Here is a 70,183-nt window from a genome sequence, read left to right on the forward strand (position 1 = left end):
GGGACATGAAGAACTCCAAGGGCAAGCCCAAGTGCCCTTAACCTTTTTGAGTTTTTGTGTCTATGCTTCTCCTTTGGTGGGTTGAGACATTGGGGACATGAACCCAAAATAAATTTATTTCATTTGTGATTGAAAGAATAGTAATTGGTTCATCTCACTATGGAAACTAAGGTTCCTCATTTGTGTTCATAAAGTGGTATGTTAGCCCTAAGGGTTAGACCGGTTGGTTGATGAGTTTGCTCTCCATACAATTTATCAGGATTCGATTATTGAGGTCAAACTGCAAGAAAATAATTAATTTCTTGTAAATCTCCTAGTCCTAGGGCGGATGGCCTGCCTATGAGGATTAGTCGAGGTGCGCATAAGTTGACCCGGACACCCTTAACAATCCAACCAAAAAGTGGTATGTGCATGGCCGGCCGGCCTAAGTACCTGGCCCTTGATGTGGCCCAAAAGCCGAAAGCTGTGAAATATTGGAAAGATGAGAGAAATCCCTTTGCAATTGCAGCACCTAGATGAAAGGCCTTCTATCATTGATTCAATTATTATCTTAGCTTTTCTCGTCTACAATTGTTTTATGCTCAGGGAAGGCCTACTCCTTTTAGCTAATAAAGGGGCAATTTTTTCACAAAAGGTGAATATATATATATATATATATATATATATATATATATATATATATATATATATATATATATATATATATATATATATATTATCCTCATGAGAAGCCTTTTCCTTTGGGCAGTGATAATGCCAAAACTATTTTTTGTTGGTACCAAAACTCCAATGCATAAAAGTCTTGTACACTGCACATTTTACAAGCTTTTTATACACTAGAGTTTTGATACCAACAAGAACAGTTTTGGCATTATCATTACCCTTTCCTTTTGGTTATGTAGTAGCCCTTTTCAAAGTGTCTTTTTTCTTTTTCCCCTTCTTTTGTGTGTAAAGAAAGGGCTCTGGATCCTCTGTTCGAAAAGTATCATCTCCCTATCTTTTAGGCCTCTCCAAGCCGCATAATGTTGTTTAACTTTTGGGTTTTTTTTTTATCGGCGGAAAGAATTTTATTAGAAACTTGATAAAGGTACGTCAAGAAAAGAAAAGAAAATCTAAACCACGATATTGATGCATGGGATAGGAAAAATAGAACTCCCAATAAGGCATTGGAAGAGAGAAGCATGGAAAAGAAAGAGGCCCAAAACAACAGGCCAGAAACAGAAACAAAGAGGGAAACCACACTAAGCAAATTAAATCCGAAGTAGTGCACCAGATAGCAGCTTCAGACCTCATATCCTCAAAATAACAGAAGCATCAAAATAATTCTCAGCCTGATAAGATTAGCAGCCTCAGGAGAAGAAGTGGTAACCAATCACCAAAGTGATGGCACAAAAACATAGCAGACGTCACAACAGCAGCAGCTTAGAATGAAGGAACAAATCAGAGTATGCTCCAAGTTTTCACCACAGATGCACATCACTGAAGACAGATTCCAACACCTCTTAGCCCTAAGAATTTGGAGTTGACAAGAGGGATTTATAGCAACAGATAGAGATCAAAAAACTGCATTTACCACAGGTTAAAAGGATAATGAACTCCCAGAATGTGTTCGAACATACTCCGTAGTAGCTTGTTGAAAATTTAATGAGCCAGACCACATTGAATTCAAACAGCTTAGTTTCTTTTACTGCCATACAAACTTGTTGGTGGAATTAATAATATCAACAGAAAATTTCTAATAGTTTCAGGATCAAGAAATGGCGACACATAAAGAAAACAGAGCGTTAACTTGCCTCTGGGTAGCCCAGAAATAGGTATGTCTATGAAACTTGTGATTCCTCAGCAGCCTCACACAATTCAAAACAGACAATAAACTGATAGCAATCATTAATGAAACCAGGAATTTCAATTCCTACATGCCTTTCTTCTGTCAATGAACAAAATCTAAAAATCAAGATCATTGTTTGGTTTGGGATATGGAATTTTGGACTCTCTCTCTCTCTGCGCACAGTCTCTAATAAATTTTCTCTCAATCACTACTCTCATTTCTCTCTCTCCACTCAAAATCCAAAATCCAAATACCAAAATGAACAAGCTAAAATTATTCAAACCTCAGTTGTCTCCTAAAAACAATCTACGACATTATAAGCTCAAGATCACAGAATTAAGCACGAAAACATGGCCTAACAAAATATTAGGGGACGACAAAGAAGGCATAAAAACAATTTTTCCTGCTTAATCAGTAAAAACACACAAAATTGAAGAAAAAATAATGCACCTTACAGATTGCCAATCAACAACACACTGGATCATCAAAAAGTTGGAAGACATGCATCTCAAAACGCCTAAAAGTACCCGTGAGAATCTCACATCGCATAACTAGGGGTACAAAATAAAAAGAAATCCAAAATTTGACAGGTGAAACAAAGGAAAGAAAAAGAAGATGACCAGCTAACAAAACTTGCAAGTTTCTCGGTTGCAAAATCCGCTTTAACTCATATCTTCTAACTCAGAACTTCATTATCTTTCCTAAAATAAGCTAATGCATATTTCCACTTCTTGCCTATCCACGAATTTATCTGTGTAAGTTACTCATGCTCGCAGTCCTCCTTGTTAAACACCTGCAAATTCAGAAAATTATCGATTCATCATTAGTAATAAAAACACGCCCATCTGCATATTATTAGTTTTGACTCTAATCTAAACCAAAAGAACGTATGCTAATGGGGAGTACCCTCGTAATAAAAACACGCCCAACCACAGCTGGACAGCCCCAAAACAATTCTCTAGTTGTAGTAGTAATCTAGTTCTCTTCCATTGAAATCCCGATTGACACAGAGAGAACATAGTAGTCAAATACATTCCCACTTCTACTGGCTCTATGAGATTAGATAAGAGATGATCGATTGATTCGATTTGACCCAAGGAGTCTAGTAGTTTGCCAACGACTATACCGAGAATTAACCGTATGTGCAATATATTGATTGATTGCGAAGCATGATAATTTATTCAATGTTTCAGGGCATTATTGTTAGAATATAGTATTGGTATTAGTCCCACATTGGTTAATGTAGTCTTATGTCATGATTTCCCATTATATAAATAAGAGTTGATTGTGTTAAGGTTAATAAACACAACACCCTATACACTTTTCCTTCTTTCACTCACAACATGGTATCAGAGCGGGTTCTTAACCCTAATCCTAAAATCCCACTGAAACCCTAACCCCATGATAGACACCACCACTAGCCGCCATAGTTAGTCACCACCATAGCCAGCCGTCGTCGCCTTATTGACCAGCAGCCCTCAAAACCCTAACCCTAACCTAAATATCCATCACCATAGTCTTAGTGAACAGTGTTCGTCGACGTGAACAGTAGTCGTGAACAGTGCCAGAAATCCCTCCACTCTCGTCTGATCTCCAAAACCCTGACCCACTTACCAATAGGCCTCCAAACCCTTCATCAGTTCTTTTCCAGCCACTTCGTTTGGGTCTGATGCTTATTTGTTCTCTGATCTGGTTTTGTTTGGTCTGTTGTGTTGTTTGCTCTCGCAATGGCCTGCTCCCTTGCATGCTACAACTCACTGGTAACACTACATGTTAGTATTCTGGTTCACTTTGCTGTTTCTAGTCTTGTTCATTGATGGTTGGAGTGGCTGCTGGTTGGTGCATTGTTGAGATTGACTTGGAATGGCTTCTACTTCAATTCCTGATTCGGGTAATCCTTTCTCTCGTAGCTTCGGTCATGGTTTTTGGAAGTCCAGAAGAGATGATCGTAGTAGGTCTGGTTATGGCGGCCCTAAAATTAGCCGTGATTCTGGTCGAGGTGGTCATATACTGGGTGAAGTCAGTCGCAGTCGCAGTCGTAGTCGTGGTAGTGTTCCTCGCCATTGCACTTATTGTAATGGCAACAATCATACAGTTGAATATTGTTGGGTATCGTGGTCGGGTTTTTTGGCCATGCTTTTGGTGAGCGTGGTAACATATCTTGATTTGTCGTCTATTTCGTTGAAGTTGGTGGTTGTTGGTTGGTAGTTGAAGTTGGTTTCGTTGGTTGCTGAAATCGTTCGTTGGTTGTTGGTCGTTGAATTCATTCGTTGATTCGTTGGTCGTTAAAATCGTTCGTTGGTCATTGAATTCGTTCGTTGTTCATTAAATTCGTTCGTTGATTCGTTGGTTGTTGAAATTATTTCGTTGGTTGAAATCGTTCGTTGGTCGTTGCTATTGAAAGTTGTTCCATTGTTTTTAACAAATCGGTTGTTTTTCGTTATTGCTGTTAGTAGTTGATTAGTTGAGGTAATTGTTTCATTGGTTGAAATATAACAAGCTGGAGAGTCTCCAACTTGAGGAGTGTTAGAATATAGTATTGGTATTGGTCCTACATTGGTTAATGTAGTCTTATGTTATGATTTCCCATTATATAAATAAGAATTGATTGTGTTAGGGTTAATAAACACAACACCCTATACACTTTTCCTTCTTTCTCTCACAACAATTATCACATGGTCCTTTTCTTTTCTTTTTTAAAAGTATCACACGATCCTTTTAACTCTTCTAAGTACTATCCATTACAATTTCCAAGGTGTCCATCACAAAATGTGTAAAAGTCACACAAGTGTGCTGGAGACAGTGAAGACCGAGTGACAATGCTCTGACGAACTAAATAATATTTTGTAAAAACACAGAGCACCTAAAGGAAGATATGGGTAAATAAAAAAAATATACTCCCTTCGTGCCATCCTCAGCTACTAATAGTATTTCAGTTCCATTACTTTTGCTGAAAAGTGATTACAACATCTGTCTTGAGTCTCCTAATTGGGGGCTGCAGATTGGTAGCCAGCTAGTGAAATCATACATTTAATTGACCTGAATTTGTTAAACTTATCTATGTGGTTAGCTAGCTTTACACAGTTGCGGGTCCTGAAATGGAACTAAGCTATTGCTAGATTTCCTTTATGTCTGACCTTTGTATGTATGCTATAATCTAGCATTACCAAGGACTCACATGGGTGTATCAGTATTTACAATGTTAATTTATGTACCTGTGAGTCTATTTAGACTTTTCTAAAAATTATATTTCTAATGCAAAAATCCATGACATGAAGTGCTGACGAGAAGAGCAGATGATCTTAGATTGTTTCAAAACAATGCAGATGGCTTCATTTGTTCTACATTACCTGGAATTTCTCATGCTCAAGTTCAATACTCTATTACTCTCCAGGTATACTTTCTTGGAAATTACTGTATAGCAGAATCAATTAAGTTCACCATACCATATATTGAACATAATTTATGGATTTACTCATAAGCCAATCAGTAAAGAAAACTAATAATCTAAGAAACTAATATCATATGTGGATCCTAAATTTGTAAGAAAGTGAAGTTTAATATAAAAATTCATTATTCGATTATACCGAGTCATGTATTAGAAACTTTCTGTCAATTTTATTTACATGTATTTGTCGGTTTCTTTTCTTTTGCTGCACTTCATCCATTGGATAAACTCGTGACCAAGAAAAGAAAAAAAAATGCCCATTGGTTAAAGGGGATAAACTAATATTCCAGCAAGCCAGCAAAACAGAGATGTGGAACCTAAAAAAGAGTAACTATTGGGGTTAGTACCCTCGGATACTCCTAAAATGTAATGGATGCCAGGACTTTGGACATTCAAATGCTTCTTGTCCTAAGGCAGAAAAGGGCAAGGAGGTTGTCACTCAAGAAGATAAGGTTAGTGCATCTATTTTTCAGCTTTGTAACCAAGTAATAAACGACTCTCCAGCAACTGGGATTATTTGCCCGAGCTGAAGATGAGGAGGATGTGGGACTTGTTAAGAGCCCCGCAAAAGGCAATTGTGCTCCTAGGAGTGCAATTAAAACAGGGATCCGGAGGACCATTGAGCAACAATTAATATTCTATACTCCCAGAGGATGACCTTGAGGGGGAGCCTGAGGAAGAACTTGAACCACCTGAACTGGGGGGTGAGGGGATATTGGAACCAGACTTTTTGGTTCATGCGATTGGTGTTAATCGTTCCCCCAAGAAGAGAGGTAGGGATAGAAGTAGTGATGTATATACTCCTTCCATAAAGCATGTCATCTAGATGCCACAATTTGAAACTTATTCATCAAAAAAAATAAGCAAAAAAGTTAATCAAAGGACTCAGATAAGGCTTGTCAACAGTTTTGCATGTTGTAGTTAACTTATGGAATTGCAATGGTTATTTACTGAGAACTCGTAGTAGTCTTACATTTCATATCCTAATTCGATAAACATTCCTTACCACGATATCAATTTAATAACGAGATAAACCATTTTAAATACATTTTTTTGAATGTAAGTCAGTTCTGGGTAGATAGATCACAACAGATGAGAAGAGTTGCTATGGCTAAATAATTTGCATCTTCTTCCTCTCCTCCTAGTTTTCTATATACCTTCTTGAGAAAATAGACATCTTCTACACAGTTCCAATAATTCCCCTGGGCGGACTAGTACTTTATGATTTACTCTAATAACCTCGCATGTTGCAGAGGAAAGAACTAACTGTCCATTGGAGCAAAAGAGAAGTGTAACAGTTGGCAATGTAACCAATAACCCAAACACAACAGCTTTTACTCCCTCAGTCCCCAAGTTTGGTCCCTTTTGGGGGGTTAAAACATTTTAAGGAAACAAATGTCACTTCAAGTCAAATAAAAAAGTACTTGCACCAAAATTGCCCCTTTATCCCAACTTTTCGAAGTGTTCATGCACAATACTGAAAGATATATTTCAATAGCTACAGAGGTTAGGCTTTGACATTTCAAAGTGGACATGAATTTTGAGACATCATAATATAGAAAGATGGACCAAAACGTGGCAGACAGTACATAACAGTGGCAGCGGTTGCCAATTTCAGTCACATTGCTATAGCAGTCGTGACGGGTGAGGATAACACAAAAAATCATTTTGCATGAAGTGGTACAAATTGCTTCTTTCTTTCCTTGCACAGCACAAAGGGCAGCTGACTTCTGGCACAACACAAATTTCTTCTTTCTTTCCTTACATACTCCCTACTAGAGTAACCAGCAAACAAATTTCAGCCGGCTGTCTGTTCCTTCCTTCTCTCGTCTTCAAGGTGGAACCAGGATTTGGACTCGAGGGGGGCAAATTAGAGGAGAATTTTTTTTATAAGTTGATATTTAAAGTATACCTTAGGGTTTTCCAGTTCATATAGGACGCTTTTTAAAAAAGGGTTAATTTTAGAAATAGTCCCTCTAGTTTGCATGCAATCTCAATTTCGTCCCTCTAGTATTAATTGTGTCGTTTTTAACCCTGTAGTTTATATTTTGTCTCAATTTGGTCCCTCTCACTGACGGTGTTATTAGAACTAACAGAACTCTAGGGCAAAATTGACATTTCACTCGTAGAGGGACGAAATTGAGACAAAATGCAAACTAGAGGGACCGTTTTAAAATTTTACATTTTATTTTTTATTTTGCAAAGACAAACTCATACCTAATATCTTTCTCACCTTAATTATTTTTCTCTGATTGAATAATCAAAATATATTTGGGGAAATAAAAAATATTATTTTAGAATATAATACAGATAATATTATGAAATTTGAACAGAATACCTTAGTTAAACAACTTTGCATTGGGTTTTTTCTTTCAATGGATTTATCTTGATTTTTACAATCCCATTATGTTCTTTTTTATGCTATTAGAAAATAGAAAAATGTTTCGCAAAAAAATGTTTCATCACAACTTTTTCCTTATTCACCGAAAAAAAAAAATCTTTATTTTCGCTATTAGAAAGAAAGAAAAATGTTTCATATAGAGATTAACAAAGTATTTCATAACAACTTTTTTTTTCTGTAATCGCATAGAAAAGAACATATATAACAGGATTGTAAAAATTAAGATAAATCCATTGGAAAAAAATCGATGCAAAGATATTTAACTAAGGGATGCTTATCGAATTTCATAATATTATCTGTAATATATTTGAAAATAATTTTTTTAATTTCCTCAATACACTTTGATTATTCAATCAGAGAAATATTTTAGGTGTGAGTTTGTCGTTGCAAAATAAAAAAAAATGTATTTTCTAAAATAGTCCCTCTTGTTTGTATTTTGTCTCAATTTCATCCCTCTAAGAGCGAAATGTCAAATTTACCCACGAGTTCCGTTAGTTTTAATAACGCCGTCAGTTAGAGGAACCAAATTGAGACAAAATATAAACTATAAGATTAAAAATGACACAATTAATACTATAGGGATGAAATTGAGATTGCACGGAAACTAGAGGGACTATTTCTAAAATTAACCCTTTAAATAATTGAACAACAAAATCTCAAAATATTATTGATACCACGTTTTCATTGGTATCATAATGCAATGTAAACTGCCATATACGCGTACCAAATCCAAAATACTTGTGCCTTGTTCGTTTCCCTTTTTGAAAAAAAAATTCCAACTCAAAAAATACTCATTACCCCTATCTCCAATCATTATTATCATTTCTCTCTCCATCCCTCTCCAATCATTACCCCTACTTCCAATCATTACTCTCATAAAAAATTTCTCAAAAACTCATCCAAACACAGCATTGGTGTATTAAGAGTAAAATTTGATCGATATATTCAAATAATACTATGGGAAAATATTGATTTGGGTAGGGCCGGGGCCTCCACAACCCCCTATTACCTCTGTTGGCGCTCATACTGGAAAGCTATAATAGATTTTCCTTATGATCACCTCACAAATGGATAAAAGCTAAGAGAAATGAAGTATGACCATCATGGGGGGGAACAACAGAAGGGAGAGCAGGGGAAGAGAAGTGCAAGAACAGTGAAGAGGATCGGTATCCAAGAGGGTATCATTATGTCAATGCTTCTATCAGTCAGAATTCATCAGTCCTGCGGCTGATGGCAGAAGGGAAACCTGCCGTAAGGGGTTTGAGGAATAATTGTCCACAAGGGTTTTAGAAACACTACAGACCTTACTAAATACATCAGATTTACTCATCAACATAGCAAGAAAGAGGCATTTGCAGAGTTGACCAAAAAAAAAAGGAGCTAAAAACAAGTCTAAAGGGGATTGTTTTGACACTAGAAGGGGTGGTGGGAGTTGCAACTTTCCTTCTTGTCTTTTTCTTTCCTCTCATTTTTTCCTCATTTGCTTTTCCCTTTTTCTTGAAAATGCACGCTCTCTAATACAACTTTTTAATAACCAAAAAAAAGTGACTAAACTCATTTCTATCAAAAAAACTGGTAGCTTGAGGGTACTTCCTACTGCAGGCTTATTAGAACTGAATGTTGACAGGGTCTAGATGTGCCAAACTACAAAGAAATTGCGTTCTGCATTCAAAGAGTCAAATATGCATGGAAATAGGAATTAAGGATTTTTATCAATAGTCTGATTAAAAAAACGAGGACATTAAATGTTCGAAACTAATAACGACAAGCCTTTGTCATAATTACTAGGATTGCCTTCTTAGCTGCGTCGATCTATTTCCTGAAGTTCGTTTTGTTAAAAGCTATGTCTTTTGTAGTATGAGGTAATCATGCCATTTCTTACTGTCATTTGCTTCTTGTGTTACCTTTATTTCTCTTAACACGATGAGTCAACGAACATGGAACAGTTTGCCCCTAGTGCGTTGTTCTTCTCCTCTATATGAATCCTCACAATGTACCCTCATTTTTCGAGCATGTTGTTTTCTTAATACTCAACTGCAGAAAACATGTTTCTACCATCATTTGGGAGTACATTTGAAAGGGAAAGCACACATTCTTAAAACAGTTGGCCATTTCTTTCTCCCTCAATTTCCAGCTCGATATTCGTTACATATGATTGCTTATTATACCACACCACACGACGACCAAGAATCAACACAAAGAGTGGAACAAGAGAAAATAGAAAAACGGATAACAATATCACAATAACTGAACACTCTATGACTGCTTTTGGATTTTCAGCATTTGACTAAACTAACTACTATTTTTTTTATGTATAGCAAATTCTATGAGAATCAATCCATCGAGAGGAAAAACGTATATTGACAACACGAAATCAAGTTTTGTAAGAAATTACCTCCCACAGGAAATCTGCCTGAGACATGAGCTTTGTTCAGTGCTTCTTTTTGCTCTTAGATGTGGAAGGGTTCTTCCCATATGCCCAAATTCTATGAGGTGGGAGTTTAAGTTCAGCTTGACGAAGCTTTCTCCTGCTTTTTCTGGATAAATTGCTCATATCACCATTTGATTTCTCCACGTGTGCTTCCTCATTTTCTTTTGGTTTCTTATGTTCAAGTCTCAACTTCTTATCCGTTTTCTGCCCATTCGATATGCCATGAAGATGCGGCCTCTTATTTCTAAGCACCTTCCATTCCTTCTCCCTATAAGGAGCAATCTTCTTCAAGGAAACGTATTGATTCAACTCCTTGTCATCCAACCTTAAAATCTCCTCAGTACTTAGTCCAAACTTCTTCGCACCAACCTCTCTGTACTTAAATCTTGTCTTCAAATCCTCTATTGTATCCTCATAGTCCAATTTATAGTACTCCTCCAACTCCTTCTTAATGACCTCCTTCTCCATCTCTGACATTTTCCTCTTTCTCTTCCCCTTACCCTCTTCATTCACTGCTTCTTCTTCCATCTGTTCATTGGGAACACCATTTTCCGCTCTCCGCTTTAGTTTTCGCTCCCTAAAAGCTAAGAACCCATCACCAGAACCGGAAGCGGAAGCATCATCCCAACCTTTTGGAAGTCCAAGCAAGTCATCTTCTTTATCAAAATCTGGTTTTTCCAACTCATCTTCGTCTCCATCACTCACAAACTCAGGGTCCACATCCTCCGCGTCATAATACTCATCATTGAATGCTTCTTTCATCTTTCTATCATACTCCTCAGGATCAAACTCTTCCTCTAAATCATCCACGTCCAACGGGCAAACCCTGTCTTCCCCAATCCCCGCGGTATCCATTATCTTCCTCAGCTTCTCCTTCATCTCTTTCTTCTTCAAATTCTTCAAATGCTTCAACTCCTCTTTCCTCTCAAACTCCGCCTGCGCCATCCTCTCCTCCTTGCTCTTCCTTTGAGCCTTCCTTGCATTCGTCTTCTTCCTCACTGACCCCTCCACAACTCGCGAATGACCCAACACCCTATCCCCCACGTTCTCCTCGTGCCTGAAATTATACCCCCTCTCGTAATCCTCTTGCTTCTCAACCTCTTCCTCGTCCTCCGACAAACCCAAATCCTCATTTCGATTCAAACCCTTCACTCCCTCACTGTTAACCTCATCACCGACCCACATCCTATTCCTAAAATACTTCTTCAAAAACTTCTCATTCTCATCCAAATTACCATCTTCCCCAAAAAACTCATTCAATTTCTTCTCAACCTCGCCCGTATCATCGTCGTCGTCATTGTCCCCCATGCCATTCCTTGCTCTCTCTTTCAACAATTCGCCACCATCATCCTCTTCCAAAGCCGCCTCAGCCGCATCCAGGAACTCCCTCCTCAACTCCTCTTGCTCCTCTTTATAACTCTTCACCCTCTTCTCCTCCTCCTCCTCCTCATCATCATCATCATCAAACTCCGCCCCCTCCTCGATCAAATGCATCGCCGCCACATCCTTCAAATATATTGGCTTCTTCTCCTTCTTATCTCTTTTTTCTACCTCCTCTTCTCCGCTCTCGTCTTCAGAATCGAATAGCTTAGCCTCTTTGTTCCTCAGCTCGGGGTCGTGGTTCTTGACCTTAATCAACGCGTTCAAGAACTCCAAATCCCTCTTCGAATTAGTTAACTCGTCCTTTTCCGATCCGTCGGAGTCCGATCCGTCGGAGTCGGACGAGTCCGAGATGACGCCGTTCCTCTTGAGCTCGTCGAGTTTTTGCAAATCCTCTCGCATCTTGTTGTGCTCGTAACGGCGGGCGAACTCTTTGTTGATTTCGATCCTCGATATGTCTTCTTCGTCAGACACATCGCTGCCCTCGAATAGCTTCATGCCCACGGACTGCGATAGACGTTCAAGCTCAGCAAAAACTGAAAAATCGAACAGTATGGGGATAATCAATCAGAGCAAGCGAGAAAATGGATGTGTAAACTGTAAACAAGTTATCGATTAGGGTTTAGTGGATTCCAATTGACGTGAATTCGACAAAATTAGGTTTTAGGAAATAGAAGAGCAGCTGTATTTTTTATTTTAGGCTCCGTTTGGAACCAAAGAAAAGGAAAGGAAAGGAAAGGAAAGGAAAAAAAAAGAAAATTAAAAAAATTTCCCATCTATTGTTTGATTTGAAGAGAAAGTGAGAAAAAAATAAACAAATTTAAGTTTTGTGAATAGTAAATTTTCCTTCCTATTTTCCTCCCACTTTATTTTCCTTTTCTTTCTTTAGGTTCCAAACAGAGCCTTAGTCCTTTTTGGAGTAATTTCACAAAATTAACTACTCCTATAGATTTTTCTTATCATCTCTTTATCTATCTATCTATAAATAGAAATCTCTAATTCGGTCCCGTTTCGGGCTATTATTTAGACCGAACCCGATTATTCGGTTTGGATTATTGTCAATCGGAGCTGGTTGAAACACGACTGGTCTAGTTTCAATTGGTTTTGTGGTTGGTAGGGTATGGTGGTCACTAGTAGATTCAAGAACCCAAACAAAACAAAATATAAAAAATGTATATGTTATTTTTTCTCTTTCTTACACCTTCTATCACTACCAATCAAACGAACCCCAGATTTCTCAATGGCAAGAATAATCAATTTTGGAATCTGAAACATAGATGAACTTAGATTTTTTGTACTTGTATGGTTTTCCAGATTTGACACTATCAAATAAGAGATTGTGATTTTATTTTTGCACTACTATGTATGAACAGAGAGAGAGCGCATACGGGACAATAAAACTCGAGCCTTAAGATCGTCTGAGAGGAGTCGAAGAAAGAGAATGCGAAAACTATTTCGTAGAGACGTAGTAGAAAGGTAGATAGATGTCAATTTGGTTAAACATAACCGGATTGTAACTTTTTTGAAACAATCAAACCAAACTGGCCTTTTATTTTTGCACTACATTACATGAACAGGGTAGACTGTTTATGCAAAAAATAGTAATATAGAACATAATCCTCTCCCGCTAGTCCACTACTACTGTATTAACATGGTCCTATTAGGCCATTGCAGACCTTTATGATATCACCTACGAACATGTACATTGGATAGCATAGCGATTGATATATTTTCGAAAGGCATTTAATCATAAGGAAAAAAATTCATAAAAAGATATACTCTAGTCCCTGATTCATTTTGATTGTGTCTTAATTCAATGCCATTGTATTACAATATATTTTTTTTAATTGATTCGCCTTATTTAGATTAAGCATTCGTTTTGATGAGAAAAAAAAACACAAACACTTAAATACTAAGTTATGGCCAAAAGTTTACAAAGTTCACACGAGAATAATTAGAAACGCATAATTATTTTTAGTTTTTATTTTGTGACATTTTTTAACCTTTTGAACTCTGTCCTTTTTGTTTTGCTTATTTACAGAAAAGCTATGAGTACCGACCATGGGGGAGGGAAATCATACCGATGGCCGCCGGTGGGCCATCTCCGGCCACCGGACGGCCGATCCGAGCCGTCCAAAAATAAAAATAAAAAAAACCGATGGGGCCTACGCGGGAATCAACGGCATCCGAGGTGTGTAGGGTGCTTGATCCGAGCACCCTTTACACCTCGAAGGGCCCCATCGGTTTATTTTTTTTAGAATTTTTGGACGGCTCGGATCAGCCGTCCGGTGGTCGGAGATGGCCTGCCTGCGGCCGTCGGTACGATTTCCCTCTCTCATGGTCGGTACATATAGCACAACTATTTTTAATTATCCTTGTCAAAACGAATACCTATAATTTTTGGAGATTCACATTTAGAATGTCATTTTAGTGTATATTATTTAGTTTTGAAAATACACACAAGCTCATAATTTTTGGAGATTCCAGACAATTAAACTATATTGTTGAAAATCGTCCAAAAGTGTTTTAGAATGTCAAGATTCTACCATTTGAGGATTTCTTGTTGTGACCTTTTTATTTTGTGATCTTTTTACTTTATTTTTAGTTTAAAAAATCAACTCTATCCTTTATGTTTTACTTTTTTAATTATCCTTGTCAAAACCAATACCTATAATTTTTGGAGATTCACATTTAGAATGTCATTTTAGTGTATATTATTTAGTTTTGAAAATGCACACAAGCTCATAATTTTTGGAGATTCCAGACAATTAAACTCTATTGTTGGAAATCGTCCAAAGGTGTTTTAAACTGTTCAGATTCTGCCGTTTGAGGATTTCTTTTTGTGACTTTTTTTATTTTGTGACCTTTTTACTTTATTTTTAGTTTAAAAAGTCAACTCTATCTTTTATGTTTTACTTTTTTAATTATCCTCGTCAAAACGAATACCTATAATTTTTGGAGATTCACATTTAGAATATTATTTTCGTGTATATTATTTAGTTTTTAAAATACACACAAGCTCATAATTTTTGGAAATTCCAGACAATTAAACTCTATTGTTGGACTGAAGATAAATTTTGAACTTTTCTCCTAGCATCTCCAATCCCTACTCCTTTCTCTACCTAAACTCAAATTTTTTGAAAAAACAGCCCATTTCCCACTCATTTTAAGTTTTACGTTATTCCTTGCTCAAATTTGGGAAGACCCAAATTTATACCTATTGCTCTTCACACCTCTTTTCACTTCTTAATATATCCACAAAATGTGCCATTTTGACTCAATGTTTGAGACCCAAATTTATACCTAATGCTCTTAATAATCGTTTGGAAAATTTTTATTGAAGACCATGCTCAGTAGTTTTGAATCTCCAAGACGAATAAGGCCGTTTGGGTAAAAACAAATGGGTGTAGCATTGGAGAAGAGGTACTCAAATAGAGTTTGGACACAAATTTACCCGAATTTGAATTTAAAATGGGTTAGGGCCGGACATGCTCTCATGGATTGTAATTTGTAAAAGAATTCATAAGTTACTACTACTACTATGTTCTAGTTTCCAAACAAATCAATTACTACTAGAGTATAAAACAGAGTATAAAAACCGAGAAAAACTTTATTACGGTTCACTCGTGAAAAAGGTTTTTACAGCAGCAATTAATTGCAATCGTCCAAAAGTATTTTAGATCGTCTAGATTTTAATAAAACTTTTATAGAAAAAAGTTTAACTCTTTCTAAAAAAAGTATCATCAATACTTTTTGACGATTGTAATTGGCTCCATAAACGAGTAGCTTTTTTTTTCTCATAAAAACCTTGACAATAGATTTCGGAATCAAAAAAACTATGAGCAGAGACAATTCGCAGAGAACTACGCAGACACAAACGCGTTTGGTCCCATTTCGGGTCCCAAAAAAATCTAGAAAAATATCCATAAATTTTTGAATATTATTTTATGGGGCCCTGTGAAAAATCAGCTCCAGTGGATATCGATAAGTATTACTTTTTGATTCGTAAGGGCGAACTGAGCAGTTTCGCCCCTACGAATCAAAAAATAATACTTACCGATATCCACTGGAGCTGATTTTTTACAGGGCCCCATAAAATAATATTCACATTTGTCTCTGTGTGGTTCTCTACGGATTGTCTCTGCTGTTAGCAGAGCTCTTTTGGAATCCGGATGGAGATTGTATAACCGGCACAAAGAAAAGAGGGGAGAGAGAAAGAGAGAGCAAAAAAGTAGTAAAAAAGGAGGGAAGACAAAGGAATCATGAGTCGGCGCCCATGTCTTCACCGACCAATAATAATAATATTACGTCCCTTTTCAATCCCCCTACCTCTTCCCTCACCCACCCTATTTCCCTCTCTCTCTCTAAAATCTCTCTCTACATTTTTTTTTATATATAGAGACACCCCCTTTCTCTTTTCGTCCGATTCTTTTGTTCTTCATCCTCTCTCTTCACAGGTCTCTTCCGTAAATATTTTTTACCCATCGGAAGATGTCCGTCCATTAGCTTAGCTTAGGGTTTTGTTCTTTGATCTAGTTTTTATTTTTTTTGTTTCTTTTGTAAACTCGAGTTTCTTTCACGTTTCTTGAATTTGTCATCGGCTGAAATTATGAGAGGGGCGGTTGTTGAGCAAACTCATGTGGTGGAGAGGAGTGAGGATGCGGATAGTAATAAGAAGAAGAAGCGCCGATCCAATCGACGATCCAAGCAGAATTCTTCCGTTTCTGGTACCCTTTTTCGCGTGCATAGATGTGTATTGCTATATGTCCAACTTATTTGGTATGTTGTTTGACTAGCCATTGCTGTGATTTAACTGAGTTGGATGAACTGATCAGAGTTGACTTAGGAGTGTGTGGAATTGAGTCTTGAGATGGTGGGTGGATTGGAAATTACATTTAGACTTCAAGTTCATGTGTTGTGAAATGGGTGTTATTGTTTTTTGTGTCCTTATTTGTTTGCTTATTAGTTAGATGCTGTAAACAAGTGTGAAAGATTTCGTGGCTGGCATTGTTTTTGACGACAGTGGTGACTGCAGATATTGTTGTAGATGGGTCATTCATGTATTCAAATTGCAGTTGTTCTATTGAGAAATAGCTATGCATTAATCAAAGAACAATAATCTACTTCTGAGTTACAACAACAATTGAATTTGAGTTTAGTACATGTAGCAGAATCAAAAGCTAAATACCCAAGCTTTTAATGAAAGTGAATACTAAATAATCACTTGCAGCTCTCAAAGTTCATGTATTCCTTTTTTTTTACCCAATATGCATTTACTTTTCCGATCACACTTTACCAAATTCAAAACCTTAAACCTGATGGAGACTTAAGACTTTGTTTGGTTTGGGTTTATTTGGTTTAAAACCTTAAACCGTTGATTTTAGTCAAAATGAAATGATTCTAAATCTGTAAGAGCTTTTCAGACGGTGCTTGGCTGGTTGCCATGGTATATTTGAGAGATAGAAAGAGAGACTAGAGGGTGAGAGAGGGGAGTGCGGCAAAAAGACGGAAGGGAGACAAACTGCTGGGGTCTGGAGGGTAAAATTATTCAGTGCTACTGTCTCTTGTCTGAAGGTCATGCATATCTTGTGTGTTAATGGTGTAAACTATTGGAGAAACAACAAATATACTAGTAAACTAGCAGTAGTAGATTTCCCCCGCAGTGGTGATCCCATGCTTCCTATACTAGCCTCGCCTCTGTATGGAGACACCAGACATGAACCTTTTATTTACTACAGACTGTTGAATTTGTATGGAGCTTCAAGGCTTTATTTGGTGGCTGAGAACTGAAGGAAAGAAAAGTCCCATTTTGAATTATGAGTAATGGTTGAACTGGTTGTACTGCAGATGGTGATCTTAGGTGATATGTGGTCCACTTTCTTGTCACTTGCTGTGTTTTCCGCCTTTTGAAAAGAAATGAACGCATTAAAGAGACTTAGAGAGAAATGTTGAGTTACCACTGTGTTAGTTTGGTTGTCCTATTTCTCTGTGACCATGAAAGAATTCTCCTTTTCTTGTGCATGGGTGCCATGGTTGTAAATTGTGGCACTGATGTATGATACAGTATTTGGTTATTTGCTATAACCGTCATGTATCGGTATAGCAGTATTGAACTGGTACGTCTAGAGAACCAGTGACATGGTCATTCTTAGGTGTGGAAGTTATTCACATCACCTCTAGAAATCAATGATACCCAGTTTTGACTCTCAAACCTTAATTACGCACATTTTTAGTTAACTTATAGATTTCAAGAGTCCTTTACTAAATGGCTTACAGAGAATCCAATGCAGGCTAATGAATCCTACACTGCCCAGTTGTTCACTTTTTGTGACTTGAGGCATCCCCCACACTATCATAACTATTATCATGCATAGTTTTGAGAACAAGGGTTCGAATTCCGCATTGATGAGGGTGAGCTATGGCTTGTGGTTCATTTCACAAGCATAAAGAAAGCCTCAGTTTAGTTCAACAACTTAAAGTTGCTGCCTTGCTGGTGTCTGCAAGGATAGATGTGCAGCATATGTTGTGCCAGGTGGACACTTGTTTTCCATTCAGCATTTAGATTAATACGTCACACAGCTCAATCCCCATTGTTCGTTGGAGGTTAATATCTTTATCCAGCTTGTCTACATGCGAATTTTATATGCTCCGGTGTACAAGTGTGTAGCTGAATTGGGAAGCCTAGAATCGTACACGTGCAGGCTGTTTGGTGATTAACTGGCTGACACATGGAACCTTGATTGTCGATGAGTAGGAGATTTTGGCCAGTAATGATGAGACAATCGATTGTAGTTTTAGCAAAATTATTGATTTTGATCTGGATTCTGAGGTACAGAAGAACATCCATGTAATGAAAGTGGTTAGTTTACACAGCTTGTTCGGATTTTATTTTATTGTTTTTGTTTGTTTGCAGAAGCAAAAAACTTTTTCTTTTTCAACTCAGGGATGACTAGAATGACTGGAAACACCGTGCTCTTAAAAATTTCAGCGTCTTCAGAAAACATGTTCTCTGACCTGATACTTTAGAACATGCCAAATAAGTCACTATTTCTTTCCAATTAATTAAAAAGAGAGTGGTGCTTAGTATCATTGATCATATATTAACTTGCTTTGGTGAAATTCCATGGAGACCCCCTAATGTTTAAAACCGCCCAAACAACCCCCCCAAATCTATAACCGTTACCCAAGTGTTGAAACACCGTTAACTATCATTGACAAATGTTACGAATTGGATGAAAACACCCTTGTTGTTCAATACATATATAACCAAATTTCAACCGTTTTGCGCGATTCTTGTCTCTAAAACGAAGTTCTCGAAACGCTCTACAACTTTCAAGAAGAATTGTAGACCTGAAAACCACTCAAAGTAGGATGAAAATGGCGGTTAATACAAGTCCTGTGTGCTGTTTGCCTGTCTGGAATGGTAATCCGAGTTTTTTTTACAGAACTTTAGACCACGATAACTCTTATCAAATCTTGACCATTTCGGGTGATTCTTGTGTCGAAACCGAAGCTCTTGACGCCCACTACAACTTCCATGAATAAACCGAAGCCTAAAAACGACTTTAGCTAGGAAGAAATTGGCCATGAAAAGGGGTTCGTGATATGAATGTAAACAAAGAAATGGTGGGGGTGATCTTCCTCTTCTTTCTTCTTCCTCTTCTTATTTTTTCCAGGACTCCTCTCTCTCTCTCTCTCTCTCTCTCTCTCTCTCTGCGAAACAAAAAATGAAGAAGAAAGAAATGAGGGAGTTTGTTTCTCTCTTGGTCGACAAAAAAGAAAAAGAAAAAAGAAAAAAAGACAGATAAATAATGACGTGGGTGTGTGAATGAGAGTTAATTGGAGAGGTGATGGTTCAAAGTGTCAAGAGGAGGAGAGGAAAGAGGGTTGGAAAGAGGGAACAAAACATCCCTAATGGAATGGATTGGGATGATAGACGGATAGGTGGATGGGATGGTTAAAAGGTGATAATTTTAGGGGGGTTAGTCTAGATAGATTTTTAGAGTTTTGGTTAGTGGGGGAGGAGAAAGGGATGAGTATATGTATATATGTTGAATAAAAATTTATGTTAGTGATTTGTATGAAATTAAATGAATAATGAGACTAATGATAGAATAAATGTTAAGTAAACAGATTATTTTGTTTAATTAATATAAAATTTAGAATAACAATATAAGTTTTTAATTGAAAATTTTAGGGACAAAATTAGGGTCGTTACAAGTGTGGGCGATTTTCATAGATGAGGTGGTCAGTGTGGGTGATTTGTCATTTCTTTCATTCCATCAACCTAGTTAACCATCTTTTTCATTTCCTATAGATGGGGGGTCTGTTTGGACGGTTTTAAACGTTAGGGGGTCTCCGTGGAATTTCACCACTTGCTTTTCAACCTTAACTTGCTCTACATATATGCAACCTCTTCTTGTCCTGTCATCACGCTTCCTTATATTGGTAATAGATGTGTTCATGAGGTGCTAATATTGCTGTTGTTGGCTCTGATGAATTATTTATTTATTTATTTATTTATTTTTGCGGAGCAGCCTGTAGTTCAGTAGATGAACTTCCTGCAGATTCATCAGAAGTTGTGGGGGGAAGTGGCACATCAAACGAGCAACAACTGCCCAGAGCGTCTAATATTGCTTTTAATTCTTTGCCAACTATGCGTGTGAATGAACAAGCGGCAACACAGGAGGGTATAAGTATGCAAAACCAGCATTTTTTTCCATCCGATTTTGGTGATCGAATGTATTCAAAATCATGTCCTGTGACGGTTACTTGTGAGGAGTCAATAGGGTCAATTGGGAATAAGGAATCTCTTCTGCCTCATCAGAGAAATTTTTTTGCTCCGCACTGGTCCAGTGAATCTGTTAATGAGGCATTAGAGGTCAGTCTGCTGACATGTTCAAATCCGTTATATTATGTTTTAATTTGCTTCTTACTGCGCTGTATTATTTACCTTCTAAGGCCCTTGTGAACACATGGAGGTCTTAGAAGATCATGGAGAAGGATGTTAGTATTTTGGTGTTTACTTCTGCAGAAAGGTCATGTCTTTAAAGCGTTATTTCGGGTGAATGCTCACAATAGACTTGAGGTGTGTCACCATTCTTCCTTTCCCATTTTTTTGGTCTGTTTGTGTTCGATAATGTACATATAATGCATGTTCTTTCTTGTGCTGTTAGGCCTATTGCAAAATCGATGGAGTTCAAACGGATATTCTCGTTAATGGAATTGCAGCACAGAATAGAGCTGTAAGTTTGGGCTTATTTTTTCCCAAGTCTTTTCTGAATGAAGTGCCGTTGACTTCCATTGCCTTCAGATTCTCGTACTTTTTCCATTTAGTATAAGCATACGTAAACTGATCAGAGGTCCAATTCACTATTAATCTATTATCTGATGGTTACACTCTTTTCATTATCTATTATAATTTAGTTCTTCATCGGGAATTTTACCCGATGGGTCGCGGAGTCCGCATGTTCAATATGTAAATCTATGCAAAAACCTACATGCAATTGGTGAACCTCGTAATCAAGTCAAGCAAGGCGTATAAATGTCTAACTACTAGTACTTTTTCAGCCCATTGTGGACTGTCATACTCCCATATTGGGTGGTGGTAACAATTCTTAGATCAGTGTACTTGTGTTAGCAGTCGAAGTTTTGATAATTTTTGGTTGTATTACTCGTTTCACCATTTTAGATGAAAAGAACATGTGTTGCACTTCCTTGTATTTCCCTCTTTGCAAAGATTAGAGATTTATTCATTTTGCATTTTGTGTTATTTAGGAGTATATTTACTTGAAAATATTTAGTCATTTATGTTCTGGGGAGGTGTTGGAGGTTGGTGGGTAGTGTACTTGCAAAACCTTTCTAGACCTTGTACTAAATGAGGCGGAGAAGAGTAATGGTGTGGAAAAGTTCATGTGACTGGGTTGTGTGACTGATTCTAGGATTACTTCTGGCAGTAAGTTGGATTGCATTGTGACAGGATGGACAATGGATGGTTATTATTGTTGTTATGGTCTGTAATCAAACTAGTGTCATGTTGTTGATCTTTCAATTATTTCTGTTACATATGGAGATTGTACTTTCTATGCTTACATCTCTGTAGGGCGATGAATTTTTTCTCTTTTTGATGGAATATGTTCTGTCACATAGGTGGAAGGAGACATTGTTGCAATTAAAGTTGATCATTTCTCATCATGGATAAAGATGAAAGGGTCTGCTGGAACTGTTGACAATTCTGGCCCGTCGGATGATAATAACTCTGCCTGTCAAGTCTCTGAGTTGGCTCGCGATAGCTCCAAAGGAAAGAATAAGGTAGATGCGGCTTATGAGTGTGTAAATGGTACAAATTGCTCACTTATTGAAGAGAAGGGGTTTTGTAATGTGAGTTTTACTCCCACCGGTGCAGATGCTGGTCTACGACTCATTGGACAATGCACATCTGTGTCAGGTTATCGTTATAGTCCTGTTAATGGACATTGTCCTTCTGCTCTGGATCCTTTGCATACAGTTAGATCTAGTGACCGTGATGATATTCCTAATTCGGTGGAGAAGTTGTGTGCGACAATGAGCTCATTCCCTTCAAAAAGACCAACCGGCAGAGTTGTGGCCATTATGGAAAGATCTCCTCGTCGTGATACTATTGTTGGTTTTCTTAGTGTTAGTCAGGGCCTTGCTAATAAAGAAGTTTTAAAAAATGAAAGGAAGAAAAAGAGTTCATTATTACCTCCCAACCTGGAGTACATCATTTTGACACCGATAGACCCAAAGTTTCCAAAAATGACGGTATGTTTGCGAGACCTTCCTAAAGCCATTAGGAAAAGGTTGGAAGATAGTGATCAAACAATTGAAATGGAAATTGTGGGTGCACGAATTGGCGATTGGAGTGAAGGAAATTATGCCCCGCAAGCTTGTGTCATGCATATTTTTGGGAGGGGTGGAGAGATCGAACCACATATTTCTGCAATATTATTTGAAAATGCAATCCCTTCTTCTGAATTTTCAGCTGAATCACTTTCTTGTATTCCATCTTTTCCTTGGGAGGTGCCACCTGAGGAATTAAAGAGAAGAAGAGATCTAAGAAATTTGTGCATATTTACTATTGACCCCTCCACTGCTACAGATCTTGATGATGCGTTATCAGTTGAAAGGCTTTCCAGTGGTGTTTTCAGAGTCGGTGTGCACATAGCTGATGTATCATATTTTGTTCTACCGAACACGGCATTAGACATGGAAGCTCAGTTTCGATCTACTAGTGTCTATCTACTGCGGGGTAAGTTACCTATGTTGCCCCCATTGCTTTCAGAGAATGTAGTGTCTCTTAATCCTGGAGTAGACCGACTTGCCTTCTCAGTTTTGTGGGACATAAATCTTAATGGTGAGATTGTGGATCAGTGGATTGGCCGCACTGTCATACGATCTTGTTGCAAACTCTCCTATGAAAATGCTCAGGACATCATTGATGGGTTGTTTGATGTGGGGAGTTTTAATCCTGCAGAAGATGGTGTCCCTCAGTTGCATGATCACTTCCACTGGTCTGATGTTAAAATTTCTGTGAAATGCCTTAATGAGATTTCCCTAAAATTGAAGGAGAAGAGATTTGATGATGGGGCATTGCGTCTAGAAAGCTCCAAACTGGTTTTCTTATTTGATGAAGATGGAACTCCTTACGACGGTATACTTTCGGAAAGGAAGGACTCAAATTTCCTTGTTGAGGAGTTTATGCTTTTGGCCAACAGGAACGCTGCAGAAGTAATATTTAGAGCTTATCCGGATTGTGCATTGTTGCGCAGGCATCCTGATCCTAACTTGAGGAAGCTTAGAGAGTTTCAAGCTTTTTGTAAAAAACATGGTTTTGAATTGGACACTTCTTCTTCCGGTCAGCTTCATCGTTCATTAGAGAAGATAAGAGACGCACTCAAGAATGATCCTGTTTTGTTTAATATTCTTGTCTCGTACGCTACGAAACCAATGCAGTTGGCAGGATACTTTTGTAGCGGAGATCTGGAAGGAGAAAATTATTGGGGGCACTATGCTTTGGCTGTTCCACTCTACACCCATTTCACTTCACCACTGCGTAGGTATCCGGATATTGTAGTACACCGGACATTAGCTGCCATAACTGAAGCTGAAGAGTGGTATTTGAAGCACAGAAGAGCGTCGCAAAAACTAAACAATGGGAAGGAATTGATAAGAAGATGCTTCAGTGGTACTTGTTTTGATAAGGACGCAGCAGTATCAATTGAAGGTCAGGAAGCGTTATCTGCTGCAGCATCAAAATATGGAGTTCCATGCACCGAAGCACTTGCAGACATTGCTGCTCATTGCAATGAGAGGAAGCTGGCCAGTAGGCATGTCAAGGATGCTAGTGATAAACTCGTCATGTGGTTTCTTCTCAGGAAAAAGGAGGTATTTTTTCTCCCTTTGAATGTAAGAGGAGTCCAAAATAATGGTTGAATGTGTGTGTAGAATATGTTATGCAAACAAGAAATGCACTTAAATAAAAAAAATAAAAGAAAAACAAGAGACTGTACCTTACTTTTACTGGGTCTGAACTCTGAACTTTTTCCTTCTTGAGGCTTTGGCCCAAAGTCATCCATGCAATAGCTAGAAAGAGGACTGGCTTGTAGTATGGGTAGGTTTTCGTTTTTCTCCTTGTGTAAAAACTGGTGTACTAAATAGAGGGTGACACATCTTTTACTTGCTAGAGGAGCTTTTATAACTATCTTTTATTCTAGTTTCTTTCGCCTCAACACCTTGTGTTGCGCACTCACCTTTGGTTACAAGTTGGATTGAGGTCTTACCCTATGTTCACTAGCCTGAGGTCAGCTAGGGATTTTTGAATTGTACCCAAACTGGAATCCTTTGCTTATGCCACTGTGCTTAGTGGTCTGGTTGTGGGCTGGCAAGTTAGACAAGTGGTTACTAGTTACGCTTGAGGACTTGAATGTTTGCTGCTTGGTGAACTTGAATACTTGAACCAAAAAAGCTATTGACAAAGATAGTGCGTTGCTGAACAAAGGTTCATTGGGTTATGCAATCCTGTTGTGGGATGACTTCTATGTCGAGTAGGCCATTTGGAGAGGGACACACATGGCATCTGGAGGGATAACCAATTTGCTGAATTCTATAAAAAGGAGTCGCTGGGTTATGGGCATCTAGCGGCGAGTATTAGCCAGTTAATGAGAAAGGTGATACCAGAGATGGGTGTCTTTGTTTGGATAGTGTATCGCATGTCCAGAACTTCACTGATTGCATTATAGTACTACAAGTTGGATAATTTGTTGAATAGTTAGGTTCTAATTTTTAATCAGATTTTTGGTTCAATGGTTTTGAGTATTTTCATGATCTGGATTTTCTACACATTGAGGTTTCATTTTTCTTTTCTTGTCTTCTATGGGTTCTTCTCGTTCATCTGTTTCTCGGTGAGATCTCAGTTCTTTGACTGGATTGGCTCCTGATTATTAATCCCTTTTTTTTTTCAGGAGTACTGTGCTCGAATTTGTTGAGAATTTTGCAATTTCCTTTTTTCTTTTTTTTTTTGTGGTGGTGTTTTTTCTTCTCTCTTTTTGGTGGATGGGTCTAAATTTGATTTGATGGGCTCCTGATTGCAAGTTTTTTTGAGTGCTTTATTCAATTTTTTGGGTAGCGTATAGTTGGAATTGACCAAATGGGCATACTCGAAAGTTCAAACCCTACTTGCATTTCCGTCCCTCATGCATAAAGTTACAAATTAACTGTTTCTGTTTGCAAATATCTTAAAACACTTCTACAACTGTTTGCCTAATTGTTTATGCTTACTGGTCTTATGTTCCATAAGCCAAGAGGCCTGAGTTCCCACCACTGAGACATCTCTATTCGTTTGTCTGGTCCACAAGTTTTGTTACATATTTTGACTGGAAAGATTAGTACAATATGGTGGAATTAGTACTTCAAAAATATAGTATACTGCGCTTAGATTATGTGTGTTTTCCTTGTGATTTATCTTGGGGTTTTGCTTACTAAGAGTCGTCCTTGCTGGTTTGTGCCTTGTGCTACCCAGATTTTGTTGACTGAAGCAAGGGTACTGGGTCTGGGACCAAGATTCATGTCAATATATGTTCCCAAGTTAGCTGTGAGTAGTTCCCTTACCCATCTATGTTTTTATTTACTTTCTTTCTACAATTCTTTACTTAGTATTTCTATAAAGTTGTCTTGAGGTGTCCTGCTTATTAATGTGCTCCTAGATTGAGCGGCGCATCTATTACGATGAAGTTGAAGACCTAACAGCGGAATGGCTTGATAATACGTCAACATTGGTGCTCAATTTATCTTCACATAAGCGCTTCCAGCGGAGAGGTAGCCCGGGTAAATGGAGGACAGCTGAAGATGTTGCCCTAATTACCTGTCCATTAGAGTTGGCTTTGGATTTCCCGGGAGATGGTGGTAACAATGGCTGCTCAGAGGAGAATATTGAACAGAAAATTTGCTGTGCATCACAAATAGCAGTACAAAACACTAGTATAGCATCGCTGGATCCAGCACCTGGTTTAATATCTGGCATTTCAGATGCTATTGAAGTCAAACCTGCTGTATTCCCGCTCACGGTGCAACTCCTCTCAACAATACCTGTCGCTCTTCATGCAGTTGGTGGGGATGATGGGCCACTTGATATAGGGGCAAGACTGTACATGAGCTCATATTTTCGGTAAGTTGGAGTTTGGGGAGTCATATTAGGCTGTGTTTGGATATTGGATCTGTGAGAGGGCTTTGCGGAAGGAAAAGAACAGCAAAAGGGGAAAAAGAAATGGCTTCATGTACATTTTTTCCCCCTTATTCCTAATGCTAGTGTCTCCATAAATCCAAGATGCAAACGCAGCCTAATTGTTGGTATGGCGGTTCTAGGATGTTGAAACAGAGTTTCTTTGGAACGGAATCTCAGTTGTAGATATGGTGTAGTCTACAGTTCAAGTAGGTTTGGAAATTGAAAACCTGTGGCTGACGCTGTTGGTTCAAATACTGGATATACGTCAGTGGGAGAAGTACCACTTGGTGGCTGTTTTTAGTCAAAGCTACTTGTTGGAATAGGCCCTTGTTTTTGTTGGGCATTTCCGTCCAGTATAACTTGGTTTGACTGTGCCTTTATCCGGTGTTTCAATGCGGTGCATCGGAGTCTAATAACCCGTTTTATCTCAAGTTTAGCTTTGTTGGACTTTAACCCAATTAGTTTTAATGTTGGGTATCCTATTGTAGTTAAGTTGATCTTGTATGCTTCCGAGACAGTGGTTCACTTTTGGCTGTCTAAGGGAGTTGACTCTGTGGTAATCTTCTTCTAGTTTCAATATCATGGCTTTGGTTTTCCTCGAGGTGAAAAAGATGGGTTTGTAGACCCTGTTTCAAAAGTTATGTTATAATTTGTATTGATTAAATGAGCTTGAGCAAAACTCTCTCTCTCTCTCTCTCTCTCTCTCTCTCTCTCTCTCTCGCTCTCTCTCTCTCACACACACACACACATTCATTTTTGCTATTGTTCTTGTCAATGAACAGGTTTATTTTTAGAATCAAGTCTAGAGACCAAGAGTTAAACAAAGGAAGTAGCCAAGATTTAACACATTAGCAAATAAGACCTGCATTTGCATATCATAACCTACTGGATAATCTATGACTTCATAGATCTTGATCGCTTTCGTTGGTTCAATATGTCTTCGGGCTTACTAATGGTTGAGGGTCTGCTACTTTTGGATTTGTAGGTTTTGTGTCTGGTCTGTTATCGTTTTGTGTCTGGTTTGTGACTGGTTTTGAGTCTGGGCTATTGGGTGTTTGTGGTCCTTGAGGATTGTGTTTTAGTTGGTTCTGTTGGGTTTCCGGTAGTGGTCATAGGTTGTGTCTTGTGGGTTTGTTATTGCCTTGTGACTTTGGGGTTCGATTCGTTTGGTTACTACGTCTTGGCCCTAAGCTTGTTATTTGCAGTCCTTTGATCAACATGGCTATTTTATGCAAAGAGGCCTCTGAGGCTGCTTATGATATTCTTGAAGTCTGGTGCTTCCTCTTCATTCATAGCTATCTTCCATGAGAAGTGTCTTTGCGGATTGCTATACTGATGCGAAGGCAAGAGTGATCCTGATCTGGCTGGAGGTTTTGCTTAAATTGCTGAATGTGATGCTGTGTAGCTGCTGCTACTGCTACATCATGGCATCATTTGTCTGTCCTGCTGCTATGGATCGATGGTTCTTTTCTTTGGTTTCTTTTAGTCTTCTTACTTTCTCTGTATTTTGTTATATCTGTTGGCTCCTGGCCAACTAAGTTTTCTATTGGTTTCGGGCTGTGGTATGTGGGATTGGGTGCCAACATACATAGTCGGGATGCAATCCTATTTGCCTCTCTACCTCGCTACTATGAAAAGTTGTGTAAACCATAAATGAATTAACAAATATGAAGCAAGACCTACTCCCTCTCATGGCAGCATCGCAGGAATAATTGAAGAAAGTTATCTCCAGTCGCCAACATTAGCATGAAAAAAGCAAAAATGAATGAACAACACATAAATCAAGGGTGATGCGGGTCCTTAGACGTATATGAGATGGAGTAAAGATGGACCAAGCTACTTATGAATGTAACCACAATTAAGATCACTACGGTCAGGTCATTGAACACGGGGTCAAAAGTAAATTACGAGTTGGACCAATCTGCAAATCTATATTTGTATTCTATATTATAATTTTAAGAGAATATTGTTTTCCCTTTCATATTCGTAGTCCGTCAATGAAGCAGAACAAGTTTTGTGAACTTTGGAGGCTTGAAATAAAACAAAAAGTTCTTTATTGAAGGATTTCATTTCTCTCAAGTCATTGAATGTGAGGGGCATGTAGTTTTAGAGCCCACAACAAGTTTTAATACGATGATGTAGGGCTTGAATTATTACTTTTTTTATCTCAATGAATAGATTGTTGATCCAATAAACCAACTTCATTGGATATTGATATCCTGTTTTTTGTTTTTTGTTTTCAATCGATATCGATATCCATTTTACTGAACCACATTTTGTTAGAGAAAAAAGACAATATACACAGAAATGTAGAAACCGGGTCCGGGATAGGCTTATCCCTGCTTTGCTAGTGCCCAGAATTACCGTTGCAGCCAATCACCCCTGTCAAAATCCCTAAATCAGAAATATACGCGCCAAAATCTGTTCACGCCTGGAAAGAAGAACTCAGAAGAAGAAGAAGAAGAGATTCTCCATAATTCTCCGTGTAATTATGGCAGGAGCAATCGGATGGTACGGACCTCTGATCGATCTGTCAAAAGCTGCTTCTCACGTTGGTGATTACGTTCAGTTAATCGTTTTCGTCCATAGATGTACTACTGTTCAGGTTTCTCTCCTCTCTCTACCATTCTACATACATGCATACGTATGTACATATGTAACGATGTACTAATGATGTTGAGAAACCGGCCAAACCGACAAACACACGAGGCGCAAGGAACAATCAATTAATGAAACAGAGAAAGCAAGAGACGCGGTTCTCCAGTTGTGTTGTTGAGTACATGCCCGACCGCCAATTTCTTCTACGTATCAAATGAAGAATGTAATACAGTTACATAACATCAGCTGCGTATTGCAAATGTTTGTAAGTTACGGTTTACATTATGAAGTACCGTAATAGACGTGTCTAGGTTTCGGAAGAGCCCCCCCGGACCCTGCGACCTGACTGAATAGCAAGCGAAGCGCAATTTAGATCAATTACACACACACACACACACACACACTTGCATAGAAGAGCGTAGGTTTAAACATGGAAGTGAGAATGGCAACGAAACACGAGAAGATACGAAATATCATGCGGAACCTAGCTTAAGTTTAATCTAGCGCTCGGAGTTCAGTTGTGGTGAGTGGTATTTCGATGTCTAGGTCTACACAATTTAATGTTAAGGGTTTTCGCATTGAGAGGAGCATTTTGCCAATTACTTTCTCTAACAATGTAAATCCTCCCCCTCTTCTGTAGAGTTTGATTTCATTTAAGTAATGTTCTGCTTTTCGTGTAGTATAAGATGGCGAAAGGTGGAAGAGAAGTTATTAGGACAGACATTCAGGTTGGTGATGATACACGCCGTTTTTTCAATGTATCCATATGGCAAAAACAAATGGGTTCCATGGCTGTTGCTGGTGATATCGTCTTGCTGCACAGTAAGTTTCAATTTTATCCTCTTTTTTAATTTTCATAGCGAGTACTTATGGGAGTTTATCTTGTTGAAATATTAATTTTAAAATACTCTACCCGACTTATGCAATCATTGACATGGCAACAGTAGACAAAAAATAGCTTAGTTATATGTATAAAAGGAAATATCCAAAGCTGCAATGACTATTGAAATTTGAAACATACAACTTGATGAGCCACAAATGAAATTGTGGGAGGCGGTGATTGGGTATTGCCAAAGAATGGTGATTACAAATGTAGGAGAATCGGTTTGGATCCATGTGCGGAAAATTACTAATTGAAGCAGTCTAACTTACCAGAAAAGTATAAAGAGAACAAGGAAGATCCTTATTGTTTTTCAAAACCTAGAGAATACTTATGATAGGGTGCCTAGCGTAATGCACATTTGTGAATAGTCTAATTATAAATTGGAATGATACGTATGTGAGTGAATTCACTTATGGTACTTTTTTTTTATTACAAGTAGAGGCTTATATTATATTTTTATTCTTGTTACGTGAACATCAAGAACATCATGAAAATACATAAATATATTCTTTAACATGTTCCCAACATGTCCCGTAAACCCAATTTAGGAACTTTATGTGTAAGAGTATTGGTGTCGTAGAGGAAAACTTTTGGAAAGCAAACAGCTAGTTACCTTGAGCCATGAGGTTATGCAAAAAATAAGAGTGCAGGTTGCAAGATACCTCAAGGCGAGGAAATGATGTGAGATGACACAAAAAAGAAGAATCGCTAGTGAAATATGTTCTTTTTGTCCTGGCGACATCGACCTATGTTGTAAACTTTGTTCTTACTAGCCAAATTGTGTACTGACATGATGGAAAACTTTGAGATGTCGAAACTGTATGCCTGATTCCTAGGCTGGAACACTATTTGAGCTTCTGGAGTTGTATATCTAATGCAGTTGGTGGCTGCTGCTTGTTTTCCTTCCTTTCTTGTGTTGATACTTTCAGTTTCTGCTACCTATTAAAATGTCGGTTAAAATTTCAACATCTTCTTCATACCAAACTTTCCAGTTATGTACGTAGTTACACGGTAACACATATCTGAGGTATATTTCCTAGTTTTTGTTACATTAGCCTAGCATGTTATTTTCGGTTGTGCTGGTTGTTCAATGTATAATTATTTTTTAGATTGCAACTAATATTAGCATTTCGTTCGTCAATATCTTATTCTTGTACTTAGCCTTTCTATTCTATTCACTACGTTTAATGGGTATGTCTTATCAAATGTTTCAGATGGTATGTAGTATGACTAATTCTTGGCTGACACGGTATCTATTTACTCTGCACAGACGTCAAGATTACAAGATTTGGAGATTTTGTTGAGGCCAGAACCAACCATTGCTCGTCTCTACAATGTTTAGTCCACTCTTGTGAATCACTTGTTTCGAAAGGTGTTTATTCTTTTCCCTCTTTTTTAAAGATTGCCGTAGGTTTTGTAAATAGACGTGGTATTATCTTCCTTTTAGTTGCTTAAAGGTACTTGTGGTTTGTATAGTCGAATATCTGGAAACATTATATTTCTCATCTGGAAGTTAGGGTATTATGACACTAACAATCACAAGTTCCATGGTATGCCTGGGTTCGATTCTACCCCTGCAAGTTGCAATAACGAACAATCATTTTACTTCATGGTTATGTTTCTGTTAATTTTCCTTTCTTGCTTTTTAAAATGCAAACTTACTAAACTCGATAACTGGGACGCCTAAGATGTTATCTTCACTGTTGAGGTCTGGACAGCATCATGGGTGAGTGTCAACTGGGGGCAACAACCAAGGAAAAGCTTAGGAAAGTTATTGAATGGGTGCAGCAAGCTGGATCTATTCTTCACAATGTGCAATTTCATGGGCACCAGGTATCTTCTTTGTCTTGACCTTTTAATTCTTGAGAATTTCTCATGGTTGCATGAGATTAGTTAATTGCATGCAGACTTGCATTTCAAGGTTCAAATTTTCTGTTATAATAAGCTAAATTCATGGAACTAATCAGGTTTTTTTGGTACATGAGGAGGCCATTGCATAAGGAGGGAATCTTACCTATGTGGCAAGACTTTGACACATGTCCTCCTAACTAGGGACAATTTTTATAGCCAACTGAGCTAGCCCTAGCTGGTTAAGTTCGTGGAGCTAATTACTTTCATGGGAGTATATTTTTTGCCTTGAAAAAAAAAAAAAACTGTCTGCTTTTTTTTTTTTTGAATTATTCAAGAAACTTATGTCATGCTTTCAGTTTCTCTTGTTAATTTTGTCTGTGACTATTCTCTTACATCTTTAATTGCTAGATTGTTGATCTGCTTGGCTTCTTCTGTCTCCCCTTAAATCTCGATATTACTGACAGTTATATTGCATAAAGCTTTTTGGAAAGAAAGGCACCTGCATGCACAAAAAATGAGTATATTTTGGAAGGAAATGCCAGCTTTCTTCAGCTTCCTACCTCCATTAACTGCTGTATTCCGTATATGCAAAGTTATATAGCAGCGAAATTGAGCTATACGTTTTATAGATAGTTTATATAATTACATAATTGAGCGTCCTCACACTCTGTGAGAACTGTCAAGAGGAAGCATATTCTACTGTAGTGCACTTAGATCATGATCCAGGGCAGCGAAATTGAGCTATACGTTTTATAGATAGCTTATATAATTACATAATTGAGCGTCCTCACACTCTGTGAGAACTGTCAAGAGGAAGCATATTCTACTGTAGTGCACTTAGATCACGATCAAGGGTGTTGCTTTTTCACAACGATAAATTCTGGTCCTGGAAAGAACTGTTTAATAAGCCAGTTCCATGTTTCATGCCTGATCTCCATGTTGGATGTTTACATGTTTGGAGGATTTTCACTGTGTATAAACTTACGCAGCATAAGGGACAACAGTCAATAAACTGGAAAGTGCAAGAAGAGAGATGTTTGCAGGACTGCTGTTCTCTTTTAGAAGTGTTCCATCTTACTGATTCCAGTAAGGCTACTTTCTGTGCGTCGATTGGCGAAATTTTTCTGCCACTGACCTGGAAGCATCTTCCTGAATCTGAGGAGGAGAGGATGTTCCTAAGCAGGAGAATATGCGCAATGGGAGATAAATATTTAACTGAAGATCTCATTTGTAGCGGCTGCCAACTATGTGGCTCTCCTTTGAACTCTGAGTTGGGGTATGGAGAAGACTCAGGTCTGCTTTCAACAGTTTATAGATTTGCAGTGATCCTTTTAGTTACTGAATAGCATGTCATCAATTAATTGTTTCCAGGTCTACCTCTGACGAAAGCACCACTCCATTCTATTGTCAGAAGAGCTCTAATAATCTCCACATAAGAAGCGTAATATACAGACCCTTCATGGTATGGCGTACTCACAGTCTACATTTGGTCTCTTCGAGTCTTTATTGCTTTTAATACGATGAATCTTGCATACTTTTCTGAAGGAGCTGACCAGGGCTGCACATTTAGTTGAATGTTCTCTAGACTGTCTACTCCTTGAAAATTTGTCTTGGTTGATGGAGTTATGTGAATCATTATCTTGAAGGATCCAATTAGCGTCTAACAATTAGGTAAATACGTGAATTTCGAAACGTAGATTCTAGACATTCCTAGACTACCATACTTCATGCTTCTTAAACAAAGTACCCAATTGAGCTACAGCTTGTTGGCTTGTAATACTCAGTTACTTAAACTACAACAACAACAATAATAGAACCCATCTAGTCCCCAATCATTGGGGTATGGACGGGAGATGATTGGAGATAGACCTAACCTTTGGTAATAGACAAATACCCAATTGAGCTGCAGCTTGTTGGCTTGTAATATTCAGTTACTTAAACTACAACAACAACAATAACAGAACCCATCTAATCCCCAATCATTGGGGTATGGGTGGGGAAGGATTGGAAACAGACCTAAACATTGACATTATATGCACAAAGTGGCTGCTTTCAGAATACCACTGAAGCAGTGGCCCCCTTGTACCTCCAAGAACAGACGAGCTAAAGGGACTCAGTTACTTAAACTGATGACGAAAAACTTAGTGTGGTAACTATATCTTGTAATAAAACTTAATTTCTCTGCTCATTCAGTGTGCAAGTTCACTTGGTGTAGAATTGGTATATGTTATCACTGTAATTTGTAGTGGCCCGAACAAATCAGCTTGGACCGTGCTCGAGCCATGACCCTGCTCGACAAGATCCTCTAGGTCAAGACAGATCGGGAAGGTTAGAGTAGCCAACGCCATTGGGATTTTTATTTTATATATTGGCAAAATCTAATTTATTTTATAATAGAGAGTTTTTTTAGGCTATAAACAACTGAAAATTGACGGAATAATTATTCAATAATGAACTTGACAACTCATCGTTTTTCAGATAGTATTTTTGAAAAAAGAAAAATATTGTGGTCGGGAAGGTTAGAGTAGCCAACGTATCGCTCGGGTATCACGCGTGGATTCCCTCTGGTGCAACTAGGCCGACGTGGCACGACCAACCAGGTCGGGCTATCTGGATCCAACCGGTGCAACCTGCGCGATCTGCCAAAGACGTTTTGCGCGATCTACTAAAGACATTTCGCCCATGTGCACCTCCTAGAAATCTGAATGAAAAAAATAAAATTTTGGATCGAGCACTTACACATATTAGATTGAGCTGATTCTCGCTGGGCCCACTCGGATTTTTTAAAAAAAATTATTGAACGGCTCAGATCATCTGTGCGGGACCCAGAGGTGGCCTCGCATGTCCATCGGTACCCCATCGGTATATGTATGGTCGGTACTTATAGCACTATCGAATAAAGATGATCATTTATTTCCATATAGCTATATCGATCAGTACATAAGGTCAATTTAGAGCAGTTATCAAAATCCATAACAACATACCCAAGTTTTTTGTTTTTGAAACTCGGGTGTACAGGTCAACTTACGCGCACATCGACTAATTTTGGAAGCCCAATTCCACTGTCCACTAGCGAAAGCGTATAGAGTATGACTAGCTCCAAAGAAATCGGCAACACCTGAAAGATTTTATATCTGAAACCTTAGGAGAGCGCAAACCCCTAAATGTACCCAAACTTTTAATGAAAGAAGAGAAAAACATTACCTACAGGCTACAACATTCAAGATTTATATTAGAGTTTCTTTGGAGAGATAGAGATAGAGACCAAAGTGCGCACGGCTGTGGAACTTCAAGGTAAAAATTATCTAGCGGAGGACATGAGTTTATACTAATTATGGATATGGGGTCGTACTAAATTTTATATTATCTGCTGTAGCTTTTTTTTTTTTTCTCCGTGGTGTCATGCGACCCATGGATTATACATTGGCAGTCGCCTCTGTTTGTGAGGAAAAATAAACGGTTCCTCGTATTTATAAACTTCTATCCATCATGTAAGGTGGCAGTATTATTACATTTTTTGAAGCTTTTTTCTTTCACCAATGCTTTTACTTTGTTTTACTTAACTCTGATTGGCCTGCTATACTTCTATAATATTCACACATCTCCTTTCTACCATAACATGAAGACGTAATTCATTTGTATATGTTTGAGGGAGTCCTAAGTGGTGGTTTAAGCTTTAATACCACTTTGAAGAAACTTGTGCTAGTAATTTATGCCTCATCCTCCTATTTTATATTCTTGGTACCAGGGCCGGCCCTGACATTTTCGAGGCCTAAAGCAAATTTTTAATGGAGGCCCTAGGTTATTGTAATATATATATATATTACAAGAGGTCCCTCCCAGGACTTGAACTAGAGACCCTTTGCTTTAAAGTCTTTGCACGCACCACTGGTGCCAAATGCAACAAATGCCTTTCTGCATTGAAACAAGGAGCATTTTATATATCATATATATGCGTTTTTCTATAGAAAATGAGGCCCTAATTTTGCTCAAATTTTGAGGCTTAAAGCGGCCGCACCTTGGGCTTTAGCCCAAGGCCGGCCCTGCTTGGTACTGAGAAATCTCCGGCATCGCCCCTACTTCCTGGAACCCAGATGAAGAACACAAACTAAGTTGTTTTCTAATTGCTTAGTCGTCTCTCCTTAATTTTTTTAACTCTTTTTCGTATTATTACTTTTAAATGTTGGCGATCTACTATAAACTTGCTTAGCATAGCTGATTCTGTGTCCTTATTTGCAGTTATACGTATGGGATGACTCAAAGTACGTACCACTCCTTGTGAAAAACAAGGCTGCTGAACTCTTGTTTGGAAACATAAAAGCTGAGAGTGTACACTCATGCTATAGAGGACAGAAGCACGGCCAAACACCTAATCCAAACGACAACCAAAACACCGGTCATTCAGATGCAAAAAGCACAACTCGGTTAAACACTGCTGATGGAGGATTTGGCTTACTTCTGCATCCTAGTGCAGATAAGAGCTTGGAACAGAAGGAGAAAAAACAATCTGGAGTCCCAGATTTGTATTCGATTTGGTTGATATTGCTTAAACTATTGATGCAACAAGGGAAAAATAGTCCTCTGAAATTCAAAGTTACAGTCAATATGGCCAAACATTGGGATAGGGGGAGGTTTGAAATGGTGTCTGTGTCTATACCATGTTTTGAAGGCTAGCCGTAGCATCCTTGGTCTAGATTACTATTGTTCTTCAATATGTACTATAGAAATATTATTCTGTTTCTGTACACGTGAGATGGTAAAATCGTGATTTCACAAAAGGAAAAAAAGAGCGTCAATGAGTAATATGTGATAAAATTATTTCCCTTTTAATTTCTTAATTTCTTGAGGCCGTCATTGATTTTCACATATGGCAACACAGTTTTTTCATGTTTAATCATTGATTTTTCTTTGAAGAAAATCGCCTTTTCAATGGTTGTGGACCTGTGGTCAGCATTTTCTTTTGAAAAAAGGGCATCGCACAAAAGAAGTGTTCAAAGATGTAAATGATAAGCGATTTTCAATTCATGGAGTGAATAAGGAAAATCTTCGAACTATACTCAAGCTAGACAGTCTCATTTCTGCGTCCGACTGTGATGCCCCAAGACGGTATTGAGACATCCATGCTCCCCAATTGTTACCAACTGTTCGACTATTGTAAAACCATCAGTAACAAATTAGTTTTGAATTTGACCATGTGGTGGATACCAGGTCATACACCTTCAGTTGTTCCTGAATTGGGATTTTATTTGTTAAATGCAGCTAAAGTTCATTTCTTGAAGAGGGTAGGGTCGGCTTAGCTTTGGATTTTATCTTTGTTAAGAAAAACAAGTACATGGCAGATGTTATTCGAAAGGCTCAAAAAAAAGTTACACTAGAAGGAAATATTGATACCATTGTCTCTTTTTGTTGTATGGTTTACGTAGCCAAACAATGACAGATGTGATTCTTTTGTTGGATGTAAATTGTTGACGTTGCCGTTTAGTTTATATGGCTCATGTAGATTATCAAACTTTACATGTTTTGTTGGCTTTTTAGTTAATATATATTATGTCATACAACGTCGCAAGCATGACAAGTACAAAACTGTAAATATGTGTCAATGAGATCAAATCATTGTATATTCAAGATTAAAGAATCACAACTTAGCTTCTTATCTTTGAGAAAACTTTACCTGGTGAGCTTATTCAACTGGAGGTCAACACTTAACAGTGTCGATACGAATATCGAAACATGATACAATTTAAGCTAGTCAGATTGATATCAAAATATATTTCAAATCTATAGTAATAATGCTTTGCTCGGTTTACATTTTGAAAAAAAATTCTCAACTCAAAAACACTCATTTACCTCTGCTTTCAATAATTACTCTCTCCTCATTATTCCTATTTCTAATCATTCTCATAATTCCTCTTTCTATTTCTTTCCACTCATTACCCATGTTTTTAATTATTATACTAATCTCTCTCTCCACTCATTACCTAAAAAACCAAACTAAAAAATTCTTAAAAATCCAAACACAACATAAGTAATTTGAAAAAATATATATATATAACACAAATACACAATCAAACACGATACATATTACATAACCTACCCTTCTCTCTCTCTCTCTCATTACCGAACCACCCCAGTAGCAAAAGGTCCTTCCGCAAAAAATAAGGGAAATGATATTGCCACTTTCCTTTTTACCAATGACACTCCATTTTTGTCTTTTTAGTTAAGTGAATTTACTAATTTACCCCTCAATGCAATAAAATTTCACAAAATGCATGTACTATATTGTAAATTCATACACTACAAGACAAAAAAGGCGAGTGCTATTAGTAAAAATGAGAGTGACAATATTATTTTCCAAAAACAATGATCATAATGATAAGTGCTCCACAAAAGGTCCTACAGTCAGATTCACTTTTTTATCCCCTCAATATTGTATACATGGGTTGGCGAAAAGTTAGTAAGTTACTAACATAAGGAGTTCAGAGACTGTTCGTAGTCCTGAACCTTCACTAAAGAAGGTGGTGGGTGATGCCAACTAATTTAAGAGCTCATTGGCATAATCACTTTCTTTTTTTATTTTTTATGGGAAATGATTTTGCCACTCCCCTTTTTTGTTAACGCTACTCTCCTGCACGTGTATTTTTTGTACAAAAATACACTTGCAGGGAACATGACGTTAACAAAAAAAGGAGTGACAAAATCAGCTGCCTTTTTTATTCGATATAATCACTTTCTTTGATTCTTAAAGCATCTCCAATGGAAGATATTAAACATGATGTGGACAATGTAACGACTACTTTTGACAGCTTCAAGCCTTTCAATCATGTTGTCTTTCCATATGCCAATTTCACGTGGAATTGAAGGTAGCTCCAAACATGTCAATTTTGACATCAACATAGTGGCATGCCAATTTTCAAAAATTTAACTGTTTGAATTTCAAAAGAATGCCATTTGATTTTTTTTCCTTTTAAGTTTGACACAAAAGTTGACATTAAGAATTGGAAATAGATAATTTAATGTCAAATATATATGAGTAGAATTTAACATAAAAATTAAAGATGAGGCTTTGATGTCATATTAAAGATGCTAAAATATTACATAAGCCTTAAGCAATATTTGACATTGAAGTCGGAGACGCTGTGTACGTGGGCACATTTCCTTCAAAACCCCCTAAAGTATCCAAACAGTACATTTCAGAATTCAACGCACCTGGACGCCCTTTGGAAAAATGCTTAGACCAAACAGCTCCAGTTCCACCCTTCTTCTACCCCATACCCCTCCCCTAAATCTCTACAAAACCGTCGGTCTTTTGAGGAGCCGCACCATCACTTACCCAGCTACCACGGCCGCCATGTCGACCGTCTCTACCGGGAAAGAGGCCGTTTCGACCCAGGACCTCCTGCCCGTACAGGTATTAGGAAGTGGTCGATTTCTTGTTTAGATGCGTGATTCACAAGCTTTTATTGATGGGTTTGCTTCGAAATCGAAATGGGTTTTGGCCCTTGTTATGCTTTTGGCTTGATTTTTTTTGGGTTTTGATCCTTGTACTTTAATTTGCCCTGAATTTCTACCCTTTGATTTCTTTCCAATTTGTTTTTAGACATCCGTGTGATTACATTTGGTAGGCACTATGTGGATCTTTGGTGCAACACTTCTGTCTGTCGGACTATATTGCATACACAGGAAAAATGCGAAGAAGAATCTATCTGTGAATATTCATTCCTTTGATCTTTCTGCGGTGTGGGTTTCAGTTATATTTTACTAGCAACCGACTTTACTAAAACTTGGCACTATACAAAGAAATAGGACGTGTTTTGGAGAGAGGTAGGGCTAACATGTACCGATATACAACTTTGCGATCGTACTAGTGTAGAATCTCTAAACTGCTTTATGTTGTTTGTACGTGCTTGTCAGAAATTAGGTACACGGTTGTGAATCTCATAGGCACGGAAGAGGTGGGTGGTTTTGAGCTTGGTGTTTGGCAGATAGCCCTTCAGTAGGAGGGGATACAAAGGCTCTTTGGCACCTTATGTTAGTGTTTATACCCTTTTTTGGCACCGCGGATCGGGCTAGTAGTGAAAGGCCGTTTGATTGTTTAGTTAGTTAAATTGGGCCTGAATTATTGGTGTGTTGGATTAAAATCTATTGGGCTATGATGTTGGTAACACGATTGGGCCCAGTTACTTGTTCTTGGCCCATTTCGGATGTGATGAAGCCCATCAAAATAGGGGGAAGTTATTTCCCTCAATCTCAAAGGCTAATTGACTAGGTCAATTGGACACATGTCAAGCTCACACAAAAGGAGGAAGTGGGGAGTTAATTGCCACATCACCCAATGATCTTTCAACTGCCGAAAACCACCCATGATGTTGCATGCTGGAGTAGTGGGACACTCGTCAGCCCGTGGTGCAAGCAGAAATTCGGATTCAGGCCTAAACCAGCTCACTGCTTTGCCTATATATAGCAGAATCAAAGAAGAAAAATGGGCCAAACACCAATCAAAGTCCAGCGCTTCAAAACAGTTTCCTACTTTCAGCAAAGTAGACATATCCGAGTACCTCGTACTCAACCCAACCCCATTCAACATACTTTTTCAAGTATTTTGGATTTTATTTTACTTTTCTTTTTACTCAAACTTTGTTATCACGGTGTAATAAAGTCTACGTTTTATGATCTACGCATTTCCTATACGACTGGGAAATTCTAAGTCCACAACCATGTGGCAAACGCCGCAAACCACGAACCTCCTTGTGATCATTACCCTTTGGATCACACGCAATCGTCTTACAAGTTAGAAGTCACGACTCATGGCAATCGTCATCTGAAGTTAGGCGCTACAAGTCTTGGCACGCACGCACTCAACAAATCAACGCCTGCAATCGTATCCGCACCTTGCTCGGCATATGTGTGTCAAAAACGAGAGTTTTCAGTTAGTCGCAGGTTTTGGGCTTTGTGTGAGCAGAATTCGCTACTAACCTACCGAATCATGTTTTGGAATGCATGTTCTTACGTATGGTACTGAAAACTCTCGTTTTTGACACACGTACGGCGCTGATGCGTTTGCAAGAGTTAGTTGGTTGAGTGTGGGCGTGCCAAAACTTGTAGCACCGAACTTCGGATGACGATTGCCGTGAATCGTGACTTCTAACTTGTAAGGCGATTGTGTGTGATCCAAATGGTAATGATTACAAGGAGGTTCGTGATTTGCCACACAATCGTGGACTTAAAATTTCCTAGTCGTATAGGAAATGAAACGTAAATCGTAAATTTTATTACACCGGGATAATAAAGTGGTACAGGAAAAGTAAAATTCAAACTACTTGAAGAAGTGAGTTCGAATGGGTTTTGAGTACGAGGTACTCAATAGTCTACTTTGCTGAAAGTAGGAAAGTGTTTTGAAGCGCCGGGCTTTGATTGGTGTTGGACCTGTTTTTCTTCTTTGATTCTGCTATATATAGGCAAGCAGCAAGATGGTTCAGGCCTGAATCCAAATTTTCCTCCTGCACCACAGGCCGCCAAGTGTCCCATGATTGTTCCTCCTTTTGTGCATGCAACATCATGGGTAGTTGAGCTTGATCATGGGCAGAAAACATAATTGCCCCACTTCCTCAATTGTGTGGATGCTTGACATGTGACCATTTGACTTAGTCAATAGCATTTGGACTTCATGGAGGAAAATAACCACCTCTAGCAAATAACCAACTCTCCTATAATCGTGGGCTCAGCCTCTTTGACCCAAATCGCCTCCATCCTTCATGGGCTGCATTTGGTTCAAACAAGTAATTGGGCCCAAACGTAATAGAAAATCTACGGCCCAATAAACTTATCAACCAATAACTACATAATTTTGGCCCAATTTAATTAAAGAATTAATTAAATGGCTATTCATTGCTAGCCCGATCTGCGGTGCCAAAAACGGGTATAAACAGGTACACTGTATACCTACGTTCCAAAATAATGAATTTAGCGATCCTAAACAATCCTACAATTTTTCCTCTTTGTTTCTTTATATTTACTGTAAGATAGAAGAATAAATTATGAAGAACCAAAACTGGAGTTTTGATAGGAAAATATAAAAGAAGATTTGTCAAAAAGCTTCTAGAGATGTATTTTACATCAGTATTTAGCAAAGTAGGACTCGATTTGTCCAATGTTGCTCGCTTTAAATAAGTATAGTTTCGCTTTAAACAAGTATAGTTCTGAATCGTAATCTATAGAAGTCTACTCCCATTTATTGCAATTATGTGCATGTGGTATATCGCCTCCCCATTCCCATTCCTCGTATTGGATGGATCCTCGTTCCAGGTGTCATAACTTGGACGGGACCTTTGCTTTGGGGGGAAATGGGTGGTTGGAATAAGAACCCATTTTTTGCACTCCCGTCTTGCCTTGGCTTTATGTGGGTGGTGCTTTAGAGGAGCCGAAAAGGGTGGTTAATCCGATTTCCATTGAGCCCCTTCTATCAGTGGTGGTTTCACAGCAACGGGTTTTAATTGAAGCTAGCTGGAGGATGGAAATGCCTTGTGGGGGCACTCATAAGTCCAAGTCTCCAAATCTCAGCGTAAGAGGGTACATAGGGAGCTTCGCACTCAACCGTAACAACATAGTTGTGCCTTATGAGGAGGAGGAGATTGTGGGGAGGGAGGAAGGTTCTTTACGTATGTTAAAATTACATCCGCCCGAACTCTCCACTATAAGTGGGCGAATCAGCTTAAGTATGTAGAATTGTAAGTAGTGGTTAGGTAGTGAAGTTTGAGGATTGAATCTTTTGCCTGCCCTATCATATGGTTGGTGATCAAGGCCCATCAAATATCAGCTTTTAGGTAATGGGCATCGTATTGTATTGTATTAAGCTCTAATAATGTCTAACCTACTTCTATTAGTGGAAAGACCAATAGCCATGTACAAGCAAGTGTAATCGCACAAGCAAGCTAGAGTAAACATGTATAAACAATTGGGTGGAACAAATTCATAGAGAGACTTGACCTCATGGCCTTTTTGAACCAAAGGCTCTGATACCATGCTAAGATATTAACATTAACTTAGCATGGTGTCAGAGCTTTGGTTCCAAGAGTTACTGGGTTCAAGCCTTGTGATATTGTTTGTGAGAAACATGAAACAAAAGCAAACTCTCACAGTTCGGAGCCCAGCTCCTACTGTGAAGTTGCAGTTGCCATGTTTCTGCACCTTACGGTATATTTGTTTGCACACCCTATTTGTTTGTGCACTCTGTTCCATGTGCGAGGTGAAGTCATGTGGGGGAAAGAGGGGTGGTTAGGTCTGAGATAACTTGATGTTAGTAGTAAAGCTAGTATTCTATCATCTTAATAGTTTAGTGCAATTGGTTGGTAACAATGTGGACAAAAACTTGTGTTTCACAGTCTGTATTTGAAGGGGTACAAATTCACAGGGAAGACATGAACTTAAGACCGTTCGCCTAACATGTTTATGTTAGTAAGAGGGGGAAGGGATGAGGATTTACCCTCACCAGTGCCAAACACCTCACAGCCCATACCTCTACCTCCTACATGTTTGGTTCTACATGTAGTTCTTGGCGGAAGGAAATAGAGTGGATAAGGATCAGTTATTGGTATGGCTGGAGGCGGCTCCATTCATTCCCTTCCATGGTCAATTGACCACCCAAATATTTTTTTCTCTCTTGGCATACATGTAAAATTTTTGGACTAACCATACTTTGAACACCCAACCCAATTGTTTGAACACCCAACCTAAATGTTAACGAACACCCACCCCAAAAATAGCCCACAAATTAATCCACTTGAAATTGAAAGCCTAAATTTCAGCCCACTAAATTTCAATTGCATTACAAAAGAAGTCACAAGATATTGTAAATGCCATGGCACTTGTTGAAATGTCTAAGCAACGGTTGCAAGTGATGAGAGATGATGGGTGGGATTCTTTGTTGGCCGAAGTGTCTTCGTTTTGTAGGAAGTATGGTATTCCTTTTCCTAACATGAGTGAAATGTTTGTATCTAGTGATTGGCCACAACGCAAAGCCCCATAAATAACGATTTCTCATCGTTATCGTGCTGAGCTATTCTGTACAGTCTTGGATTTGAAATTTCATGAGCTGAAAAATCGCTTCACAGAGGCAAATACGGAGTTGCTACTTTGTGTGAGTTGCTTGAATCCTAGAAATTCATTTTCTACTTTTGAAAGGAAAAAGTTGATTCGTCTTGCGGAACTCTACCCATGTGACTTTTCTAAGGTGGACCTAATGGCATTGAACATTCAACTTCAAAATTACATTTTTGATGATATTTACTTTGCTATTTTTGGGTCGCATTTTAGATGTTACGTATGACTTTTTGTTTATATATAGTTGTGGTTTCTCGAGATAGTATAGTGCATTTTCTGAACACCCTTAGAAAAATTCCGGGAGCCGCTACGGCAGAGTGGGGGTTCATAACTATACATCAAAATCAATGTTCTAAATGGCGCTTGGCGGTAGTCGGGCGGAGACCCACCTCCAAGCGCCAAGCCGCCTAGGCGGCGCCAAGCAATTTGGCGGATTTTTTTTTTTTTAACAAACCATTATCCAATCAAACTATATTTCATGTATCCATAATGCAAGTTCAAACTTTAAAGTACAAACCCAAATGAAATTAAGTAGTAGCAACTAGCAAATAAGTTGAATAAGACAATAAGTAGCAGGGCTTCGCTCACCTCCCTCGTATTATTTTTTATATATATTTTTTAGGCTGTCAAAAGCCTCCAAAGAAGCCGCCAAGGCCCGCCAAGTCGGCAAGACCGCCTAGGCCGCTGCCAAGCCCACCAAGGCTGCCTAGGCGGCCGCCAAACACCGCCAAATCTCCTTGGGCGCCAAATCACACGCCAAGGGCTACTGGCGTGGTGTGGTAGGGCACCTCCAAGCGCCCCAGGCCGCCATTTAGAACACAGATCAAAATGCCCTTTCCTATGTGTAGAGTTTGTCATTTAGTTTGTACTACGTGTCTTTAACATCAACGACTAACTCACCTAAATCTTAAGCTTTAGAAAGAGAGGAACTTGCTATACACCGTCTCTATCTCTCGCATTTGGCCTAGCTCCTCCACCCTTAGCGAGCCAAAAAAACTCTAATTTCTATGATGACAAGTATTGGTGAGGCATTGAAGTTTGAGTGGTGAATCTTGTGCCTGCTGTATCCTATGTTAGGTGACCCATCAGCGAAATATTGAGCTTTTAAGATGCGTACACAACATCCTAATAAGCTCTAATAATTTAACCTATGCTTGAAACTTCTAAGTAGAAGGACTTGTGGATATCTCCGACCTGAGTGCAATTGCACAAGCAAAACAAAAAAAAAGTTCCCATAGATGAACAACATGATACAACAAATTCACACGGAGATACTTGACTAAAGACCGTTTAGGATCAATGGCTCTGATACCATGTTGACATTAACTTAATGTGGTGGAACATGTTATCTGAGCTTTGGTTCTAAGAGTTATTTCGTTCAAGCCTTGAGATATTGTTGGTTTTGTCACCACCATGTGTGAAACGGAGTCATTTGTGGGAAGGGGGTGTTAAATAATAGATAGCTTGGTATAAATGGTTGTGCTCATATTCTAGCAACTTAAATTTTGTTCCCCCTATTGTTGGGTAACAATTTGACTATGTGGTAAAAAAAGCTGTGTGTGCCATGTACTCACAAAAGCTGTGTGTTCCCCCTATTGTTGAGAATTATTGCTATAATATCCTGTTAATAATAATTCAAACATGGTATGAAAGGTTAGGTCGCAGGAGTTATTGGATTCAAGTCTCCGTATTGGCTATAACTCACAAGAGCATTATGTAGTTGTAGTAAGAGGGGGAAGGGTTAAGGATCTACCAGGTGTGAGATCAGAAATTCGTGGAGAAATTTGAACTTGAGACCTTTTAGAATCAGTTGTGTGACACCAGGGTGAGCTGCTAACGTTTATTTAGCATTGTACTAGTGCTGGTTTCAAGAGTTACTCTGTTGAAGTCTCATGATGTCATCCATTCATTACAGTGGGTTATCGTTGGAATGCTATTACAAAGCTCTTGCGTAACTTGTGTTTGATAAGATTGATACGAGATCCACTTGGACCTTATCATGTTTGTGGGTAAATATTTGTCCATTTTGTTTCTTCTCCTGTTTTTTTTTTTTTACTTTTCGGTATTTCATGCTCTTATAGTTGTTGGTTGTGGTTGCCAAAGTGGTAGCTGACTTGAGGATTTACTTTTTTGGGGGTGGCAGTTGTGGCATGAATTAATAGGTCTTGCAAAGACCTCTAACCTTAGTCAGACTCCTTGGTATAATATATGTCAGTTGTATACTTCTCATTGAGGTTTGTGTGGATTGTTTAGGTCTAACCTTGAATTCAGGTCTGCTTGAGGGAAAATCAAGCATAACTAAACCAAGTATTCGAATATTCAATGTAAAGAATGTACGAAATCAAGTTGAATCTCTAATGATACAAAGCAGCAATATGGCTCATAACACCTCTAATTGAATGCATGGCCTCATTTTCCAGTAGAGCTTGAAGAACTTTACTGCACAATGTACAACCACTTGCCTTGTTCATTGAGTGCTCTTAACCAGATTTATTTTCCACCTTGACATTTTAACTCTTATTCCCTAACTGGCACATGATTATGAAGTCTGCATCCTTGTTTGTAACATAGACATAAATAGAGCATAAAACATAAACATCCACCATAGCAAATTAGAAATTCAACACACTCATGCATTGGTATAGATATCATATCACATACATAGATCTATCATATAACTTTGTTTGATAGTATACATTGAACTTGTATCTGAACTCACAAGATTTTGTTGGAAGACAAAGCTTGGTTAGTTCCTTTTGATGGTTATATTCTGTGCATTGCTAGTCCTCACATGATATCTTGACCCAGTTCCTACCTTTGTCGATAAGCGACATGCGAACTTTTGTTTGATATGTATATTTAAGAAAACAAAAGGAGAACTTAAATGGTAAATTTGATATTTTTATATTTCCTCTTCAAATTAAGGACATGTTTACAATGTTTGAGATACGTGTCTCATAGTGTCCAGAAGGTGGTGGTGTCTGACACGATAGGGAAATAAACTTTTCAAGGCTTCTATGTCTACAAGTGTTTAGTATTTTGGGCTTTTTATGTGGGTTCAACGCTTAAACTCTGTGATATCGAGTTGCAATTGTTTGGTTGCCAGGTTGAAGATATTGATCCTTCAGCAATTAACACGTACAATTCTTTTTCAGGTTGCAAAGCGATTGGAGAAGTTCAGAACTACGATCTTCACCCAAATGAGTATGCTTGCCATCAAGCATGGAGCAATAAACCTGGGGCAAGGGTTCCCCAACTTTGACGGTCCAGAATTTGTCAAAGAAGCAGCCATTGAAGCCATTAAAAGTGGGAAAAACCAATATGCCCGTGGATATGGGGTCCCCGACCTCAACTCGGCTGTTGTTGCAAGGTTCCAAAAAGATACTGGACTTGTGGTGGACCCCGAAAAAGAAGTAACCGTCACCTCAGGGTGCACAGAAGCAATCGCTGCAACTATGTTAGGCTTGATAAATCCTGGAGATGAAGTGATCCTATTTGCTCCGTTCTACGATTCTTATGAGGCCACTCTTTCAATGGCTGGTGCCAATGTCAAATGCATCACCTTACGGCCTCCTGATTTTTCAGTACCCCTTGAGGAGCTAAAGTCCACAATCTCAAAAAACACGCGTGCAATTCTTATAAATACCCCTCATAATCCCACTGGCAAAATGTTCACTAGGGAGGAACTCAATACAATTGCATCTCTCTGCATTGAGAATGATGTTTTGGTTTTCACTGATGAAGTTTATGATAAGTTGTCTTTCGAAATGGATCACATTTCCATGGCTTCTCTTCCAGGAATGTATGATAGGACCGTCACTATGAATTCTTTGGGAAAGACATTCTCCTTGACGGGGTGGAAGATTGGGTGGGCCATAGCTCCACCACACTTGACATGGGGGGTGCGCCAAGCACATTCGTTCCTCACTTTTGCTACCTCCACTCCTATGCAATATGCGGCAGCAGCGGCTCTTAGAGCCCCCGAGTCCTACTACGAGGAGCTAAGGAGGGATTACTCGGCAAAGAAGGCGATTTTGGTTGAGGGGTTGAAGGCTGTCGGTTTCAAGGTGTACCCTTCAAGCGGGACCTACTTTGTGGTGGTGGATCACACCCCTTTTGGACTAGAAAACGATGTTGCGTTCTGCGAATACCTCATTAAGGAAGTTGGAGTTGTAGCAATTCCAACGAGCGTGTTTTACTTGAACCCGGAAGATGGAAAGAATCTTGTGAGGTTTACCTTCTGCAAGGATGAAGGTACTCTGAGGAGTGCAGTTGAAAGGATGAAAGAGAAGCTATCGAGGCGTTGATAGTTTGTTTCCCAGACATTGTTAAATGAAATACTACTCCTCAACATTGGTGGGCTTATATAATAATTCTGTATTAGAGGTAACAGTTATCCTTCTTACAAGGTCAAGTTGTACGTGTTGCTACAACTTTTTGCATTTGCAGTAGCAATGTGTCCCCAGACATTTGTTTGATCCTTAGTTAGGAAGAATATTAGCTGGGAGTGAAGTGGCAGAACACTCTAAGCATTCTTTATTTCTTTGACCTCAGGAGGATAAATCATCCTGTTATTTATAAGCCTTGTCCAAAATTTGGTGCGGATTTTTTTTAATACATCTCTAATGCAGTTTTATTGAAGTTGGTCTATGATTTTTTGGACCATAGAGCCATGCTGCCAACTCATTTCAAAAGCAGAAGTCTGGTGAATTGCATAATTTTTTTTTTCTTTTTGGTTTTACGCTACAGTGCATTAGTGACGCAATTATTTAGTCGATGGATAATACTTATTATTAATGTCACACAACCACCTTAGCTTGGTGGAATGATCCTTTTTTATTCGAATGAAACTAACGCTGTGTTTGGAAGTTGTGGAAGGGAGGAGAAAAGAAGAGAAAGCAAGGGAGGAATTACACAGGAAAAGGTCAAGAGGAGGGAAGATTTTCCCATCTCTCTTTTCCGAATTCAGATAGTAGGACAGGTACAGCCCAAAGCAAAGGCCTGTGCTGGAAATGGAAGTGGAACTAGGCCAGATTATACTAGAAATCTTTTATTCTGTGTCGTCCATCTCCATTCTGAACAAATTCTCCGGCTAAAATTCTTCAGAGAATTGCTCATCCTCAGCGAACCCTTGAAATCACCGTCCAAAAGAAGTTGTCCTCCATCTTATTGGCAATCCTGTTTCCCAGCAGCTAATGGAGAAATCTTTGTCATTACCTTGATCAGCAAGCCTATTTTCATTCAGCTTTTTCCAAGTTAGACCATAAAACATCAAGTTTATGGTTCTGATCTTCCAGGAAAAGATTTGTTGTTAGGCTTTGGTGTTCCTCAAACATCATCAATTCATTGGGTTTTTGTGTTAGAAAAAGATCATGTTGTTACAATTTCAACTCTCTTTCTTTTCTCTTTTTTCGATTCATTGGGTTTTTTGTTAACAGAGCTATGGTTAGCACTTTGGTCCTACGGCCTTATGCAAACTAAAACCTCTTTTTTTCGACGAACAATATCATCCCATTAATATCAAAAGAAAAAACAGCCAAACAAGTCCATATATATAAATACCGCATATCACAAACAGTACAACGCAACTCGACAAAAAACGAAAGGACCCAACGAAACCAACCAACCAAACAAGGCTAATCAAGACACCCCATAGAACTCAAAAGAACACCTCACACAAACCCTCAACGCCGACCGCACAAACCAACAATACTTGCAAAAAGGTAGAGAACAACAATACTTGCAAAAAGGTAGAGAACAAGAAACACATATAAATCAATGTAAAGCACGATGCTAGGGGATACGATAAATGTGAGGGTCACCATAGCTATCCTCAATGATCTTTTCACGTTTACGCTTAACCGTTCTTGTATTTTCCCCCAGTGTCATTTCCCTTTTCCTTTTTCTTTTTTTCAAGCTTTGCAAATTGAAAATTCAAACGTAATAGTAAACACATGATAATATTGGTCCAACAACTCCAAGGGGTTTGACTTAGTTGACATGAGAAAGCAGATAAGTGCTTATCATGTGTGAAATTGCATGTTCGAATTCATTGGAGGCCAAACATAGCAAACCTTGGGGCAACTAGAGGGTTTGCCCAATCGTTACCTCCAGGCCCTAAAATTAGTTGAGATACACGTCAGCTGATCGGAAGATCCGATAATAAAAAGAAGAAGATAATATTGGATAAATGGCACCTAAGGCCCTAAAATACCCCCCTTTTGGTCAGGAACAAGAATTCTTCATTTGATAAAATGAGTACATGAAAATTTGTAGGAGAACATTAGATCTTAAATGATAGGTTTAATTTCTATTGTGATTATGGTGTAGGGCAATATGAATAGTTACATCATTACTTTCAAAGTCCTCATAAAGGTTTGCACACTAGCCTATGAAAAGCCAAAAAAGTAAACAAGAAAGCCATCTCTCAATGAAGTAGTTAGTGGCTTCTGAAGCCAGTACAATGATACATGTAGCAATGCAAGCACAGTAGAGATATAAAGGCCTGATGGGTCAATCCGAGTTACACAACAAGGCATTGCCCTCTCTCTCTCCACAGCCACAGTTGGCCTTGTACATGCCAAACTTTTCCTGTGTTGCTTGGCAATTGGCATGGAAAATCAGAGTTCCAGTAAAATGAAAAACAAAAGAGACCCCACCCTGCCACCGAAAGCCCACTTTATAACCCACTCCATACACTAATCTCTTTTTTCTTTCGTAAAGGTTGGGATGGGAAGACTGGAGTTGAAAGAAGCTCTCAACGGCCATAGCATGTTCGGTCAGTGACAAATACGTGCTAACTCATCAAGTTTGGATGTGGTATTGAATTTGTCATGCGCTACTCATGTTGAATCTTATTAACTTTTAGAACAGAGACAATTATTTTTATGATGAGGTGTTATGACCTATAACAGGCATGACCATGGCCCATCAGTGTAGGATATCACAGGGCGCTGCAATTTGGGATCATACAGAGTATATGGACACTCAAAACATTACTACCTTCGTCCCATATGTTACTCGTGTTGGGAGAACGCATAGTATTTCAAAGGGCATACAATTGATGCATGTTTCTTTAGAAAGTTTGATCAGATTTTCAACATTGCTCATTCTTTTTACTTTGAACATTTTTTTTAGTCCTTTATGAATGTTAAGGCTCCGTTACGAAAACCTTCTTAAAAAATAAGTACTTATTTTGGAACTTCTCATTCAAAAATAAGAAGGGTCATTCCACAAAACCCAAATAAAAAGTTCCTTTCACATTTTCAAACTCAAAAATAATGTAAATGAAAAAAAAAATTCAAATTTTTTTGCACCGTATTAAAGATCTCAATGAGATCTATCAAACAAGATCCATAGTGATAAGAAAATTATTTGCGTAAACACATGATTTTTGAGCTTGAAGTTGCCTTATACAAAAAATAAGACTGTTGCTAAGAGAATGGGTGCCGGCGGAGGGAAATCGTACCGACAGCCGTGCTGGGCCGTCTCCGGCCACCGGACGACTGATCCGAGCCGTCCAAAAATTTTATAAAAAAAAAACCGAGGGAGTTGCGTGGGAATTAACGGCATCCGAGATGTGTAGGGTGCTTGATCCGCGCACCCCTTTTTCGTGTATATGATTTCACACGAAAAGGGGTGCTCGGATCAAGCACCTTACACATCTCGGATGCCGTTGATTCCCACGCTAGCCCCCTCGGTGTTTTTTTTTAGAATTTTTGGACAGCTCGGATCGGCCGTCCGGTGGCCGGAGACGGCCCGGCGCGGCCGTCGGTACGATTTCCATCCCCGGCCGGTCGGTACCTATATAAATTCTTCCAAAATAAGTATCAACCTTCTTATTTTCCGGAACAAGGCTTCTTATTAGACAAAAAATAAGTTCTTATTTCGGTTCTGGAACGGGCCCTAAGTATCTTAATACCTCTTCTATCGAGCTTTTAAAAAGAAATACTACTTGAGATTGGTCCCTTAGTTTAGTCAAGGCGCTATCAGCGGCCCGCACACCGGGACTAGCCTCCCAAATTAATCGAGATTTGCGTAAACTAACCGGGCACCTGAATTATTTAAAAAAAAAAAAACACATACTATGGTAATTTCTTCAGAACTTAAGAACTCATATCACCATTCTCACTTACCATGTCTATATAAAACTCAATGCTGACACATAAGCAACTCAACGTCAACTAATTTGTGTATTTGCAATTACCAACCGTGAAATTTTTTCTTGAAACTGATTTAATTAATTAGGATCAACGTTGACCAAAATAAAAATTGAGCAATTGGACGGAGGTGAAAAGGCCGGTAATAATTGACATATGGCAATAATACCCCAGCAAATTAAACAAATTAAAAGAGACGGTTAAGATGAAAAAGACTCTGACATTCCGTTAATTACATACTTAAAACGAATGCAGGCTAATTAAATTAATGTTAACATACGACCACAAAATTATTTAACTTAATTCAAAAAGCGGCTACGATCAAATATATGAGATAGAGGTAATAGGAAATAAAAATCAAATACCGCATTAATTTTAATCCTGCAAGAATGGGGACGGCAACGATAGTAGTAACATCTCAATCATCCCTATCAAACATCAAGGACGGCAACGATAGTAGTAACATGTCAATCATCCCTATCAAACATCAAGGATAGTAGTAACGTAAACAAAAAAAGAATTAGCTTCGATAGAGATGATCGAGATGTATAACACAAAAGTGCATTAGCAACGATGAAAATAAGGTAAATTCGTATCTCTCTAATGAAAACACTCGAGTTATCGCAACTGGTGAAAGCATAGCACATCCTCATAAGCTCGAACCTCACATGTAAACCAAAGATGAAATTAGTCATTTTGAATACGGAAAGAATACTAACACTGATCTTTAGAAACAGATAGCCTGCACAGATGAAATTTGGACCCATTTTTGGTCTTACAAAGATGATCAGAACCGCTCATTTTCTTCAAAACGTCTTGTTTAAAATGAAATTAGTTATTTTGTATATATCATCCTAATTATGACCGATAATAAATGATTCTTACCGGTTATAATAAAAAATCATATCTCAGCCATTCATTATCAAGATCGATGGCCCGGATGCGCCCTACAAGATGCCTTGCAGGCCTTGCATTACAGAATTTCCCAATCCGTGATAACTTAGTCCGTAAAAGAACCAAAATCTCTAGCAACTTTTGGTAGCCAAATGGCTAATAAAGTAAAATCAGTAATAAAGCTTGTGACTATCTCAAACCCCATTAAGATATAATGAAGGCTTGAAAAGAGAAGGCCCCTGTGGCTATATGGCAATGCAAAAAGGAGATGGATTTTCTATGGCTATATGGCAATGCAAATAGCAAGGATTTTAACTTACAGTGATGTCAAACATGCATGCGAAAAATGAAAAAATAAAGATGTTGTGAATATTTATCGACTTAAGAAATTAAAATAAAATCTATGTTATAAACTAGTGCCACCCATATGCAAGTAAAGAAAACAAAAGATATTTCTTCACATTTCCAACCCTATTTATATGGCTATCAGCCTTACAAAAGATCATCAGGTCCCCAAAATATCTAAAAAAACATGCCATAAATGGAAACTTTCTATAAATAAAAACTTTTTATAAATGAAAATTTTTCATAAATGGAAGATTGAAAAAGTTCACAAAAATCTGCACTAAGGCAACTGGTATCAATACCAATGCAAAAATGTGGCGATACCAAACTGTTAGTAATTCTCCCGTAGACGATTGGTATATATCGATATCAATGCAAAAAGGTATCGGTACGCCCCAGTTCTGGTATGTTTGGAACCAATTGGTATCAATACCTCTTTGACATGGTATCGATACCAACCAGCCTAAAACAGATTCTGGGCTAGCTTGGCCTTCCTCCCTGCCTTCAAGCTTCCCGGACACCCTCCGGTGCTTCATTTCTCAGTTTTTGGGACTTGGTGGCATAATAGCGCCACGTGGCCTTGGGCTCACGGATGCACTCGAAGGTTATCTTTGTCGCTAAAACCCGCCTTATTCGCAAGTTTAACCTAAAAACATTCTCAAACCAACCTTACGTGCAAAATCACTCTAACTACTAAAGTAAATGCAAGATAAACGCCATAAATGAGGACTACAAGCACCAAGTATCTACAATACTGGGTGCTAATCAAAACCTTTAGCAATGTCTTTTTCAATGTATGTGATTACGAAACTTGCACAAATTCATCATGCATCCTATGGCGCAAATAAAATGATCAATTGTGGATTTTCTTATTTAAGTTGCTCAAAACTTGACAAAGCTCTAAAATGGCATCAGATTTTCCAATTTAAGATACTTAGAAGGATCGAACGTATAATTTTTCAATTGAAATTTCAAATATACAGTCTCTTTTTGTGAAGTCATACAGCTATCATTTTTCAACAAGCTTGTACTAATATCTTTGACTTTAAATGATGAACTTTCTTATCTCGTGGGAGTACATGGATATTTCCTCAACTATAAGTTTTTTTCACGGGGATCCTCTAACGTTTAAAATCGTTCATATAGATCCCCTCAACTATATGAAATGAAAATTTGATTAACTCTGTTAACAGAATAAGAAAAAATGACGATTTTACCCCTAAAAAATCGCCCACACTGATCCCCTCATCTGTAAAAATTGTCAGCGCTGACCCTTTTCATTTAACGGTCTTTTTGACAGTAGGATGTTGATTGGTTAATAGTTATAAGTGATGGAGTTTGAATGTGTGATGTTAAATGTTAGGAGGTCTTCGTAAAAAAAGTGATAGTTAAAGGGGTACATCTCAAGTGGACTTTCACCTAGTTATAATTCAAAAAGTATAAAAAATATATACTGGCGTCGGGATTATAGAAAAAGTTTAGTAGTAACACTACAAATTTCTACTACAGTAGAATCCTTGCAGTAACGACCCCACCACTTGGCACTCCTGGCTGGCTGGCTGGCCCTATTCTTGATTTTTCAGAAAAAAAATAAATAAAATTGGGCTTATAAAGATGATTTGAAACATTTACAATATTATATTAATTGCATGCTGTTGTGATTAATCCGTTTTTATGTGAAAAGTATATTGGCATCGTGAATAATCGATATATCATCAACATTATTTTGAAACGAGATTAAAAAGTGAATGATTTCAATTGTGAGCCCAAGGAGAACCCACATACTTCGTATCTCCATCTAAAATCATGGCTAATCATGGTTACTAAAATCAACGGTGTGGGACAATTATGTAGTTTAATATCATTGATCTTGCTAACTTTCGCCTATCAAGCGACGAATAATATGTCAATAACTCTAAACAAGTTTATATATTAATACATATCTTATAAATATGATTTATTTTCATAAATATCAATACACATTTTTTAGATATCAATATAACTTTTTTCTATTATCTCACATTTATTGGGCGGACGTTAAATTAATCCGAATATCATTTGTATCGTCACAACATCTTCAAAAAAGTGTGAGTAGCACGTGCTGGCATGCAACAGTAAAGCAAAAGGCCCCCGAAGCCAGATCGGACGACCCTGTCTTCCCGTCAATAGCGGGAACTCCCACGAAAAACCCATCCAACGGCCACAAATCCACCTCCAAATCCCACCCTCCGATCCCCCATCCAACGGCCCACATTAAATCCAAGTGGCTCCTCCCAAAATCATCACAAATTATTAAAACCCGGTCCAATCCTCCACACCCTACTCCTTTTCCCTCTCTCTCTCACTAAACACACACACTCTCTCTCTCTCCTCTCTGGTTCTTGTTTCTGCTTAGTTGTTCTTCTCGCTGCTAACCTGCGCACTCCCCACCGCCTACCCTGTGCCGCGCGAGATGTCTCCGGCGTCTGGTCACGTGATGATAAGAATATCGAGGTACAGGAGCCGTTAGATTAAGAGATTTTCCAACGGGAACCGAGTAAATGGACGGCCAGAAGAGCCAGGGGAAGCTGACCCGGACCCACTCCTCCCTCCTCCGCGCCTCCCCCACCATCAGATCCTCAATCCACAGCCTTTCCTCCATGAACGAGATCACAGAGGATCAAGAACCGGACATAGAGGAGCAGAAGCCCCACCACAAGCCCAGCCCAGCGGCCCCGGTCCGTCCCGGAAAGAAGAAAACCCGGTTTGTCCCGGCCCTCGCCGCCTCCTCCCTCTCCCTCTACACCCTCTTCCTCTTTCTGCGACAAGACGAAATACCCACCTCGGAAAACCTCCTGGTAGCCCTGGTTTTCGTCGCAGTGGCCTTGTTCCTGGCCGGGAAGAACAAGGGTTTGATCCACCATTGCTTCGTGGTCATCAAGCAAGTGTGCGACGAGTGCAAGAAGAGACACGGGTTTTCGTCGAAAACCCGCGAGCACAAGCCCGTCAAGTGGTTTATCGGCGAGTCCGACCTGGTAGACGAGAAGCACGAGCCGGTCGTGCTGGAAGGGGTTGAGTTTTACAGCAACGGGGATTTCTACGAGGGTGAGTTTCACAAGGGGAAGTGTAACGGGAGCGGGGTGTACAATTATTTTGTGAACGGGAGGTATGAGGGGGACTGGATTGATGGCAAGTATGATGGGTGTGGGATAGAGAGTTGGGCGAGAGGGAGTAGGTACAGGGGGCAGTATAGGCAAGGGTTGAGGCATGGGTTTGGGGTTTACAGGTTTTATACGGGGGATATGTATGTGGGAGAGTGGTTTAGAGGGCAGAGTCACGGTGTTGGAGCTCAGACTTGCTCTGATGGGAGCTGTTATGTTGGGGAGTTCAAGTGTGGTGTCAAGCATGGCCTTGGTTGTTACCATTTTAGGTGAGTTCTTTTAGTAATTCAACTTTTATTCAATGCTCTTGTTTTGTTGTTTTTGAATCTTGATGTTTGAAATTGCCATGTATGATCATGTGGGTTGTTACAATTTTAGGTGAGTTTTCTTCAACTCTTGTTGAATGTTTTCTTGTTTTGGTGTTTTTGAATCTTGATGGTTGTGATTGCCAATTTTCCATGGATGGTCATGTGGGTTTTGTTAATAATCTTGATCTTTTCTTTTTTCCATGAGTGAGCTTTTAGGGTTCTTACTGTTTTCCAGGTTTTAGTGAGTAGTAATAGAACAGTAGAAATTGCTATGTTTATGACAAAATATTGTTTAGATTTGTGTAATCTTTTGAGGTTTCTGGATGGGTTGTAAATCTGGAATTGGTATCAAGATTTCAATTTTCTAGATCTTGATGCAGATTTAGAAATGCAGGAACTTGTGTACCATTTGCTTTTAGACCTGAGGATAAATATTCCAGATGTTAACAACCATTTTTCATACATCTATTTCCAGATGTTACCGTTTTAGCTGAATTTTTCTTGATTTTTCAATTGAAGCCTTTTGTTTTGAATGTTGACCATCGAAATCTTGGTTGATTGTGATTGGCGTTCCGTGTGTGGTCTTGTGCGTTTGGTACTATTTTTTAAGCGTCGATATATGCAACAGTTGACCCTTTGTTGCTACATTTCTAAAGGTGGTGATTTATTTAACATGTTCTTTGTTTGTAGTTTTTTAATATTGCTAGTTACTGATTGGTTTTCCATGTTTTGAAATTGGTGATATGACGTTTTAGTTTGTTTGATCGTTGGAGGATTAACTATTTTTTTATCGTCTTTGCAATTTCGAATGTCTTTATATAGTTAATTTCTTGGATGACTATTATTGGATGAAGCTTCCTTCTTTATTTTGTTCTTGATTGTCTGCGTCTGTAATTTGGAAACCATGCCTAGGTGTTGATACATTCGCTTGTCGTAGCTCTTCTTTCTTGGATATATGCTTTGGAACTCTTCGTACTCTATTGATTGGTCGAGCAATAGACGTTTGAATTATTGCGTTGTTAGTCTAATAGACTTAGTGATTTGATGTCATCGTTTTTAGAGGAGAAGAAAAAATTGATTGGCTTGGTCTTATTAGTTTTCTTTAATTGTCTGAAAAAATTATACTTCTGTATTTTCTTGCTTCTCTGTCAGAATGTTAATGTTAGTTTTGGCTGTTTCGCAGAAATGGAGACCGGTATGCTGGGGAATACTTTGGTGACAAAATCCACGGGTTTGGAATATACCACTTCGCTAATGGTCACTGTTATGAGGGATCGTGGCATGAAGGCCGTAAGCAAGGATATGGAATGTACACATTCCGAAATGGTGATACTAGGTGTGGTGAATGGGACTGTGGCAATCTCAAGACACCTCTAGCCCCATCGACAGATGAGGTCCTTCGAGTGGTTCAGGTACACTCTTTGAACTTTTTCACCCATTCAATGTGTTTGGTCTGTTTGGGATTTATGGAAAGAAAGAGAAGTTTGGGATTTATGGAAAGAAAGAGAAATGAATGCATTAAGATATAGGAAGAAAAAAATTTCAGGGAAAGGAAGGAAATGAGAAGGGAAACAATTTGAGAACTGTTCAGAAAATTATACTTCACTTAATTTCCATAGATTTTTTTTTCGTTTCTTTTCTTCTCAGAATGGGAACCAAATATGGAAATGGAATTCTTTCCACAAATTATTATGGTAGGCGTTACGTGATAAATCATCTCATTGTTTGACAATCCTCTTGTTTTAATGTCAATTTGTAGGCTGCTAGAAAAACAGCTGAGAACGCAATCCACATCCGGCGAGTGGATGAACAAGTAAACAAGGCAGTGGTGGCTGCAAACAGAGCCGCCACTGCCGCCAGAGTTGCTGCTGTCAAAGCAGTTCAAAACAGGATGGACGGCAAATTTTGCGACGCTGACTTATAAACGGCAAGCTTTTTTGCCTTGTGACTGTAAATTTTTTACTGGATTTTTATGTTTACTTCAAAAATGTACCGCCCCGGTGAGCACAAGCTCGTCGGAGGTTGAGAGAGAGTATGTCCAACTGTAATCTGTATATAGATCCCTGTGTATATCAATGGAAGCTGAGTTTTTCCAGAGCTTTTTCTCTTAGTCTGTCATTTGGAGTTATGCAGTATTTGGTGGGGTTGAGCCATGAAACTCCATTATTGTGTTTTGCATCATAGGCTTGATACCAGATTTTGTCTATTGCACCATTGTGATCATCATTATCCGCAACCAACATTATAGAAAGGCCTTATCTCCATTGTTAGGTCCTTATCTCCAAGGATTCGGATTCAAAAGAAGCATTGCCAATCTTTGAGTACTTATTTGCATCTTTGATTCAACGACTATTTCTAACCATGCTGGATGTGATGCGATGCGATTGCAAGTGCTTTGCGACGAATAAAATAAGATAGTATGTGCGTAGATTATGTGCATATAATGAGCACAGATGCGTCTGAAATCTTCCGATGCAGTTGGCCTTGCAAAATAATGGAGGGAGGTGGATGTGTTCCGATTTTGTGCCCATTATTAATCTATGTATGTAGCATTGTTTAGGATTAAAAATGGCCATGGTGCCGTGGATCATGTGGAACATTTATGGACTCAACCTGTTATTCCTTTTCATAATCTAAACAAACCCTCGAATAATTCGACCGTTACTATATTCTCTTTTAATTTTAAGATATTGCGGCCTAACACGATGGAAGTGGATGGAAATAGGGCTGGAAACCAAGAGTGCTGCTTGTGAGCGGCTCGTTCGTGGCTTGACTTGTTAAGTCTCGGTTTCGCTTGGTTCATTTAGTAATCAAGCCAAGTTTGAGTTCAAATTTTAGGCTCGTTTAGTGGACAAGTTGAACTTAACACTCAAAAGCGCGATTCGGCTAGCAAAAGCTTAACTTGTTTGTATAGACTCACTTTGTTTAAAAATGTTTGTTATGTAAAACAATTGGGCTCGGCTCATTTAAAGAGACTCGTTTAGTGTTTACAACCGAGCTGAGCTCGAGCTCGAAATTTAAGCTCATTTTGTAAATGAGCCGAATTTGAACTCTAAAATACTCGACTCTACTTAGCTCGTTTGCACTCTTAGATGGAAGTAGTATCTATTCTTTTTTACGATGTGTGACCTAACACGATGGGAGTGGTAATCCGTCCAGTTTTGTGATCCATATGACAACAAGTTGTATTATAACCGTACTCAGATACAACTTTCTTAAAAGTACACTATCAATTTCCCCATCTACATACTCTGCCAAGTTTATGGGTTGTGATCCATATGATGGTGTGTGTTTTTTTGTGACGGTTAGGGGTGTCAGACCAGCTTATGTGCATCTTGATTAATATCCTTCCTGATCCAATTAAAGACATCCGTGCTGGAATTAGGGGATTCACAAGAAATCATTTTTTCTTGCGACTGACCCGAAGAATCGAACATTGGTCAATCATGCAGAAAGCAAACCCCACCAAGCAACCCTTGGGGCTCCTATGATGGTGTCTACTTAACTCAACACTTTGTCTGCAAATGGAGATTCCAACTGATCCATGCCCATGTCTATGTCCCAGATGCGTAGACATGAGTAACGTGAGAAGGTGTGAAGGATCTTGGCTCCATAACACTAATAGGAAAAAGGTAATGGAGCGGACAAGGCCGGTCCTGAGTTTTCGAAGGGCTAAAGCGATAATAAAAAATGAGGCTTTTTCCGAATTTCTAGAACAAGCATAAAATAAACAAATTACTTTTTCCAAAACAAAAGAGTACTTATCAATAAGAATCCCATCTGCATTCAGAATAATTGATTTATCACTTGGTGTATTGGCGTTCATGTTCATGCTCATGCACAAATTTTTAATGGTTTTCAAATTCAAAACTCTTGTTCTACGAAACAGAGAATTTTTTTTTGGTTAAGCACTCCTGCTACATGTTTGCACCTAAAAATGAAGAGATTTAGATTCCAATAAAGCGAGATGAAGGCATTTGGTTGGGGTAACCACTGAAACAAATTCTCTATGTGTTGGTGAATGTATTATTTCCGAACCAGATTAATTATCAAGTCAGTGAAGAAAGCGTGTCGCTAATTACTCTAGGTTGGTATGGTTGGTGTGTTGTTTTGGAAAATATGGCACAAGCACAGCAATGGCAGGGAAAAAGCACAGGCACGACAATGACACGGAAAAGCACGAGCACGGCAACGGCATGAAAAAAGCACGGGCACAAAACGACATGAGTAAATATAATAGGACAAGCTGTAATATTTATTTTTTAACATTTTGTGTAAATTACTTTCAACAATTAATAATTTTTTTTTCTCAAGCAAAACAAAAAACCTCCTTGGTGGATGATCTTTACTATGGAAAAACCTGATTCTAATTAGTAAGATGAATTTTCTAATAAAAATAGACCATTTAGTTCTCCAATTTACAAATACACCGGTAAGTATTTTTTGGCCTTACTTTGATTGGATGTATCTTGAGTCTTTATTTATCTTTGGATGAATTTTTTTCTTTTTAGTATATAATGGAGTACTAAATAGGACTACTGCATATTTTGGGGCCCTAAATATCTATCATTTTTTTTTTGAGGCGTAAAGCCATGAAGCCCAAGGCCGGCCCTGTGAGTGGAAAACAAAGAGAAAAAGGTACATGTTTGCCAAAAGAATCCTAGACATTTTAGAAATGGCAAAGTGGTTGGAGTTTGGATGTTTCCTGCAGTATGCAGAAAAGCACCAAACTGGTTAGATCAAATTTGAAAGAACATTAGTAATAAGTAGAGGGTTTGAATATGGGAGGGTAATAATAATATTTGTATATTAAACAAGTGCAGGAGCCATGTGGTTCTTTCTTCTGGTAGGATAATGTGGGGATTGTCATTATGCTTTACACAAGCACATGGTGGGGTTGTTGGAAAAATCTTTCACTTTTTATGCATGCTTTAATTCATAATCTATGTTTCAACTATTTCTTTTATTAATAACACGATGTTCGGATTAGATTGCGCACCACGCGTCAACTGTTTTAGGAGTCATGAACTTGACGATCGGATAAATCTCCGGTGGCCCAAGGTTTAACAGAAATTGTTCCGTGTTCTTCTTGGACTTGGAAAATTTTACAAATTCTTGTTTTTGCTTCCACTCAGCAAGGATTCAATAGAGCAGTGCTACATTCTTTACCATAAAGTGTGGGCTCTGCACTCTTGAAATTGAGGCCCACTCGGGATGGAGCAATGCTCTAGGAGCATGGAATAACTTTTCTCATTGCCTCAAGTTTTTTCTTTTGAAATTGCCTGTGTTGACTTTTTGAAAACTCCACTTTTATCCTCCATAAAATCTAAAAAGGTTGCAAAAGTGATCCTCTTTAAGATTTTAAAAAACACCTAAGTTTACCTGGTATAGAGCTGCAAACAAACCGAGTTACTTACGACTAGCTCGTGGCTCGGCTAGACTCGATTCGTTTAGCAATCGAGCTGAACTCAAGTTTTAGGCTTGTTTAGTAAACGAGTTGAGCTAAACACTCAAAACTCGGCTCGGCTCGCAAAAGCTCAGCTCGTTTGTTTAAGCTCAGCTTGTTTAAAGAGGCAAATTATCCCGGCTCGACTCGTTACGAACGAGCCAAGCTTAAACACTACTCCCTCCATCCCTTATTTTGTGTCTAGTATTCCATTTTGGGCTGTCCCTTAATAAGTGTCCATTTTGTAAAGTTAGGGGGGTAAAAGTTGGTGCATTGTCTATTTTGTCCCTAAAAGTAGATTTCATTTTAAAAAGTTAGTGAGTAAAAATGTAATGATAATGGGTAAGTAGGGAAAGTGGAGGAAAAAGTTGATGTGAAAAGTGTAATGATGATGTCTTTTTAATAAGTTGGAGTTACGAAGCAGGACACTTAAAAATAGACGGAGAGAGTATTAATGAAGCTCGGCTCAGCTCATTTACACTCTAGCTGTGAATTTTATTCTTCAATATTTCACTCTCTCCCAATTGATTGTTCCCTATTAAATCCCTAGTATATTCTCTAATTATATCTCCATTTTTCATAAGCAAGACCGCCACCATCTCCTTCATCCTCTATTACCGTCCATATTCAAAAACCAACCTTTCTCTTTACCCAGTTTCAAACCCCCTTCCTCCACCTTTCCCCATCTCTCTCTCCTTTTTTTTTTTTAGAAATATTTCTCCATCTCTCTCCTCTTTTTATTTAGAGATATCTCTCTCCCACCTTCCAACTACCCCACATGTATTTTACAAAAGTACTCCTACATCTAAAAAGAAGATATACTGTTTATTAGGATATCTTAGCGGTCAGCAATGACATAAGGTCAGCTATATACCATTTGACCTACCCTAGAATTTTGGGTTTGGGTTTTGAAAACCAAAAGAGATGGGGACTACCTCAGCCATTACCAAACCCTATTCCTAACACGTTACTACTATATTGATTTATTAATTAATCCACCGATAGGAATTAATTACTATATGTATAACGGTACATGCATATACATACATATGTATCTACTGCCTTGCTATATATTTTTTTGGGATAACGGAGGAACACTTCTATAGTAAAGTCACTAAATGGATTTGATTGCGCAACTCAAACCTCCGGGGGAGCTAGCGCGGCCACACTAGTCATAGACCTCCACTTACTGCAAGATACTCATCCAATAAAGAATCGAACTCCAAATCTTAAGGAATACTCTTAATGTCTGAGCATCTGCCCGAGCCACTGAAGCAACCCCTGGGTGTGTTCCTAGCTAGCAAAATTATGAAGAAAGAGAAAGAAGGGGGATGCAAATGGGATCAATCATTCTTGTTTTTATATATGGTGTCTAGTAGCATGTCCCTGACAATAATATGTATAAAATGACAATAATATGTGTAAAATAAACTCACTTTGGTCATTGGTTGGTTATCGGATGAAGTAAACAAGTGCTTGTTTCCGTCTTTTGTTACCTCGGGAGTGATACAATATTACAATCTCTGACCCTGTGGGGGGTATTCTTGAATAACTTATAATTCTAGGGGTTTGTTTAAGGGTTTATTTTTGAATCACTGAGATCTGGTCAATGAATTCGTGGGAATCCCCATGAGATGGATGTTTGAGTGTAAGAGCTCTTAAAATTTACTATCAATGCCATCATGTGATGTTTAGGAAAAGGAAAAATCTATAACAAAAATGATATTGTATGATTTATGAAACTCGGCTCATGAAAATGTCCGGGTTTCAACTTTTATGAAAATACCATAGTGTACGTAAAAAATTCTGTACAACATGTTGAAGCTGAACAATCTCCTTAAAAGTTTTCAAAAAAAACAATCTCCTTAAAAAACTATTGTTACAATATTGTACATAAGAATCTACACACCGTGTTGATGTGCACTATATATCTCCTTAGAAAATCTATTAACACAATATCGTCCATAATAATCTGCATAACATATTGGTGCTCATTGAGTGTTACATAAAATAACATCTTAATTGTCAATAAAATTAAGACATGCGAGCATATTATGTACATTGATATTGTACAAATTATCTTGTTAATAGCATTACTCTTGGAAAACAGAAACTCTTCATTCCTCATATTTAGCTTAAATGTTTAATTTGACATAAAAGTTCTTTTGCACTAACTTTTTTCTCCCTTTATATGTTGTTTGCGAGTCTACACACTTGAAAAGTACTAGATTTTGTTAGATGAAATATTGGCATATTGACAATAAGAGGAAAGATTTTCCAAGCACATCCAATAGAATATTTACAAGTTTTAATGCTATATTGTGAATCAATCATTCTACAACCACAAATACTTATACAGATATTTACACGAATTCATTCGCATTCACGTTGGAATCCACACACATTACACCTCTAGTGTGCGTGAACCTCACGAAAAGATGTGAATGTGTGAGTAAAGTATGTGTAAGTGTTTGTGATTGAATAATAATTGATAGAGAACTGATCATTCAAATTTCAAAGGTTTCCATATTATTTACTTCATTTTTATATGCTAATCGTTTCATTAAGTTGAAGCTTATCGAGTATATGCAATTTTATATTTGATCTCTTTAGCATTTCAATGCACTCCTCCAACAAAATACCCCAAATATTATGATGATTTCATTTTGTTCCTCTCTTGTTATTCATATATTAGTACCATCTTGCTTTGGAATGCTAAGACAATCATTTTGTAAGCTCACTCTGACTCGCCCAATCATGGCAATTTAAATTACAAAAAATGTACGTTAGTGGAAGAGAAGGATCTTTTACCAATGAATTTATTTTTTCACTCACAGGTTAAAGTCTGACACTCAGAGATTACTTTAGATTTTAAGCGGTTACAGTTTCCTAAAAAAGAAACTTTAAAAAAAGAGATAATTTTAAATTAAAAAATATATTTACGCAAATAATTTTTCTATTAATATGAATCTTGTTTGATAGAAGATCTCATTAACATCTTTTAAACGGTGTAAAAAAATTAAAAAATTATTATTTATTTTCATTATATATGAGCTTGAAATAACCTTTTCAAAAAGAAGGTTTAAAATGAAAGCGGAACGCCCAAGTTCCAAACTTCATGCGAATTCAAATGGGGTTTTCTCTTGGCTTAAATGGGCCCTCTAATCATCGAGTGGTTGGAGAGAAAATAACGGCTCAAGATGTGTTTTGATAATTAATACCTGCCAATGAAATTTTTAGCATTAACAAATGTTCTCAGCATGTCCTTGACAGATATTAATTATCAAAACATGTCCTTACTCGTCATTTTCCCTATAACCCTCTAATCATCAAGTGGTTGAATTGATTGTTCAAAAGTTAGTCAAGATGTGCATAAGATGCTCCGAATTCCGTGAGCTATCATGTGCAAATTAAGGTTAAGAGTCCTTCTCGTAAGTAGAAACTATTTCTTCTGTTTTCGTTTTCCAAATACTTCGGCATTGTTTGCTTTACAATTCAAAAAGAATTTTTTAAAAAATTCCTCCTAGATTTCTCTACTTTCAACATTTCTCTCTTTATATTTCTCCACTTATTACCCCTACTATTTTTCAAAAAAAAAATTCAAAAACCAATCCAAACAAGACAGATTCCCGACTAACTCCAATGCATTAACTCGAAAAGGGTGGATTGAGAATTTGAAATCAAATAAGAAGCTTACTTCCTCAATCTTTGAGGTTCGACTCACATCACGAACAAAAAGCCCTTGGGGTCAGCTAGAGGTTCACACATTGCAAGATTGTTTATTTCAAAGTCTCGAGACTAGTGAGATGCACGTAAGTTTACTCTGACGCCCAATTATCAAAACTTACCTAATTTGGTTGCGATAACCATCCAAAACAAATTAGAAAACTAACGTTGTTTTGTCAGTTGTTGATACCTTTGCATTAACGTTGTTTTGCATTTTGCTAGACTAAAAGGGAATGGAGGGGACGACTTGCCCCGGGCGTGGCCATAGAGTGTCCGAACTATAGCGGATCTTTGGGAGGGATCGAAACGCAAAGATGGATCGAAACGCAAAGGTGCGCACTGTCCCACCTAGGATCAGAGCGATCCACAAGGAAGAGTCAGAGGAAGTCTAAAGACTTGAGTTGTGAGGCCACCGCCATAGGGTTCATATTCTATCTGTTTTCAAATTCAGAAATAAAACAAGCAAATATGACAATAAATAAATAAGCAATGATAATATGCCCTGAGCTTGTTGTAACGCATGTATAACAGTACTGTTAACCCAACCCTTTATTACTGTATTAAAATTTTGAGGTATCACTCATATATTATTTTAGTGTTGGAAAATTGTGTGAATGAACTTGGGAGTCCACGGATAAAAAAAAAAAACTTGGGAGACCAAAGGCCTTCCACGGCTTTTGGTGTCATTCAATCCTCGAATTCAGTTTTTCAAATCATATTTTGATATTGTACTTGAGTGAGAAAGAGACAAACACTGAGTCAGTTCGCTAAGGCTGCTTACGGTGGTGTTCCGTGAGTCGTGGTTTTAGTCGGATTATCCTGAGAGACAGATGCAGATTCAACCTCAACACCTTTCGATCGGTAGACGGCAAATCTGTTTTAAGGATATTGTATTAAATACAAGATTCAATTCGGGTTTTGTATCTCGTTTCAATCCCAATTTTAATCTTTAATTTTTGATTTTTGATTTCATTTAATGAAATTGTAATCTGGATTCATGCCAAATGTATTTTCCCAACATTTTACATTAATGTTCAAAAAACCTGCACTTTTTTTTTTCTTGAATAAGTTTATCTTTGGAGATACGTACTAAACCATACACCGATCAATCTTTACATCTCAATCAATAGGGATCGTCTAAGTGAATTTGTGGTCTCCATATCACATTCATGTCGGAGAATCTAATAAGATTTTTACGTGCGGGGCTATTAGCTAATAGCTACTAATGCACAAATCTAATTCTTTATTCGGACTTGGAATTGACCGCGTGACACAATATTAGTACACAACAATCAGCATGGAATATTCTTTATTCGGACTTGGAATTAAGGGGCCGGACTGGTTTTAGGAGTACTTGGATATTGAAGAGTGTGCTAGCTGCTTACTTCTGTATACAATCTAGAGTAGTGTTAGGTATAAAGAAAATATATTCCGAAATTATCCCGAAAAGGTAAATCAACAGTACTATGGATGGAAAGGAACCAACAGGTCTTCCAGCACAGTAAAATTCCATTAGAGATTTGCTGAGCTTGAAAAGGGGTGTCAAGCAGTCTCAAGAGAATAAAGCTCTGTGTGGTAGCTGTGCTCTTCCGGACAATTTTTTTGGTTCCATCGGGATAAAGTGTTGAATAGGAGTAATTTTTGGTGCCGGTAGGGTACCACACAAGTGGTATCCTGTCGGTGATTTGGATCGTCTTAAACGTGTTTTTTGGACGGTTTAGATTTAAGAGAGGAAAAAAAAGGAGAGAGAGTGGTGGGGTGAGGTGATAGAGGGAATAAATCAGGGCCGTTAAAAACATGTTTGGACGGTCCGAATCACCGACGGGTACTACCACTTGGTATCCGCTCGGTACCCAAAAACTTCTCGTTGTATGGTTTTTTTTTTTTTCTGTGTTTGCAAAGTATTGGATTTTGATATATAAAATACTATCATGTGGGTAACAATAATTAAGAAGAAAGATTTTTCCAAGCACATTCAATAGAATATTTACAGGTTTTGATGCTTTATAGAGAACTGATCACTCAAATTTCAAAGGTTTACATATAAAGATTACAAGTTTGCTGTATAACCGATCATTCTTTTAAGTCTCAATCAATTGGGATTGGCTAGCTACATGAATGTTTTTTTTTTTTTAACAAAAGAGAGAAGATTTTATTAATCTGAAAGGCGGAAAAGCGCCTAACCATCAGAGAGAGAGGAGCCCCAAAGGGGCAAGGTAGTTGTCCACAAACCGGACAAGCTACAAGAAAGGGCTTTCTTTGCACAAGCATGTGCAGCCCTATTACAATCACGTTTGACAAAATTAAAATCACACAACTGAAACGAATCCTTCAAAGCTAAACAATCTTGTACCAAAACTGCAATATCAGAGGGTGGATTTTTTGACATGGAACAGCTTCGGACAATCGATTCCGCATCCGATTCAATAAGAACACGTCCTACATTCAGAGCAACACCCAAATTCATTCCATTTCTAATTGCCATAGCCTCCGCAAGCCGTGGAGAGGTGAGACCTTCATATGACTTAATAAAGATTCCCAAAATGGAGCCGTTCGCATTCCGAGCAATTGCTCCTGTGCCAATAATGCTCGTTGCCTTTGATACCGCTGCATCAACATTAATTTTTATCATGCCTTCCTCAGGTCTCTTCCAAACCAAAGTCTCAGGATTTGAAGAAGCCACTTGAGTAGGGGAAGGCTTGACATTAGCCTCTAGAAACTCAAAAAAATCGGCTTGTGCCTTTCCGTTAACTGCCTTCGCAGGCCAACTTGTACCATTAAACACCAAATCGTTTCGAGTTTTCCAGATCCACCAGCAATATGAAAGGCCAAGACCCAATGTTGAAAAGGGGAGATGAGCTAAACGGATACGATTGCAAATACAATGCCACCAGTCAGACATATGTCTACAGTTTTCAAGCTCCTCAGGTCTAAGACGAAAAGGTGAAAGAATCCACACTTTTGAAGCAAAACCACATCGGAACAACAAATGACAAATAGATTCCTCCGCATTTCCACACAGTGAGCAAATTGGATCAGAATGTACCTTCTTAGCGGTTAGGGCTGAGTTGGTTGCTAGAGCTTCATTGAAACACTTCCAAGCAAAAAAATTGATCTTTGGGTGGATAGGCAAGCCCCATAACTTCTTCCAAATTAGTGCCATCACATTATCAGAACTAGTTTGAGCTCCGTGATTATCCAGCTCATTGATCAAGCTCTCTTTTTCCAAGCAATAAGCAGATTTTACAGTGAATACACCATTTGGGGAGTAGTGCCAAACTTTGCGATCCCTTCTTTGCGTGGTACTAATAGGCAAGGAAAGAATAACAGTTGCCTCTTCTTCATTGAAGTTTTCTTTGATCAGCTGCATCTTCTAAGTCTTTGTGGAATTGTCAATAAGATCAGAAACATAAGTTATGGTGCTACTTCTTACCGAGCTCGGGCTGACCTTGAAAACTGGTGGTTTTGGTAGCCAAGGGTCTTCCCAAATTCGAATGTCTTTTCCTGAACAAACCTGCCACCTCCAACCTTTATTGAGTAACTCTCTAGCCCAACAAATGCTTCTCCAAGCCCACGATGCCTGGCTGCTTACATTTGCATTGAAAAAAGTCGTGTTGGGAAAGTATTTGCCCTTGAAAATTCGTTTGAAGAGAGATGGTTCACCGGAAATCAACTCTACATGAAAATTGAGTAACTCTACATGAATGTCTCGTATCAAAATTCATGTTAGAGAATCTAATGAGATTTTTTACTTGCATGCTGTGTAACCGATCATTCTTTTAAGTCTCAATCAATTGGAATTGGCTAGCTACATGAATTTGTTGTCTCCTATCAAAATTCATGCTAGAGAATCTAATGAGATTTTTTACTTACAGGTGTTAGCTACTAACTCATAACCCTTACTCTTTTGTCTCCGTATCCTAATACATGTCAGAGGATCTAATGAGGTTTTTTTACGTGCGGGTGTTAGCTACTAATGCACAACCCTCACTCTTTTGTCTCCATCTCCATATCTAGATTCATGTCAGAGGATCTAATGAGGTTTTTTACGTGCAGGTGTTAGCTACTAATGCACAACACTTACTCTTTATTCAGACAAGGAATTTTGACCGCATGACGAATATACTCTATGCAGGACATAAGCAGAATTTTCTGGATATACATATGTTATTTGATTTGTATGGGCTCTATACACTTTAATGTGGACACCACATAAATGTGTGATTCAAAACCCCTGCAAAGTAATGCTCTCGGAGCATAAAATAGTTTCTCTCATTTGAAGATGTCAATTTTTTTTGAACGGAGTCAATTTTTGATATTCATTGCCAATTTTAATTCCTTATATCTTTCAATATGGATCTAAAAAAATATACAATATGAATTTTATTTGATAATTCTCGATTAGTTCTATTATATAAAATTTTTAAACTCAAGAAAAATATCATAGACTGAAAGATACATAGTAAAGAATGAAAAATAACACAAATTTCAAAACTTGACATTATTTTT

The 70,183-nt window shown here is 38.2% G+C and overlaps 5 protein-coding genes, 1 long non-coding RNA gene and 1 pseudogene across 9 annotated transcripts; 6 read left to right on the forward strand and 1 right to left on the reverse strand.

The window, feature by feature from the left end:
- LOC131307539 (peamaclein-like) overlaps window positions 1–123 on the forward strand; it is a 904-nt pseudogene extending 781 nt beyond the window's left edge.
- Window positions 124–2,258: 2,135 nt separating this feature from the next.
- On the reverse strand, window positions 2,259–12,175 carry LOC131307535 (uncharacterized). The gene is made up of 2 exons (XM_058334088.1): window positions 10,073–12,175; window positions 2,259–2,621 (listed from the first exon to the last, which is right to left on the reverse strand). The coding sequence occupies exon 1, from the start codon at window positions 11,984–11,986 to the stop codon at window positions 10,109–10,111; it is 1,878 nt and encodes a 625-aa protein (XP_058190071.1). The 5' UTR covers window positions 11,987–12,175; the 3' UTR covers window positions 2,259–2,621; window positions 10,073–10,108.
- A 3,640-nt stretch (window positions 12,176–15,815) lies between these two features.
- On the forward strand, window positions 15,816–26,907 carry LOC131307533 (DIS3-like exonuclease 2). Of its 4 annotated transcripts, XM_058334085.1 has the most exons (8): window positions 16,080–16,215; window positions 18,190–18,255; window positions 20,026–20,369; window positions 20,523–20,576; window positions 20,665–20,733; window positions 21,638–23,893; window positions 25,527–25,598; window positions 25,711–26,907. In XM_058334085.1, the coding sequence occupies exons 3-8, from the start codon at window positions 20,145–20,147 to the stop codon at window positions 26,173–26,175; spliced, it is 3,141 nt and encodes a 1,046-aa protein (XP_058190068.1). In that variant the 5' UTR covers window positions 16,080–16,215; window positions 18,190–18,255; window positions 20,026–20,144; the 3' UTR covers window positions 26,176–26,907. The 4 variants fall into 4 exon arrangements, with proteins under 4 accessions (XP_058190067.1, XP_058190068.1, XP_058190069.1 ...); XM_058334084.1 differs by lacking the exon at window positions 18,190–18,255 and having other exon boundaries at window positions 15,816–16,215; XM_058334086.1 differs by lacking the exons at window positions 16,080–16,215; window positions 18,190–18,255 and adding an exon at window positions 18,325–18,347.
- A 1,656-nt stretch (window positions 26,908–28,563) lies between these two features.
- LOC131307537 (uncharacterized) lies at window positions 28,564–36,322 on the forward strand. Its single transcript, XM_058334090.1, has 7 exons — window positions 28,564–28,833; window positions 29,507–29,648; window positions 30,980–31,081; window positions 31,418–31,542; window positions 32,550–32,836; window positions 32,932–33,022; window positions 35,800–36,322. Exons 1-7 carry the CDS (start codon window positions 28,720–28,722, stop codon window positions 36,232–36,234), a joined length of 1,296 nt encoding a protein of 431 aa, XP_058190073.1. The 5' UTR covers window positions 28,564–28,719; the 3' UTR covers window positions 36,235–36,322.
- A 2,376-nt stretch (window positions 36,323–38,698) lies between these two features.
- LOC131307536 (uncharacterized) lies at window positions 38,699–48,297 on the forward strand. Its single transcript, XM_058334089.1, has 2 exons — window positions 38,699–38,968; window positions 46,812–48,297. Exons 1-2 carry the CDS (start codon window positions 38,786–38,788, stop codon window positions 47,961–47,963), a joined length of 1,335 nt encoding a protein of 444 aa, XP_058190072.1. The 5' UTR covers window positions 38,699–38,785; the 3' UTR covers window positions 47,964–48,297.
- On the forward strand, window positions 40,494–44,229 carry LOC131307540 (uncharacterized). Its single transcript, XR_009194161.1, has 2 exons — window positions 40,494–40,572; window positions 41,487–44,229. It is a non-coding gene; the product is annotated as an uncharacterized LOC131307540 (long non-coding RNA).
- Window positions 48,298–55,375: 7,078 nt separating the features above from the next.
- LOC131307538 (phosphatidylinositol 4-phosphate 5-kinase 2-like) lies at window positions 55,376–58,593 on the forward strand. Its single transcript, XM_058334091.1, has 3 exons — window positions 55,376–56,463; window positions 57,686–57,914; window positions 58,262–58,593. Exons 1-3 carry the CDS (start codon window positions 55,595–55,597, stop codon window positions 58,424–58,426), a joined length of 1,263 nt encoding a protein of 420 aa, XP_058190074.1. The 5' UTR covers window positions 55,376–55,594; the 3' UTR covers window positions 58,427–58,593.
- The last annotated feature ends 11,590 nt before the right edge of the window (window positions 58,594–70,183 follow it).

Source organism: Rhododendron vialii, chromosome 11a (assembly GCF_030253575.1).
Source record: "Rhododendron vialii isolate Sample 1 chromosome 11a, ASM3025357v1".
In the NCBI taxonomy this organism is placed as follows: domain Eukaryota; kingdom Viridiplantae; phylum Streptophyta; class Magnoliopsida; order Ericales; family Ericaceae; genus Rhododendron; species Rhododendron vialii.

What these genes read in the sequence shown, in the direction of transcription:
- LOC131307535 (XM_058334088.1), bottom strand. Translation starts at nt 11,986, where the DNA reads ATGAAGCTATTCGAGGGCAGCGATGTGTCTGACGAAGAAGACATATCG.
- LOC131307533 (XM_058334084.1), top strand. Translation starts at nt 16,098, where the DNA reads ATGAGAGGGGCGGTTGTTGAGCAAACTCATGTGGTGGAGAGGAGTGAG. An exon ending in CTGTTAATGAGGCATTAGAG is followed by an intron (nt 20,370 to 20,522) that starts GTCAGTCTGCTG and finishes TTACTTCTGCAG; the next exon opens with AAAGGTCATGTCTTTAAAGC. An exon ending in TTCTTCTCAGGAAAAAGGAG is followed by an intron (nt 23,894 to 25,526) that starts GTATTTTTTCTC and finishes TGTGCTACCCAG; the next exon opens with ATTTTGTTGACTGAAGCAAG.
- LOC131307537 (XM_058334090.1), top strand. Translation starts at nt 28,720, where the DNA reads ATGGCAGGAGCAATCGGATGGTACGGACCTCTGATCGATCTGTCAAAA. An exon ending in TGATATCGTCTTGCTGCACA is followed by an intron (nt 29,649 to 30,979) that starts GTAAGTTTCAAT and finishes TACTCTGCACAG; the next exon opens with ACGTCAAGATTACAAGATTT. An exon ending in CCTTTGAACTCTGAGTTGGG is followed by an intron (nt 32,837 to 32,931) that starts GTATGGAGAAGA and finishes AATTGTTTCCAG; the next exon opens with GTCTACCTCTGACGAAAGCA.
- LOC131307536 (XM_058334089.1), top strand. Translation starts at nt 38,786, where the DNA reads ATGCTTAGACCAAACAGCTCCAGTTCCACCCTTCTTCTACCCCATACC. An exon ending in AGGACCTCCTGCCCGTACAG is followed by an intron (nt 38,969 to 46,811) that starts GTATTAGGAAGT and finishes ATTCTTTTTCAG; the next exon opens with GTTGCAAAGCGATTGGAGAA.
- LOC131307538 (XM_058334091.1), top strand. Translation starts at nt 55,595, where the DNA reads ATGGACGGCCAGAAGAGCCAGGGGAAGCTGACCCGGACCCACTCCTCC. An exon ending in CTTGGTTGTTACCATTTTAG is followed by an intron (nt 56,464 to 57,685) that starts GTGAGTTCTTTT and finishes GCTGTTTCGCAG; the next exon opens with AAATGGAGACCGGTATGCTG. An exon ending in AGGTCCTTCGAGTGGTTCAG is followed by an intron (nt 57,915 to 58,261) that starts GTACACTCTTTG and finishes GTCAATTTGTAG; the next exon opens with GCTGCTAGAAAAACAGCTGA.